Genomic DNA, 70267 nt, shown 5'->3' with positions numbered 1-70267 from the left:
GATAGGCAAAATATATAACACCTCTCTAAGAATAGTGTGCGAACTTGCACTATCCGCAAGGCAAATATCTTTAGAATATATCCTTGCCATTTTTCTGGAGTCTTCCTAAAATTTGATCACATTTTTCTCGTGCTGATAACGTGTTGCAAAATAAATAAATAAGATGTATTAGATATAAAATAAAGATGTGTAAATAGATAACTTTAATAATAATATTCACCACTTCAATATCTCACACTAATAGAAATGTATTAATATTATATATTAATACTTATATTCTAACACCCATAAAGAGAGAAGAAAATAGAATTTATAATATTAAAAAGCATGAAAGAAGAGAGAGGTAAGAATGTTTTGTTATTGCTTGGATAAACTCAAGCAAGGCTTCACCTATTTATACAGGTGACAGGTCTTTGTTTTTATTTCAACCTTTATTAATTTTCAATTTGCTTTGAAAAGCTATTCCTTCAATATAGGAAATGTTAGCCGCCCAATCTTATAATTGGGCATTCAATTCTTTCTTATCACAATAATAAATATATGTAAATATCTAATTACTAATTTAATAAACATTTTTAATATTTATAAAATATTTTCTCAAATAATAACACTTATTCTAAAAACTTGTTAGAGTAGAAAATAAAAAGTTTTTTAATTAATATGACCCACAACAAGTGAACCAACACCAAAAACAACAAACTAAATTTAACAAAAAAATGAAAAGTTACCTCAACCTCAAAACAAGTGCATCGAAAAAGCACTTCGCCTGGAGAAAATAAATGATCTCAACAATTCTAAAAAACAAAGTATAAAAATTAAAAACAAATAAAAGATAAAAATAATCATGAATTGCCCAATAAATTAATCAATAAAAGACTCACAGAAAAGTGAAAAATAAAAACATGACTCATATCCTAGTCAGGTCTAAGGAGGCAATCAATTTAAGAGTCAGAAGATTTTTTTATTTTTCACGTTCATGATTTTTTTATTTAACAAAGAGAAGGAAGAGTATGCAGAGTAGAAAGAGAAAGCAGAAAGCGCCAAAAAAATTTGAAAAAAAATAAGAAATCTGCATATAAAAGACAATTGCGTTAAATCAAAAGATTGTTAGAGATGATGGCGCATAAAATTAAATTAAGTTATAACAACTTAGTTAAATTTAATTGGTTAAATGGCTTGAATACAAAATTTTATTGTAAAAAAAAATATAGAAAATCAATTTGATTTCTTTGATCTATAATTAATTAATTATTGTATAACATACTCTTAGCTTTGTTTCACGCAAACTAATAGTTAGTAAGATTCCAAAGATATTATTGAAAAATATTAACAAATTCAAAAATCGACATGTTATTTTAATTCTAAAAATCACTTTCTGCCAAATCATGGCATCTAGTCCTAATTAACCATGCATACTTTTGCCCATCACAAAAAATAATCCAACTTAAAAATAGAGAAATATAGAACCATAGATAACGTCAAAAGTGTAAAACAATATGGAGTGGATAACTTAGTCTTAACTTACCAACTTCCTTCAAAAACAGAAATTCATACACAAAATATACTATAGAGTGGTTTAATCTAGCAACACGGTTAAATAGTAGCCCACATGTTTTGTGAACATAACCATAAAACAAGCAAACGTTTGGCAGTTTTCCCAGAGAGTAGAGATGCCATCATCCTGCATCATAAATCGATATATTCAAGAGCTTATGCAAATCATAGCATTAAACGGCATATATAAATTTCCAAGGTTTTGAGGGACCAAAAAAAAAATTATGCGTGAAACAAAGAATTGAAAATACTTGTCATTGTCAATATCAAAGTTAGCAAATCCAAACCACCGATAATGTTCAAGTGCATACTTCATTATTTCTCAAGGAACAGGGCCCCAGACAAATTTATTCATAAGGATGATATTCGGTAAGAAGTATTCACAAGCATCAACAAATATTTCAAGAATTTAGGTGGAACACTGGCCCTAAAATTGACTCAATTTTGTGCAACTTTAATAATATAAAACTCTAGGACCCTAAAATAGTGTGAGTTCATACCATGTTAAATGGGATTTTAATCAACGAAATTTAACTGACATATTGTAGAGCCCCTGGATATAGCAGATAAACCCTTGACAATATTGTACTTTGTCATTAGGTCGAAATCAGATTTAAGATGAATTGTCACTGTCTTCAAAACAAGTCCTCCTTTTAAAAGATATGCAATAAATTCAAGCTCATCTGCAGTGTCTTGATATTCTCTAAACTCAAAACTCTTGAGATGTGATGTCACACAACTGGGAACCATGGTTGGTGGTGTTGGTCCATTATAGTCCATGGTGCGGACATAGACTTCCTGATAACAAAAAACAACACTTCTCATTAGACTCAGGCAAACAACAAAAAGTAAATAGAGACACTAGATTTAACTTGAAATGCATTCATACCTTACAAATACGAATTACGAGAGCTTCAAGTACATGACAGCTGTGAAGGAAGTTTAGCAGGAAGTTTGTGTTGAAAAATGGAACATCAAGCTCTAGATTGAGCAATCGGTGAAATTCTGGAAACTTGAAAGCTGGAGCACTAAATAAGCACTGTGTAGAAGATAACTAGATATTAAATATAATTCCTAATTCAAAATTATAGTTATAAATTCAAATTATTGAGTTATATCAAGCATTAAGCTTGAGGAATCATGGGATTATAATAAGCATGTTACCCGTGTTGTGTAAGGTTTCAATGCCAACAACTTTGTTTCATGAAGTGCCTGGAGAAGCATGGGGACCAAACAGACATGTTCAACAGGTTCACCGTGAATATCAAGATGTGACTGTTCTTCCTCAATATCAAGATGTGCCTCCACCATGTTGGGAAAATAGCTAGCCGAAACCTGTAGCTCAAGAACCCCCGAGGTCACTATTTTCAAATAGAGGTATTCAAGAGATGGTGTGTCTATCACACGATGGTTAATCTCTTCCCACATGATAGTGTAATCTTCAAAGGTTAAACTCTTCAATGTCTGAGGCATCTGAATTGTAGGTGTATAAACATAACGTTCTGGGGTCATGTCAAATAGAATGAGCTTAAGATTTTCAAGAACAGGGCATCCAGATAAAAGCTTGTTGTCCACATGGGCGATATCCAACTCTAGGTTCTTGAGGGATGGCAGATATACATCTGGAAACTCCGGACCATAATCCAATGAAATATCACATTTCAAAACAAGGGACTTAAGTGATGTACAAGTGAATATGGCTTTAGGCAAGTTGGTTCCAAACATTACATTAAGACTGAGATACAGTTCCTGAAGACGGGGGCCAATGACGGCATTAAACCATGTTGGGATGGGATCCTCTTCAAATTTTTCGCAAGTGAGGCGGAACTTTTCGATGGGGTACGAATCTGCATTGCGCTGAGTTAGAATAGCTTTGACAAAAGAATCAAAGCTGGCTCTCCCAGAGGACCAAAAGGGTCTATCATCTATGTCAATGACTTGGAGATCCTTCCAAACGTGGCGCCACCTGCGACAGAGGATGCTGGTGGATACAGCTTGCTTTGTTGGGAGGTACGAGAGAATGTCGCAAAGAATAGTGTTCGGTAAGTAACTGATCCTATCCATGTTGATGGATTCGCCTTTTGTCAATTTTGTATCTGGAGAAAGGGTTAGAGTTAACTTAGGGTTAGGGTTACAATTTAGGAAAAACGAAGGAATCAATTTAACTCTTGGTTGGTTCCGCTTAAGGACTAAGATTCTAACAACGATCAGATAAATTAAAAAAAGGAAACTGAAAGAAGATATGAATCAAATATGAACAAAATTAATTTCGAGAAAGAAAAGGTGTACCAGTGGTGCCGTGATCTGCCGGCGAGTGGAGAGCGGTGGTGCCGTGGTTGTGAGTTTTGACGGCAGCGGCGGCAGCTGTATTTAAATTTAAAATAAGAACGATAAAAGAGAGGGAAAGAAAAACTAGAGAGAGGAACCGGGAACTAGCTTGCGATTTGCGATTATTTGACTATAATATAATGATGTGAAGCTGGGTGAGAATTAGCGGTGGAAAAATGCTAGGCAACCTTTCAAGGGCTTATAACTTGGTCTGTGTTCGGCTTAACTTAGTCTATTATAAAATAGGTATAAGTTTAGATTTTTATAAAAGTTTTATTATGTTAATATGTTAGATCTAAGCTTATTAATTAGTTTTATTGGTTTTTAATATATAATTATATATATAAATAATTTTTTTATTATTAATAAAATTATGAGATATTTTAAATTTATTATATTTAATTATAAATAATTTTGTATATTTTAAATACTTTAACATTTAAAATTGTTTATAAATATTAAATATAACATATTACATATTGTTACGGTGGGTAACCGGAGATTAATAGACTGGACCGTATTTGGCTGGCTCAATCGCTGGCGGATGGTAGTCTACGAGCAGGTTTGCACGTTGGAACCTCCTTCCGACTTGTGTACGTGAATGAATAGGGGGGTGGTACCTGCAAAGACACTCCGATGCCTAAGTCAGCAAGGGTCTAAGCAAGTTTAGAGAGTATTGGAACTTAGAGATACCTGAAGAGTGTCAGTGTATTTATAGGGTGAGCCAATAACCACCGTTGGAGTAGTGCCATATTTTTAGGGTGATAACCGTCCCTTTATCTTAGGGAGGTTAAGATATGGCTCCTTGAAGTGGTTAGAGAGATTTTGGGGGCAGTTATTTATTTGAATTGATGTTAATCTGCCAACTATTCTCCGTCCCGACTTCTTTAGAGCAAATCGTAGTCAAGACCGACTTCTTAGCATGAAGGTCGGTGCTTAGCAAGGCTCAATCCTCTGGACTAGGCCTTTCGCTTGGACCTGGGCCTTTATTATTGGGCCAGGGTATGAACAGTGCCCCTACTCGAGCCCAAGGTCTCTTTAAGACTTGGGTTCGAGTATTTTACTCGGGTTCGTAGCCGACTTTCTTAGAGGAGACGCGGGTTTTTAAACCGACGTGATTTTCGTGACCTTTTGTTTCTGACAGTTACGTCTATTCAAGCGTCGTGTCTGTTAGGGATGCTCCTAGGGATTGATGGCTTTGGTAACGGTGCATTTCTCATTAATGACTGCCCCGTTTTTACCATTATGCCCCTAGAGCATTTATAAATTCTTTTCCCTCTCTTTCATTATCTTTTTTTCTGCGATTTTTCTAACTGCTTCCTCGTTCGTTCTTCATTTGTTCGTGCTGCATTCGTTCGTGCTGCATTCCTGTGTTTTGGAGACTTCCGTTTCTTCCAACCTTCATTACAGAGAGAGGTTAGTTCCTTTTTCTCTTTTTTTATTTTTCGTATGCCTTCATTTTGTAGATAAGTAGATTCGTAGACTTTTGCTTAGTTCCTTTTTCTTCCCTCTAGAGACCTTTGTTTTTGATTTTTTCTTTTCTTTTTCCCTTTGTAGGTTTCCTCATCCTCTTTTAGGAAAAGAAAAATGGCCTCCGTAGATTGGGTTGACGTTACTGTCTTGGGGGAGGAGCCGCTGGTTGATGTTGAGTTTATTACTCATCTTCGTACTCATCACCGGCTCTGTACCTCGGATGGGGATGAGCCTAAGTATGAATTGCTTATCCCAAGTTCAGAGGAGCGAGTTTGCCATGGGAGGGCCAACGAGACGGCCCCTCATTTTTTCTTCATGTATAAATGCATGATCACCCGTCTGGGCGTTTTTCTACCTTTTTCAGATTTTGAGATGTCTGTTTTGCAACACTGTCGGGTTGCCCCCACTCAGCTTCACCCCAACTCTTGGGGTTTTTTGAAAATTTATCAATTTATTAGCCATGCTTTGGAGTTCCCGACCTCTCTGAAAATCTTTTTCCATCTTTTCCATATGACCATGCCCTTCAGTGGGTTAAACAATAAACAACAATGGGTTTCCTTCCGAGCCATACAAGGTCGGAGGATCTTTACCCTTTTTGACGAATCCTTCCATGACTTTAAAAATTATTTTTTCAAAGTGCAAGCTGTAGAGGGTCACCACCTCTTTTTTCTGGATGATAACTCTTCTCCTCGCTTTCCTTTATACTGGCTGGAGGCCTCCCCTTGTGAGAAATATGGTCTGGATGACCTGGATGAAGTGGAGGTCGCCATTGTGGGGTTCCTCCAAGAAGTGTGGGGGAGGGCCCCATATTTGGACACTAAAAAGTTTTTCCAAGGGTCTCCGACCTTTATCCAAGCACAGCTAGGTAGCTTTCATTTGTTTTTTTGAATTCCTGACTTGTGAATTGTTCTCTCCGACTTGTTTTAATTCTTTAGCTATTGTTTTCTTTTTCAGAAATGGCAAAGACGAATGCTCAGGAATCTTACCAGAGGGTCTAGGAGGCCAAAGCCAAGTCTCGCGCCAGGACTGGTGGTGCCAGGGTTATTTCTCCTCCCCCTCCTCCTCGGAACGTTGGGACTCTTTCTAAGCCCATTGTGATCTCTTCTTCAGCTTCCTCTCAACCGCCCCCTGTCGTCCGACCCTCCCCTGAGCCAAAGAAGCGCAAGACCTTGGAGTCTGCCTCTTCTGGTGAGGTGGATGCTCTTACATTCGTCCGAAAGAATATCTATCCCCATGTTCGCATAGGCATGGATGATATGTCTGTTCGGAGCCACCTTACCACTATGATTGAGGAGAGTCTCAAGGCGGCGGGGGTTTGTGGCAAACTCTTGGACATTTTTGAGAAGGCTCCTCTCAGTTCTTTAGGGATGACCCCGAGGGTTGAGGAGCTGGAAGGAAGGCTTCGTTCGTACCAAGGGCATGAGAGGGAGTTGAAGGAGGAAATCGCCAAGTTGAAGGAGGAGAGAGATGTTCTCCGGGAGAAGGGGAAGGTTTTGCAAGCCCAATGCAACATGGAGATGGAGTTGAGGAAAACAGCGCAGGCCAGCTATCAAAGTTTATTCAATGATCTTGTGTCTGTGAAGAATGATCTGCTGAATTCTCGGAAGGCATACGACGAGTTGGAGGACTCTATTGCTGATGGCGCCGAGGAGTCTTGGAGGATCTTCCTAGAGCAAGTAAAGTTATTGCTCCCGACTTGGATATTTCTCCTTTACATCCTGACAAAGTTGTTATTTACGGAGCCATAGTTGATCTCCCTGTCCCTGTGATTGTTTCTGAATCAGAGTTGAAGACTCGAGGGCAGCGGATCATTGAGTCTCCTCCTCGTGGAAAGGATGCTCCGGGTTCTTCAGCAGTTCCTCCTGTTTCCTCTTCATCTCCTATGGATGCTTCTCTTCGTGGTCCTGGTGGTGCCCCTCCTGGCTCCGGTGGTGATTTGTCTACTCCTCTTAAAAAATGATTTGTTGGCTATTTGGGGGCCCGGCTTGTGGGTCCCCCCTTTTTTAAACTCTTTTATTTATTTTGGTAGTATTTATGGAACAGTTTCTCTTGGCCTCTCAAAGCCGTAAACAAAATATTTGAAAAATACCCTTTTTTAATAAGGTTTTTTTTTTATTTAACAAAATAAATACCCCTTTTTGGATAAGGGTTTAGGTTACCTTATGGGGTGTATGCTTTTCTGATTTTGATTTTTCGAAGTCCCCTTGGTCTTTTTTCTGAAAACCTTTCTCTCTGGCTTGTCTGAGCCTTGTGTTTAAGGATTTTAGGACATCCTTTAAACCTTTTCCTAGGTTTTTCAATCTCTTTTTATTATTCCTTATACTCAACTTTGCTTTAGTGAGTTCTTACGACTTAGGTTATTTTTGCGATGCGTTTTTCTTCTACTCGGTTCTTCACTCCGATCCACGGGTTGAAGTATTTCCGAGCTTTTTCGACTCGGATTTTCATTTCGACTTATGAGTCGGATTGTTTCCGAGTTTTTTACGATCAACTCATATAACCTCTTTACGCCGACTTGTACCTCGTCGTTTTATTCTGACGACCATCTAGGTCGGTTCATGGGATTTTCACGTTTTGTCGAGCTTAAGTCGGCGCGTTTCGTAGAAAGACTTAGAAAATAGAAAGGAATTTGTAAGAGATATTGCGAATGAAAAAAAAGATCTTTTATTGATTAGGGAGATACCTTCTTGCTACTAAGGGTTTTTACTAACCTATTTTCCCTTAGCCTCTACTATGATGCCTCATTAAAAACCCTTCTTCAGAAAAAACCCTTTGATTTTGGGAAAAAATCATGAAGCTGGGAAAAGAGTACATCAGGGAGTAGGGTTCGCTTTTAACTGTAGTACCTTTTCAGATTACAAGCATGCCACGACCTTGGGAACTCAGTGTCGTTCATGTCGGTCACTTTATAATAACCTTTTCCTAAAACTTCCTTGACTTTGTATGGTCCCTTCCAATTAGTAGCAAGTTTTCCTTCCCCTGACTTGTTGACTCCAATGTCGTTTCTGATTAAGACCAAATCATTCGGGGTAAATGTTCTCCGAATGACTTTTTTGTTGTATCTTGCAGTCATCCTTTGCTTCAACGCTGCTTCTCTTATCTGGGCATCTTCTCGGACTTCGGGGAGCAAGTCGAGCTCCTCTTTGTGCCCCTGTATGTTTCCGATCTCGTCGTGGAGAACTACCCTTGGGCTTTGTTCATTGATTTCTATTGGTATCATTGCTTCTACGCCATAAACTAGTCGGAAGGGTGTTTCTCCAGTGGCGGATTGGGGTGTTGTCCTGTAAGCCCATAGCACCTGGGGGAGCTCTTCAGCCCAAGCTCCTTTTGCTTCTTGTAACCTTTTCTTTAGCCTTGCCAGTATGACTTTGTTGGCTGCCTCGGCTTGCCCATTGGCTTGCGGGTGTTCTACCGAGGTAAACTGGTGTTTGATTCTCATACTGGCTACTAAGCTTTTGAAGGTAGAGTCGGTGAATTGGGTTCCATTATCTGTAGTGATGGAATAAGGTATCCCATACCTTGTGATGATGTTTTTGTAGAGGAACTTCCGACTTCTTTGAGCGGTGATGGTGGCCAATGGTTCTGCTTCTATCCATTTTGTGAAGTATTCTATTCCCACGATCAGGTATTTGACTTGTCCTGGTGCTTGGGGAAAAGGACCTAACAAATCCATTCCCCATTTTGCAAAGGGCCATGGAGAAGTGATACTGATGAGCTCTTCTGGTGGAGCCACGTGGAAATTTGCATGCATATGACATGGTTGACACTTTTTCACAAATTCCATGGCATCTTTCTGTAAGGTCGGCCAGTAGAATCCAGCTCGGATTACTTTCCTGGCTAGTGACCTTACTCCGAGATGATTTCCGCAGATCCCACTATGTACTTCCTCCAGCACCTCGGTGGTTCTTGAGGTCGGTACACATTTTAATAGTGGTGTTGATATCCCCCTTCTGTAGAGAATATTCCTCACCGATGTGTAGTGTTGTGCTTCCCTTCGGATCTTTTTAGCCTCTTTCTCCTCTTTAGGGAGGATGTCGAATTTCATGTATTCGACCAAGGGGTTCATCCATCCGAGGTTTAAACCGACTACCTTAAGGACTTCTTGTTTGTCTTCTATTTTTACCACTGAGGGTTCCTGGAGAGTTTTTTGGATCAGGCTTCTGTTGTTTCCTCCTGGCTTGGTACTTGCTGACTTGGATAGGGCGTCTGCTCTGCTATTTAGATCCCGAGTTATGTGTTTAATCTCGGTTCCTGCAAAGCGCCCGAGAAGCTCCAGAGTTTTCTCCAAGTACCTCTTCATATTTGGGTCCTTTGCCTGATACTCTCCGCTTATTTGGGAGGTCACCACTTGTGAGTCGCTGAATATCATCACCTTTGTAGCACCGACTTCTTCTACTAGCTTCAATCCGGCAATCAAGGCTTCATACTCTGCCTGATTATTTGAAGCTGGGAATTCAAATTTTAGGGAAACCTCTATCTGGGTTCCTCTTTCATCTACCAATATTATGCCTGCACCACTTCCTGTTTTGTTGGATGATCCATCTACATAGAGTTCCCATGTAGTTGGTTTTTCCTCCTGATCCCCCACGTATTCTGCAACGAAGTCAGCGAGGCATTGGGCTTTAATCGCCGTCCGAGTTTCATATCTTAAGTCGAACTCGGAGAGCTCTATTGCCCATTGAACCATTCTCCCTGCAACATCCATGTTTTGGAGAATTTGCTTCATGAGTTGGTTCGTACGAACTCTTATTGTGTGAGCCTGAAAGTAAGGTCGTAGCCTTCGTGAGGCTATTACTAAGGAGTAGGCAAACTTCTCTAGTTTGTGGTACCTTAGCTCAGGTCCTTGTAGAACTTTACTGATAAAATAAACTGGATGTTGTCCGACCTCATCTTCTCTTATCAGGGCTGATGAGACAGCCTTGTCCACTACGGATAAGTATAGGACGAGGTCTTTTCCAGATACTGGTCGGGTCAGAATAGGAGGTTGGCTTAAAAAGTTTTTGAACTCCTGGAATGCCTCCTCGCATTCAGGGGTCCATTCGAACTGGCATCCCTTTCTTAATAAGGAAAATAGTGGAAGGGATTTTAGTGCCGATCCTGCCAAAAATCTGGAGAGGGCTGCAAGTCGGCCATTCAGCTGCTGGACTTCTCTCAAACAAGTCGGACTTTTCATTTCTAGGATGGCTCTACACTTATCGGGATTGGCTTCGATCCCTCTTTGTGTTAGCATAAATCCTAGAAATTTCCCTGCCTCCACCGCGAAGGTGCACTTTACGGGATTTAATCTCATCCCGTGCAGTCTTATGGTGTCAAAGACTTGTGAGAGGTCTGATAAGAGGTCGACTTCCTTTTTGGTCTTTACCAGCATATCGTCGACGTACACTTCCATTAGATTCCCCATATGAGGGGAAAACACTTTATTCATCAACCTTTGATATGTGGCTCCTGCATTCTTCAATCCGAATGGCATGACCACGTAGCAGAAATTAGCTCTGGGTGTGATGAATGGTGTTTTCTCCTGGTCTGGCTCATACATTGGGATTTGATTATATCTCGAGTAGGCGTCCATAAATGATAAGTATTGATACCCCGAGCTGGAGTCCACTAGGGTGTCAATACTTGGTAGTGGATAAGGGTCCTTAGGACATGCCTTATTTAAGTCGGTGTAGTCGACACACATTCTCCATTTTCCATTCTGTTTCTTGACTAGCACTACATTGGCTAGCCATGTTGGGTACTTGACTTCTCTGATGAAGCCAACTTCCAGGAGCGCCTGTACTTGTTCTTCTATTATTAGGGCTCGTTCTGGGCCGAGCTTACGTCTTCTTTGTTGTATAGGTCGGGATCCCGAATAAACCGAGAGCTTGTGGGACATGAGCTCGGGGTTTATCCCGGGCATGTCAGAGGCCTTCCAGGCGAAGAGGTCGGAGTTATCTCTTAGGAGATTGGTCAATTCTTGTTTTAAGGTTTCCCCTAGGTTGGCTCATATATGAGTGTTTTTCCCTTCCTCTTTGCCGACCTGTATCTCCTCGGTTTTTGCTCCCGGTTGTGGTCGCAGCTCTTCTCTTGCCCTTGCACCACCGAGCTCTATTGTGTGAACTTCTCTGCCTTTCCCTCTCAGATTTAGGCTTTCGTTGTAACATTTCCTTGCCAACTTTTGGTCTCCCCTTACCGTTGCTATCCCCGCTAAAGTCGGGAATTTCATGCAAAGTTGGGGAGTGGATACCACTGCTCCGAGTCGATTAAGGGTAGCTCTGCCGATTAAAGCGTTGTATGCTGACCCCACATCAATGACTATGAAGTCTATACTCAGAGTCTTTGATTTTTCCCCTTTTCCAAAGGTGGTGTGGAGGGGCAAAAATCCCAGTGGTTTTATTGGTGTGTCACCTAATCCATACAAGGTGTCGGGGTAGGCTCTTAACTCTTTCTCATCCAACCCTAGTTTGTCGAAGGCGGGTTTAAAAAGGATGTCCGCTGAGCTTCCTTGGTCTACTAGGGTTCTGTGGAGATGGGCATTCGCCAGGATCATAGTTATTACTACTGGATCATCGTGTCCAGGGATTATTCCTTGCCCATCTTCTTTTGTGAATGAAATGGTAGGGAGGTCGGATGACTCTTCTCCGACCTGGTAGACTCTTTTGAGATGTCTTTTGCGAGAGGATTTGGTGAGTCCCCCTCCCGCGAACCCTGCTGAGATCATATGGATATGTCTTTCTGGAGTTTGCGGTGGTGGGTCTCTTCTATCCATATCGTCTCGCTTTCTCTTTCCATGACCGTCCGACCTTTCTATGAGATATCTATCAAACCGACCTTCTCTAGCCAGCTTTTCTATCACATTTTTAAGGTCGTAACAGTCGTTTGTGGAGTGACCATATATTTTATGGTACTCACAGTAATCATTGCGGCTCCCCCCTTTTTTATTTTTAATGGGTCTTGGGGGTGGCAGTCTTTCAGTGTTACAAATCTCTCTATATACATCCACTATTGAAACTTTTAGAGGAGTATAAGAGTGGTACTTCCTTGGTCTGTCGAGACCGAGTTCTTCCTTCTTCTTGGGCTCCCTCTCCCTCTCTTTTATTGATGGAGGGTGCCCGGGTCGCCAGCTTAGGTCTCTTAGCTTGGCATTTTCCTCCATGTTGATATACTTTTCGGCTCTTTCCTGTACATCACTTAGAGAAACGGGGTGTCTTTTAGATATGGATTGTGAGAAGGGACCTTCTCTGAGTCCATTGACTAACCCCATTATGACTGCCTCTGTGGGCAGGTCTTGAATCTCTAAACATGCTTTATTGAACCTTTCCATATAGGCTCGTAAAGATTCTCCGACCTCCTGTTTTATTCCCAGGAGGCTCGGTGCATGTTTCACTTTGTCTTTCTGGATAGAGAACCTCATCAAAAAATTCCTTGAGAGGTCTTCGAAGCTGGTAACCGACCTCGGGGGGAGGCTGTCGAACCACTTCATCGCTGCTTTCGATAGAGTGGTCGGGAAGGCTTTGCATCGCGTAGCGTCGGAAGCATCAGCTAGGTACATCCGACTTTTGAAGTTGCTCAAGTGATGCTTGGGATCTGTGGTTCCATCATAGAGGTTCATGTCAGGACTTTTGAAGTTCTTCGGAACTTTTGCCCTCATTATGTCCTCGCTGAAAGGATCCTCCCCCCTAAGGGTGGTTCTTCTTGTTCGTCACGGGAGTTGCGACCTTTGAGGGAGGATTCTAACTTTAAGAGTTTCCTTTCTAACTCTTTTCGTCGTTCCATCTCCTCTTTTAGGTTCTTTTCAGTTTCCTTTTGACGCTCCCGTTCTTGTTCTAACTGTTCCAGGCGGCTGTGGACTAATCCCATGAGTTCGGTTACATGAAATGGTTCCTCTTTTTCTGATTCGCGTCCTTCTGAGGAGTTTACCTTCGGGTTTTTTACTCCGGAGGTACCTTTCCTATGTTGATTATTAATTTCCTGGTGGAGGGTGAAGTCCGCATCGTTATTGCCTGTATCCAGATTCTCTTGTTCAGAATCTGTCTCTACATGGCCTTCTTCGTGGGATCTGTTGTCCGCCATTGGTGGCTGATCTCTCGGGTCCCCGGCAACGGCGCCAATGTTACGGTGGGTAACCGGAGATTAATAGACTAGACCGTATTTGGCTGGCCCAATCGCTGGCGGATGGTAGTCTACGAGCAGGTTTGCACGTTGGAACCTCCTTCCGACTTGTGTACGTGAATGAATAGGGGGGTGGTACCTGCAAAGACACTCTGATGCCTAAGTCAGCAAGGGTCTAAGCAAGTTTAGAGAGTATTGGAACTTAGAGATACCTGAAGAGTGTCAGTGTATTTATAGGGTGAGCCAATAACCACCGTTGGAGTAGTGCCATATTTTTAGGGTGATAACCGTCCCTTTATCTTAGGGAGGTTAAGATATGGCTCCCTGAAGTGGTTAGAGAGATTTTGGGGGCAGTTATTTATTTGAATTGATGTTAATCTGCCAACTATTCTCCGTCCCGACTTCTTTAGAGCAAATCGTAGTCAAGACCGACTTCTTAGCATGAAGGTCGGTACTTAGCAAGGCTCAATCCTCTGGACTAGGCCTTTCGCTTGGACCTGGGCCTTTATTATTGGGCCAGGGTATGAGCACATATAAATATATTTATTAAAAAAATAATTTTTTTAAATAATATTTTTATTTTTATAAAAAAAAATTATCATATCTTTTAACAGACTTCAGGTTAGGTTAAGCTAAATAACAGACCAAACTTAGTATTTTAAAAAAAAATTATAGTAAATTCAATGTCAAGTTCAAGTTAATTGACTACATGACAGACCAGGCCTATTAAAAACATGACAGACCAGGCCTATTAAAAACAAAACTTAGCCTGACCTAACCTGTTTGAACATTTTTTTAAATAAAAAAAAATATCATGAACAATATACATATTTTTACAAAAATTAGTTATCATTATTTTCAATCATCTTCCTTCTCTACTAAAAATTATTTTATAATTAATTAATTATGCACATTTATGAAGACGTTAATAATCTTGCTTTTAATTTTTAAGAAAATCAAATCTTTAAAAAAATTTGAAAGTATGGTCAAATAATGTTCTAATCCTATCATTTATCAATTAATATTTTGTTATCGTTTCTGTTTAGTTTTAGTGATTAGGGGTTTTAAAATCTATCTATCTATTATTCTATTATATTATATTAAAATAAAATTTTTGCACTTGATAATAAAACTGATATAGTATATTTTTAATTTATATTTTTTTAATTTATTAGATATTAAAATAATATACACACATAAAATACATTATTGATATATTTTTAATTAATAATTAATAATACTAAATAATTAATCATATAAATTATTACCAATAACATACATTCAACATTTTAAAAATTTATGACTGATAAACTTAAATTATAATAACTTAAAAACTTGCTTTAATAATTTTATTTAATTTAATAATTTATATATTACCAAATCTAATTTTCAGCTAATTTTTTCTTTCATGAAAATGGGATGAGTGATATATTTAAATATTATAATTTTTTGTGTTTTTTAAAATGGTGAGAAATACACAAATCAGATGTTTTTTAAATACAAATCGAGAGATCCAAATACAAAAATTTCTACCTCCCATATTTCAAAAAAATACTACAGCAGTCTATAATTAAAAAAAAAAACACCACAATAATCCAATATCAAAAATAAAAAATTTCTTTAATATAGTCTTTTTTTTTCTTTTCTTGGTAATCCTTTCTTATCTTTTGAATTAAACTTTGAACCGAGTAAATTGGTTATATTTTTTTAATAATTATTTCTCTCAAATACTATTATGTATGAATCACTAATTTTTTATCTATTTTAGTGCCTTTAATTAGACTTTGTTCTGGATTTTTTAATGAACAAAATGACTTTGAGCCTCATTTCTCAGGAATATTTTTTAAATTAAGTTGATATTTAATTCTGTTTTAGTTGTTTTTATTATAATTAGGGATACAATCCCTCATATTCAAGCCGATTTAAATTAACTCGTCTATATGATCTAATTTTAAATAAAAAATCAAGTAAAATTGTATAATTTGTTGTAAAATAAAGGATATATAAAATAGAAGACTCTATTATTAATATAATTAGCTCAATTATTTTTATATATATATAATAATATTATATGTTGTATTGTGTATATATATACAAAGATAAGAAAAAGTATTAAAAATAAAGAGAGAGAGATTTGCATTTGATACTATCTCAATATAATAAAGATGGTTAATATTGCTATTAATATTATATGTAAAGAGTAATAGAAAATAGAATTTAAAATACTAATAAAATAAAAGAAGAGAAGGAATTGTAGTATAAATATAAAGAGAAGAGTATTTGATTGCAACATAAAGAGAGAATTGATCTTTATTTTGTATTATTGTGTGTTATACGTAAAGGCTCTGAAGCCTTATTTATAGTAGTACAAAATCAACCTTCATTAAAGGTTGGTCTTCAAATTTCTTCCTTGAAAATAAATCTCTTTGCATGGGAAAGATTATTAGCCGCCCAATTGATAAATGGGCATTCATTTCATGTTTATCCCAACACTCTCCCTTGAATGCCCATTAAGGATTATGCCTCGTTAAAACCTTACTAAAGAAAACCCAGTGGGAAAAATCTTAGTGAAGGAAAAAGAGTACAATATCCTTTAGAGATGGGGACTGCCTCATCAAAAACCTTGTCAAGAAAAACCCAATGGGAAAAAACCTGACCAAGGAAAAAAGAGTACAGTCTCCCCCTCTTGCCGACATCATTTAATGTCTCGAAATTGGCGCATTCCAATCTCATGTACCAATCTTTCAAAGGAGGATTTTGGGAGTGACTTTGTAAATAAATCTGCCAGATTGTCACTTGAACGGATCTGTTGGACATCAATTGTCCCTTGATTTTGAAGGTCATGAGTGAAGAAGAATTTGGAAGAAATATGCTTTGTTCTATCACCTTTGATGTATCCACCCTTAAGTTGAGCAATGCATGCTGTATTATCTTCAAACAGGACAGTTGGAGCTATCTTATGATCAATTAGTCCACATGATGACATAATATATTGAATTAGACTTCTCAGCCAAAAACACTCGCGACTAGCTTCATGAATCGCCAGTATTTCAGCATGATTAGAAGAGGTTGCTGCTATCGTCTGTTTCGTGGACCTCCATGATATAGCTGTTCCACCATATGTAAACAGATATCCTGTTTGAGATCTCCCTTTATGTGGATCAGACAAGTATCCAGCATCTGCATAGCCAACTAGTTGTGACTTGGATCCATAGGGATAAAACAATCCCATATCAACCGTCCCATGAAGATATCGAAAGATTTGTTTGATTCCACTCCAATGTCTTCTGGTTGGAGAGGAACTATATCTTGCTAGTAAATTCACCGCGAATGATATGTCAGGTCGCGTATTATTAACAAGATACATTAGTGCTCCAATGGCACTAAGATATGGCACTTCAGGACCAAGGATATCTTCATTTTCTTCTTTAGGACGGAATTGATCCTTTTTCACATCCAAAGATCTTACGATCATTGGGGTACTTAATAGATGTGACTTATCCATATAAAATCTCTTCAAGATCTTTTCTGTGTATGTTGTTTGATGAATAAAGATCCCGTCTTTTATATGCTCGATCTGCAGGTCGAGACAAAATTTAGTCTTTCCAAGATCTTTCATCTCAAACTCTTCTTTTAGAGTTTTTATAATTGTTGGAATCTCTTCGGGAGTCCCAATGATATTTAAATCATCAACGTACACAGCAATTATAACGAATCCAGATGCAGATTTCTTTATGAAAACACATGGGCAGATATCATCATTCTTAAATCCGTTTTTGGCCAGATACTCAGTAAGACGATTATACCACATTCGTCCAGATTGCTTTAGACCATATAAAGATCTTTGCAATTTGACTGAGTATAACCCTTGCGAATATTCATTGGATGGTTTAGATATCTTTAATCCTTCAGGGACTTTCATATAGATATCCCGATCTAATGAGCCGTATAAATAGGCTGTTACCACATCCATTAAATGCATATGCAGTTTATGATATGCAGATAAGCTGACCAAATAACGCAAAGTTATCGCATCCACTACAGGGGAATACGTTTCTTCATAATCTATACCGGGCCTTTGTGAAAAACCTTGTGCCACAAGTTGGGCTTTGTAGCGCACGACTTCATTTTTCTCATTTCGTTTTCTCACAAATACCCACTTATATCCAACAGGTTTTACATCTTCAGGTGTACGGACTACAGGTCCAAAGACTTCACGTTTTGCAAGTGAGTCTAATTCAGCCTTCATGGCTGCTTCCCATTTTGGCCAATCATTTCTTTGTCGATATTCTTCGACTGATCTTGGCTCAAGATCCTTACTTTCATGCATGATATCTAATGCCACATTATATGCAAATATTTCATTGACAATTGTCTTATTTCGGTCCCATTTCTCTCATGTAAAGACATAATTTATTGAGATCTCATCATTTTCACAATTTTCAGGTACCTGAACGTCTTCTGGCGTTATATCAGAATTTTGGACAACTGCTGGTGTCTTTACTATGTCTTTTTCAACAGGAATCGTATTTACCTCTTTTCTCTTTCGAAGATTTTTATCTTTGGAACCGACAGGCCTGCCACGCTTCTGGCGTGTATTTGCTTCCGTGGCTATTTGTCCTACTGGGACATCAATTCGAATTGGGGCATTTTCCGCCCTGCCACGCTTCTGGCGTGAATTTGCTTCAGTGGCTACTTGTCCTACTGGGACGTCAATTCGAATTGAGGCATTTTCCGCTGGTATGTAAGATTTGGTTATCCTCTTTGTATCGGAAAATGCATCAGGCAATTCATTTGCTATTCTTTACAAATGTATAATCTTTTGAACTTCTAGTTCACATTGCCTTGATCGAGGATCTAAATGCATCAACGATGATGCATTCCAATTAAGTTCCTTTTCAGGAAGCTTATTCTCTCCCCCTAATGTTGGAAATTTTGATTCATCAAAATGACAATCCGCAAACCGGGCTTTAAACACATCACCAGTTTGTATCTCAAGATACCTCACTATAGAGGGAGAATCATATCCAACATATATCCCCAATTTTCTTTGGGGTCCCATTTTGGTGCGATTAGGTGGTGCAATGGGAACATATATTGCACACCCAAATATTCTTAAATGGGAAACATTTGGCTGCTGGCCAAAAGCTAATTGCATAGGAGAGAATTGATGATAACTTGTTGGCCTCAAACGAATAAGTGCTGCGGCATGTAAAATAGCATGCCCCCAAACCGAGGTTGGGAGATTTGTTCTCATAAGCAAGGGTCTAGCGATTAATTGGAGGCGCTTAATAAGTGATTCTGCTAACCCATTTTGTGTGTGAACATAAGCTACTGGATGTTCAACACTTATTCCATTAGCCATACAATAAGCATCAAAAGCTTGGGAAGTAAATTCACCAGCATTATCAAGACGAATTGCTTTAATTGGATTTTCTGGAAATTGTGCATGCTTTTAATCGAATAATTTGAGCCAGTAATCTCGCAAACGCCAGGTTGCGAGAAGATAATAAGCACACATGTGACCATCTCGAAGATGCGTCTATGAGGACCATAAAATATCTAAAAGATCCACATGGTGGATGAATAGGTCCACATATATCACCTTGAATCCTTTCTAGGAATTCAGGGGACTCAAATCCAATCTTTACTGGTGATGGCTTTAAAATTAGCTTTCCCTGAGAACATGCAGCACAACAAAATTCACTAGTTTTAAGAATCTTCTGGTTCTTTAGTGAATGTCCATGAGAGTTTTCAATAATTCTCCTCATCATGGTTGTTCCCGGATGACCCAAACGGTCGTGCCAAGTTATGAATTCATTTGGGCTAGTAAACTTCTGGTTTACAGTGGCATGTGATTCAATTGCACTAATCTTGGTATAATACAACCCAGATGAAAGAGAGGGTAATTTTTCTAATATAACTTTCTTATTGAATCATGAGTTGTGATACATAAATACTCATGATTTTTCTCATTCATCGTCTCAACATGATATCCATTTCGGCGAATATCTTTGAAACTCAACAAGTTCCTCAGAGACTTGGTAGATAATAGTGCATTATTTATTATAATTTTGTTCCTCCAGGAAACAAAATTACAGCTCTTCCGGGCCTTCTATCACATGCCTGAGCCAATAATAGTATAACATATTCCTCTTTTGGCACAAGATGGGTAAAATATATATCACTTTGAGAATAGTGTGCGAACTTGCACTATCCGCAAGGCATACATCTTTCATTAATATCCTTGCCATTCTTCAAAAACAAATAATAAAATGAGTAATATGCACAGTAAATTGAATACTTGATCAGAATTATTTTCTAAGAAACAATGTACATAGATAATGTCATATACTGAAATTTATTTTAAAATTTGACACATTTAATAATTTCAAAATTCATATTAATATTTCATTATTTAGTACATCACATTGAAACTTAAATACATAGAAAATAAAACTTAACAATAAGTTCTTTACATTTTTATTTACATATATACTTCACAATCCCACATATTAAACTATTCCATCATGATCAAAGACCAATATTTCCTCAGGGTCCTCAAAGAAATCAGATACATCATAAGAGTGGTGGAGTTCTCAGCATCATTTGAAACAAAATTTGTTTCCTTTCCTTTGTCGTTCTTTTTCAAAGATGCCTGGTAAAGATCGACTAGGTGCCTTGGGGTACGACAGGTACGTGACCAATGGCCCTTCCCACCACAGCGGAAACACTTCTCCTCGGTTGATTTATGCCCGATATTCCTTTCTTTGTCCCACTTCTGGTGAGATCCTCTCTTTTGAACATATTCTTTTTCCTTCCATAATTTTTCTTGTTATTAAAAGCTTGCCATTACCTCTTCTGGGTAATGATTTGCCGCATTTACTTCAGGAAATGGGGCGGCGCCAGGGGCGCGCTTCATGATTTTTCAATACAACTCATTGTTGCGTTCGACAACAAAAGGCAAGAAATTAACTCAGAATATTTTTAAACCCTTTCTCTCGATACTGCTGAGGAGCATTCGAGGCATGGAAGGTTGAGAAAGTTTTCTCCAACATATCATGATCAGTTATTTTTTCCCCACACAATTTCATTCGTGAGGTGATTCAAAACATTGCAGATTATATTCATTTATAGATTTAAAATCTTGTAAACGCAAATGCGTCCATTCATACGGGCTTGAGGATCACCGTTTTCCGTGATGATTGTACCTTCTTCAAGGTCTTTCCAAAGATCTGCAGGATCTTTTAATGTAAGATATTCATTTTTCAATCCTTCGTCAAGATGACGACGGAAAAATCATGGCTTTAGCTTTATCCTTCTGGGATGCATTATTTTCAGCCTTAATGGTATCTCCAAGATCCATTGAATCAAGATGGATTTCAGCATCTAATATCCATGATAAATAATTGTTTCCAGATATATCAAGAGCATTGAATTCAAGATGAGAGAGCTTCGACATAATGAAAAATTGTTACCTGAGTCTTCCTAAAAATTTGATCAGAGTCTCGTGCTGATAACGTGTTGTAAAATAAAAGATATATAAAATAGAAGACTCTATTATTAATATAATTAGCTCAATTATTTTTATATATATATAATAATATTATATGTTGTATTGTGTATATATATACAAAGATAAGAAAAAGTATTAAAAATAAAGAGAGAGAGATTTGCATTTGATACTATCTCAATATAATAAAGATGGTTAATATTGCTATTAATATTATATGTAAAGAGTAATAGAAAATAGAATTTAAAATACTAATAAAATAAAAGAAGAGAAGGAATTGTAGTATAAATATAAAGAGAAGAGTATTTGATTGCAACATAAAGAGAGAATTGATCTTTATTTTGTATTATTGTGTGTTATACGTAAAGGCTATGAAGCCTTATTTATAGTAGTACAAAATCAACCTTCATTAAAGGTTGGTCTTCAAATTTCTTCCTTGAAAATAAATCTCTTTGCATGGGAAAGATTATTAGCCGCCCAATTGATAAATGGGCATTCATTTCATGTTTATCCCAACATAATTTAGACTTGATTAAATTTTATTTTTGACAAATTAAGTAAATTAGATTACTAAACTAAAAATTAAGTTGATGATTAAAAATGATAAATTTTAATAGCTCTGTAACATTTCTCTTCAAAATACTATTAAAATTTGTTATAATATTATTGATTATTTAAGATTTGATATTTGAGATTAATTATTATGTATATTTATTATTTTTTAATTTATAAAACTATAAATTTAATCCAATCCAATATTTAAAGAAATAAAATCTTAATATAAATATTTAATTTAATCTTAAACTTTATGTATTGCTACCAACAAATATTTTTTCTATTTTCAAAACATACAAAATATATACAATATCAAAAATATTATGTTCACATAAAAAATCAACCACTCTGCATTTATGTGTAAATACATATATTGCTTATTAACTCATTTTTAACATAGCTAATTTTTTGTGAACATGTAACATACTTAATAAATTATATATAAACATATGTAATTTATAACAACTAATTTAGTATCTAATTTATAATATTTACAAAATATTTTCTGGGAAAAGAAAACTTTTGTTAATCTTTGAATTGTTTAGTTGTGCTTCTAAACACCATTTAGAGTAGAGTAGAAAATAAAAGGTTTCTTTTAATTAATATGACCAACAAGCAAAAAAACTAAATAAAAAAAATGAAAAATTAACTCTAAATCATTTTTCAAAACAAGTGCATCAAAAAAGCATTTCGTTGGAGAAAATAAATTATCTCAACAATTCTCAAAAACATAGTATAAAAACATGATTCATGCATCCAAAATCGTTCTGCAGTTGATCAGAGTGTAGAGTTTTTAACTTGCCATCAACCTGCATCACAAATCCATATATGCAACTCAAAGCATTAAAGAGCATATATAAATTTCCAAGGATAAGAGACTAAAAAAAACAGACCTTTTAAGGATGAATTCGAGAAATGAAAATACTTTCCAATATCAAAGTTAGCAAATCCAAACCACAGATACTATGTTCATTATTTCTCAAGGAACAGGGCACAAACAAATTTATTCATAAGCATCAACAAATATTTTAATAATTTAGGTGGAACACTGGCCTAAAATTGACTCAAAAAATACACTACTTAAATAATTTTGAAACTTTTAAGGCTCTATCTAACATGATATTTTGTCAACAGCTTTGATCAACGAATAACAGAGAATAGAGATAGTGGGAGTTCAAACCATGTTAAATGGGATTATGGCCAAATATTTAGCTGACATGTTGTAGAGCCCCTTGGTATAGCATATAATTCAGCATATAATTCCCTGACAAATTCGTACTTTGTCTCTTGATCGAAATCAGGATCAAGAGAAATTGTCACTGTCTTCAAAACAAGTCCTTTTTGTAAAAGATATACAATAAATTCACGCTCATCTGCAGTGTCTTGATATACTCTAAACTCAACACTCTTGAGATATGATGTCACACAATTGGGAACCATGGTTGGTGGTGTTGGCCCATGATACTCCATCGTGTAAGAATCAAATCCCTGATCACAGGAAACAACACTTATCAATATATGCAGGCAAACAACAAAAAGAATTAGAGACACTAGTTTTAAGTTTTAAATTGAAATGTACTCATACCGTCCAAATACCAACTACAAGACCTTCAAGTACATGACAATTATGAAGGAAGTTTAGCATGAAGTTTGTGTTGAAACATGGAACATCAACTTCTAGATTGACCAAGCGGTGAAATTCTGGAAACTTGAAAGCTGGAGCACTAAATAAGCACTGTATAAAAGATAACTAGATATCAAATATAATTCCTAATTCACAATTATAGTTATAAATTCAAATTATCGATTTACATCAAACATTTAGCTTGAGGAATCATGGGATTATGATAAGCATGCTACCCGTGTTGTATAATATCTCAATGCCAACAATTTGTTTCGCGGAGTGCCCGGAGAAGGTCGGGCACCCAAGCGCCATGCTCAACACGTGCATGATCAATATCAAGATGTGCCTCCACCGTGTTAGGGAAACTGCTAAACGAAACCAGTAGCTCTGAGTTCTTTGGGATGGTTATTTTGATATTGAGGTATTCAAGAGAAGGCGTGTCTATCACACGATGGTAAATCTCATCAAGCACGATAGTGTCATCTTCAAAGGTTAAACTTTTCAATGTCCGAGGCATCTGGATTGTAGGTACATAAACATTACGAGCATCTGGGGTATCGTTCGCGAGAATGAGCGTAAGATTTTCAAGAACAGGGCAGCCAGATAAAAGCTTGTTGGGGTGCACATAGGGGATAAACAACTTTAGCTTTAGGTTCTTGAGGGATGGAAGATAAACATTTGGAAACTCTGGACCATAATTCAAAGAAATTTTACGTTTCAAAACAAGGGACTTGAGTAATGGACAAGTGAATATGGCTTCAGGCAACTTGAGTCCAAACCTTACATTTACATGAAGGTTGAGATATAGTTCCCGGAGATGGGGGCCAATGACGGCATCAAGCCATGTTAAGATGAGATCCGTTGAATTCGTTTCGCATGCTAGGCGGAACTTTTCGATGGAGTAATCTGCATTGCGCTGAGTTAGAATAATAGCATTGACGTAAGAATCAAATGGATCTTCATCCCGAAAGTGTCTATCATCTATGTCAATGACTTGGAGATCCTTCCAAACGTGGCGCCATCTGCGAGAGAGGAGGCTGGTGGATCCAGCTTGTTTTGTTGGGAGGTATGAGAGAATTTCGCAAAGGATATAGTTCGGTAAGCAACTGATCCTATCCATGTTGATTCTTTTGCCTTCTGTCAATTTTGTATCTGGAGAGAGGGATAGAGTTTGAGCTAGGGTTAGGGTTACAATCTAGGAGAAATGAAAGAATCAATTTTTTGAATCAATTTAACTCTTGGTTGGTTCCGCTTAAAGGACTAAGATTCTAACAATGATCAGATAAACTTACATATGAATCAAATATGAACAAAATCAATTACGAGAAACAAGAGGTGTATCAACGGTACCTGGGTGGTCTAAAACAGAGGAAGCTGCCGGCGAGTGGAGAGCGGCGGGGCCGTGGTGGTGAGTTTTGACGGCAGCAGTAGCAGCTGTATTTAAAATTTAAAATTTAAAATGAGAGGTATAAATAAAAGAGCGCGAAAACTAGAGAAAGGAACCGCGCAACTGGCTTGCGATTTGCTATGATTTATTGATTTGGATAACCGAGTCAGTGACGAGTGAAGTCGGGTAAGAAGTAAAGATTTTATTTTATTTTATGGGAAAGTTTAGGGTTAGCAATTTTATTATATTTTGGCCAGCATATAACCATCAGAGAAAGGTGAGTCATTGGATGAAATCTCACACCAATCTCACACCATCAAATCATCATTGATGGCTAGTTGATGGCTACCAATCACAAATATTGCTGGCCCCCTAATATTGCTCTCATTTTATTTTTAACTTCAAGAATATCAGAAATTATTTTTCATATGGAGAGGTGGTTGGTATTTTGGGAGATTATTGGGAAGTGGGATGATTTACCGGGGGTGGAGGTAGCAGCCACCACGCAGGGGCGTGCTGTCCAAGCAGCCAAGTCGCGTGTCATCACCGAAGCACCACGCAGGGGGCGTGCTGAACAAGCAGCCAAGCCGCATGTCATCGCCCAAACACCACGCAGGGGGCGTGGAGTCATCGGGAAAGCACAACGCCGGGAGCGTGGTGACGTGGCAGCCATGCAAAATTTTGACACCACGGGGGGCATGATGGAGGTGGCAGCGCAAATTTCCAAGGCGGTCTTCACCAGGGGGCGTATTGAGTGTGCTTTCATGCAGGAGACAATCCTCCACTCCAGAAAGCAGCAAGCAGAAGGTAGAGGCTTTATATAAGGAGCCTCTCCGTCATTTTATAGACAATAGTAGTAGTGTGTAATATTTTGGAGAGTAGGAGATGGGTTGCTGAAGTGGAAAAAAGAGGAAGATTGGAAAATAGGAGGAAAATATTTTTTTGTATTTATTTTAAAAGATGGTTCGTAATTACTGTGCTCTGGAAGAACATATTATAAATTATTTGGATCATCCAATTTATGTAAGTTGGTACATTATATTTTTATTATGTTTTAATTTTCTGTTATTTTTTGTTATTTAACATAGTATAATATATTTATTTTTTTGTTATTTTGAGATTAATTTTATGTTATAAAAAGACTATAATATAATAAAATGTATATTATATGATGTAATAAAAATTTTATAATAAAATATATTTTTTTACAATAAAATATAAAAATGCTATAGTAAAATAAATATATTCTGTTAAACAAAAAATGTATGTTGCAAAAAATAGAAAAATATTAGTTTTTTATGCATGAGTAAAAAAAATCGCTCATTTATATTAATTTTAAATAATAATAATAATAATAATAATAATAATAATAATAATAATAATAATATACAAATAATATACAAATAAATAACAATATAATATACATATATACTTACGGTTGTATACTAATAAATATAGCATAAATTTTAAATAGTAAATATTTTGAATTTTTTAACATAAATATGCGTTGTTAATAAATAATATAATATAATAAATTAAATAAGTAAGGCTTATAAAATATATTTAAAAAATAAATATTATAATAAATAAGGAATTTAAATTTTTAATAAATAAATAAATAAATAAATAGATAAGCTATGCTATGTTGAATATTTTAATAAATAAGATATTAAAATAAATATGTGAATGTTTATTAATATATTTATAAGGATTATTATTTAAATAATGTAATAGATATCTTTGTTGATGCAGCCTAACCGGAATTTGTTGGTGCGTAAACTGGATCCGCCACAGACGTGGAATTCGATAGTGGAGAACTACTTACGTGCCACGGGATTCTACCATGTCTCTAGAATTGGAGTCATAAGAGGATTTCACCCCATGTTAGCTGCTCTGGTTGAAAGGTGGAGGCCTGAAACTCACACCTTTGTATTGCCGATCGGTGAGGTTACAGTGACATTAGAGGATGTCGCTCATATATTCGGACTACCCATTGATGGAGAGGCTGTCAGTGGATAGACAGATAGTAGTGCCGAGTTCGTTCAAAGTCAGGGCATAGCGATATTCGGTCATGAGCCATCAGTCAGTGGTAATGCGAAGTCTTATATAAAGTTTGGATGGGTTCGACGTATTAGAGACGCAGAGCTGTTGGACACTGACGAGTATATCAGGAGATACGTCAGATGTCATATCTTCTGTTTGTTAGGGTCGACCTTATTCACAGACAAGTCGACTGCATATGCCCATGCGAAATATCTACCGTTGCTTCGCGATTTCGAGCGGATCCATACTTATAGTTGGGGGTCAGCTTGTCTCGCACATCTTTATAGAGCACTATGCCGTGCATCACGATATGATACAAAGGAGATGGATGGCCCTCTAAATCTCTTGTTTGTTTGGGCATGGGAGCAAATGTCGTGTTTTGCTCCCGTACCGAGACAAACGCTTCCACCGGCCGAGATACCAGTTGCCATGAGGTAATAAGACTTATTTTAGTTATGTGTTATATTCATGATGCACATATGACATATGATAGGTTATTTAAATTTTTTCAATTAACAATGTTTCAGGTGGAGTCATTCGGAACGGACCACAGCGTGGTCATCGAAGATCGTGGAGACATTCAGGCAAGATATAGATTACATGCAGGAGGTAAGTAGTTATGGCTCTTCTAATCCGTTTTTTGAACCATTATTGTTAGGGTTCTAATATACCAATAATACTGTGGCAGTTTGAGTGGCGGCCGTATGACGGGTTGATCGTCCCCGACGACTTGCTTCCCCATCTTGAGGTGTGTGACATCGTTGCTACCGTTGTATCTTCGTATCTCCCAACAACCTTTTTTCCGTATCAAGCTAGCTCGGATAAGCCAGTCACATCTGCGCCCGTACATCTTGCATTTTGCATATAACGTCTGTGGCTCAGACTCATACACCTCATAGTCAACTCCTTTAACAATAGTGAAACTTCTAATTGCTGCGACGACCGACTTTCTAGAACTGTATTCCATTCCAATCCGGAACTCCCCGTCCTCACCATCGGCAACGCCTATGTCAACAAAATTAAAAAATAGTGAAAAAAATTCAAGTTAAAATTTAAAATACATATCTTTACTAACATTTTAAGAATATTCAACTATTTTAATTTTCAACGGTTCGGTTAGACCGATTTTCATCGGTTCATTTCCGGTTTCACCGATTCATACTGGTTCGTTTCCTTATTCGGTTTAATTAACGGACCGGACCGGTTTAATATTTGGTTCACCAGTTTTTCGATCGAATCGGCCGGTTCAGTCCGGTCCGGTCCGGTTAAGACAACACTGTTTATTACTCAATCGAACGTATAAACTAACAAAAAATTATTATTTAGTCACCACGTACCTATGTTTGTATATTCCAGAAACTCGGGGGCATGCATGGCCTCGAGATCCAACTCACGCATAAAAGGTGGAACGTCCATCGGTTGACTGCTCGACGGACCCACCACTACATTCTCTGCTGCTGCCTCAACTCCCACATTACCATCCTCATCTTCGTCGCCGGCCTCATAAGTGGCTTCGAAGTCATATTCGCTGTTACTATTCATTCCTTGGTACACTGCAGCTCTATCATCATGTATATCTATATCATTCTGAACCGCCATTGCCTCTACAGTTTCAAAATCAACGTACACCTCAATCTGTGGGTGTCGCATCTGAGTCTGCTGGTGAATTTCAAACATCTTCTGCATACTCGCTTCATCAGTGATCGGCATGGCATCAAACTGTATTAGACCACCAAAAACCACAACCGGATTTCGGTACAGAATTCTGCTCACTCTCATTAACGTACCATTCTCCATGCTTTGACAGAGGCCGTTCTGCAGCTCCATTAATGTCATTGTACATGGAACCACAAACGAAAATGGATTCTGGGACACAAACCTCACTCCCTCATGAGTATTACGTATTATCTCACCATTGCGATACACCACCAAATTTGCAGTTCCCTCCATTACACCAACAACAGCCTCAAAGAATCCTCACAACACACTCAAATCTCACTCACTAAGGAAAACACTCTCGAGCTCTTCCTTATATAGAGCAGTGCACTTAACACGGCCCCCACGTGCTGCACCTCCTGACCAATCAGTCGTCGCCACGTCAGCACGCCCCTACGTGCTGACTCACCACGCCCCTGCCACGTCAGCACGCCCCCTGCGTGCTGACTCAGCAAGCCCCTTGCGTGCTGCCACGTACTGCACATCCTGGCCAACGACATTCTGCCACGTCAGCACGCCCCCTGCGTGCTGACTTAGCACGCCCCTTGCGTGCTGCTTACGTGGCTCAACCACAGCATGCCACCTAGCCTCCACGCCCCCTACGTGTTGAAGGCACCACGCCCCCTGCGTGTTACCCCTTCATCTGACACGTCCATCTATTTGTAATACACACAGTAAGTCTATTTTCACCCAATACACCAAAATATTTCTCATATTTAAATTAACGAGCCAAAGAATATCTTTGTTTGTCTCTTTATCAAAAGTTTTAAAATATCTTAAATTTGGTTTATTTTAATTTTATTTAAAAAAAATTTATTTGCACCAAATATACATTTAACAGCTATATTTTTTTAAAAAATTAAAATTAATTCAATAATAATTTTACAGAAAAAAACTTTAAATATAAATAAGTCAAAATATAAAATTTTATTACTCTCAAATTTTAACGCCGAATTGATTCTAAATTTTTTTAAAATTTAATTATTAAAAATATATTTAATACAAATTAAAAAATTTTAAAATAAAATTTATAAATATTTTAAAAAATTTTGGCAAATTTCAGAAATAAACAAATATAATTATCACGTAAAAAAAAAAACATATACACGAACGTTATTAAATGAAATTAGCCATTTAACTTCGCTCTTCACTAAAACAAATATTCTTTATAATAATGGGCATTTATGAAAATGTTAATAACCTTGCTTTTAATTTTTAAGAAAATCAAATCTTTACAAAAATAATTTTATAAAAAAATATGGTCAAATAAGATTCTAACTTCTAATCCTACAATTTATCAATTGATGTTTTTGTTGACATTTTTGTTTGGTTTTGTGATTAGGACTTAGGAGTTTTAAAATATACCTATCTATTATTGTATTATATTAAAATCAAATTTTCAACCATCTATTTTTTTATTTTATTATATAAAAATCAAATTTCCTGTAAACTAATGTGACATATTTTTGAGACTTAAAAATATTTTTTAATTTATTTTTTTAACTCATTAAATATAATTTATTATGATAAATTAATTATATCAACTAATTAATTTGATTAAATATTTAAATATCTCATAATTTATTATAATTAATATCAATTTATTTTGATAGTATTTTTTAATTTATTTATTATAATATTCTGATAGTATTTTTTATTTTTTTTCTTTTGATTTATTGAACAAAATTAATTATACTAATTATGTATATTAATTAATTGATTTAATTAATTTATTAATCATTAAAATAATAAATGTATGTATAAAATAGATAACAATAAACCAATTGATTTGATTAGCTGTCCTTTGAATTTAGGTGATTAGTTGAAAAAAAAACTTTTGTTATTGTTTTAATTGTTTTAATTGTGCTTCTAAAAACCAGTTATAGTAGAAAATAAAAAGTTTCTTTTAATTAATATGACCAACAAGTAAACCAATACCAAAGCAACAAACTAAATTTAAAAAAAAAATTGAAAAATTAGCTCTACATCTTCTTGCAAAATAAGTGCATCTAAAAAGTATTTCGTTGGAGAAAATAAATGATCTTCAATTCTCAAAAACATAGTATAAGAACAAATGAAAAGATAAAAACAATTATGAATTTCTCAATAAATTAAGCAAAAAACAAGACTCATAGAAAAGTAAAAAATAAAAACATGATTCATATCCAAGTCATGCATCCAAAATGGTTTTGCAGTTGACCATATCGTAGAGTTTTTAACTTCCATCAATCTGCATCACAAATCGATATATGCAACTCAAAGCATTAAACAATTTATATAAATTTCCAAGGATAAGAGACCACAAAAAACAGTGTTTTTAAGGATGAATTCGATAAATGAAAATACTTGCCAATATCAAAGTTTGCAAATTCAAACCACCGAAACTATGTTCAAGTGCATAATTTTTCATAAGCATCAATAAATCTTTTAAGAGTTATGCTAGGGAGCCAATGGTCTAAGTGTACAATGGGTTATTGAGTTACAAAATGAACATGAATACTAGGATAATAAACATCTCAGGTTATAAAATCACTCATCGAACTCTTGACTTTTTGGATCTAAAACTCTAATACCATGTCATGATACCACTCATCCCAAAAGCTTCAATTGATGAGAAAATGTAACACTAATAGTTATATCTCTAATACTCTCTAAACCTCCATTGGCTCCCTATACTTTCTCATCTTTTAATAATTCAGGTGGAAAACTGGTCTAAAATTGACTCAACAGTTACGCAACTTGAATAATTTTAAAACTTTTAAGGCTCTAATATGATCATTTTTTTGTCAACACCTTTAATCAATGAACAATAGAGAAAATAGAGGGAATGAGAGTTCATACCATGTTCAACAGGTTTTTGGTCAATAAAATTTAGCTGACATGTTGTAGAGCCCCTTGGTATAGCAGATAATTCTTTGACAATATCGTACTTTGTCTCTTGGTCTAAATAATAATAAAGATGAATTGTGACTCTCTTCAAAACAAGTCCTCTTTGTAAAAGATATTCAATAAATTCACGCTCATCTGCGGAGTTCTGATATTCTCTAAACTCAAAACTCTTGAGATGTGATGTCACACAATTCGAAACCATTGTTGGTGGTGCTGGCACATAAAACTGACTCCGATGAAAATATAGTTCACAATGCACAACACTCTGACCCCAAAAAAATAATAATAACACGTCTCAATAAACTCAGGGAAACGAACAAAAAGAGAAATAGAGACATTAGTTTTAAACTGAAATGTATTCATACCTTCAAAACATGAACCACGAGATCTTCAAGTACATGACAATTATGAAGGAAGTTTAGCAGGAAGTCTGTGTTGAAACATGCAACATCAAGCTCTAGATTGAGCAAACGGGGAAACTCCGGAAACTCGAAAGTTACACCATTAAATAAGCACTGTATAGTAGATAAGTACACATTAATTATATTTCACAATTCATACTTACAGTTATTAATTCAAATTAGCTTTAGAAATCATGAATTATGAGTTTGAGTGCTATTAAGTTGTTAAAAAAATATTATATATTATTGTATAAATATAATTATAAAATAAAAAAATTATTAATAATTAAATTAGTCTTTAAGATATGAAGCATTTTTTAAATTCGTCCTTGAAAGATTTTATAAATCAAATTAGTACTTCAAAGATTATAAATTAAACTGTATTTATTCCTCAATCATAATATTAATAATTTTTATCAACTATTGATGAAACACATGACAACAAATATGTCCAATTGGACATTAACTAAATATGTTTATGAAAATCTATCAATTTATTTAATTGGAAAAAAAATACTAAATAAATTTTGATGAATATATATATTCAATCAATGTCCAATTAAATATATATGTTATCAATTAATAGAGTCATTAAATGACAAATATGATTATTTTTTTTAGGGATGAATTCAAAATATATCTCATTTTTCAAAAACTACCTAAGATATCAAAAAATAAAATTACTTCACTTTTTAAAATACTTTTTAAAAAGACTTACATAAAAATAAGATTTTTTCTAAAAAATTCACCCGAATAAATCGTATCATAAGCATGTTACCTCTGTTGCGCAATGTTTCAATGCCAACAATTTTGTTTCGCGGAGTGCCACGAGAAGCTTGGGCACCCAAAGGACATGCTCAACACGACCATGATGAATATGAAGATGTGCCTCTACCATGTTAGGAAAATCGCTAAACGAAACCTGTAACTTAGATTTGGCGATTATTTTCATATAGAGGTATTCAAGAGATGGCGTATCTATCACACGATGGCTAATGTCATTATCCTTGGTACTGTTATCTTCAAAGATTAACCTTTTCAATGTGCGAGGCATCTGGATTGTAGGTATATAAACATAACTACCATAGTCCGGTACACTGAGCATAAGATTTTCAAGAACAGGGGAGCCAGATAAAAGTTTGCTGGGGTCCACACAGCCATCTAACTCTAAGTTCTTGAGAGATGGCAGATAAACATTTGAAAACTTTAGATAACAATCGAAATAATCACCATGTTTCAAAACAAGGGACTTGAGTGATGGAGAAGTGAGTATGGCTTCAGGCAAGTCGATTTCAAACACTAGATCAAGGCAGAGATACAGTTCTTGGAGATAGGGCCCATTAACGGCATCAAGCCATGTTAAGATGGTTAGAGTACTTTCTAAATATTCATAACAAGTGAGGCGAAACTTTTGGATAGGGTAATCTGCATTGCGCCGAGCTAGAATAGCATTCACGTATGAAGCAAATCGAGCTTCCCATCCCAGACCGGGCCGAGAGGTTGTATCATCTATGTCAAGGACTTGGAGTTCCTTCCAAACATGGCGCCACCTGCGAGAGAGGATGCTGGTGGATACAGCTTCTTTTGTTGGGAGGTAAGAGAGAATGTCGCAAAGGATAGAGTTCGGTAACAAACTGATCCTATCCATCTTCATGGTTGATGGTTTTGCTTTTTCAAGCTCGTCTCCGGAGAGGGTTAGACTCAACTCTAGGGTTTAGGATTTAAAGGAGAACCAAGGGTGTTTGTTTCTTTTATTTTTTGATTATATAGATTTGATTAAGATTATTTTATTATAAAAGGTATCATATGATTTGAGTTTATTTTTTAATTTGATTTAATTTAAATTATTATCTTTTATTTTGACTCGATTTATTTAGATTTGAAAAATCAATCAATGATTTAGAGAATTTTTGAAAGTTAAAATTTGGATCGGATGTAATTCAATTCTAGAAAAGTTAATAATAAAAAATTATAAAATTTGAAAGGATATAAAATAATCCAATCAAATCATGATAATTTGAATTAGATTCAACTGAAAATAAATTCAAATTGATATGATGTAATTATGCAAATTATTAATTTTTTTATTTTTCACAGTATTTCATAAACTAACAATTAATTCGTAGCAAATTTAAACTTTATTTAAAGATTTATTATTGACTAATAAATTACTGTATGTAAATTATAAATTATATTAAAAAATTAAATTAAATTGAATAATTCAAATTAAAATAAATTTTATCCATTTTAATTGTCAAATAGCATGATCTTGTAACAGTAAATGAGATAAAAACAGAATCAGTGACCTGTTAACTATGTTTTGTTGCACACTGTTTGAGCCTTGGGATTCCCTTTTCTCTTCTGAGTTACTATTGTCACATTTGGACATCTTATTCCTTTTCACGTTAAATTGAATAAAATTTTTAACCTTTAGAAAATTAAAAATTAAGTTATACGTATAAATAATTTTAAAATGAACTTGAAAAAATATGTTAAATAAGTCTTTCAAGAATTGCAATGGTAGGATATGAATGATAATATCATAAGCTATAAATCTTTATGAATAATTCTAGTGTTTTAATTCTCTCACAACTTACTTGATACTTTCTATTTCACTTATTTAGTCCTTTCCAAATTTTTCTTAAACTTGTTTAATATTTTATTTTCTGAAAAAATTTATGAATTTATCACAACCAAATTTCAGAGAATTTATATATAGAGAATGAATTCTCTCAATCTTTTCTTCAATTATTTGGTAAAATGTGATCTCTCACTTTATTAATGAGTTGGAGGGAATAAATTGGCTGAGGTGGATGAATTTGAAGATAAGTTGAAGGAGTTGGAAGGTTTGTGTAATCCAATAACTTCCAAGATGTACCAAGGTGGTGGTTGGTGATGTGCCTATGGGAGGTGGTGCAGATGGTGCATCTTATGGAAATGCCTCATCTGGTGGCAACAATGGTGCTGGTCCTAAGATTGAAGAAGTTGATTAGGACAAATGAAAATGCAATTTATGTTTCATTTGAGTAGTAATATTATAGATTGTGTGGCTTTAGAAAGGAAAAATATTGTACACAAGAATAATAATAATATAATATTGTGAGATGTAAAATATCCTTTTATGTTATAGAGATAAAATAAACATTTTGAAATTACTACTTGTATTAATCTTTCTTTTTGCCATCTGATTATTGTGTTTGTGCATGATCGGAAATACTACATGAATCAGTTTTTATTGTACTTGTTGTACTGAAATTTCCCATGCTAATAATGCAAATTGTTCCATTGATACATACAATAAATTGGGATTTTATTGAGATTGGAACTATGATTTTGCCTCTTGCTCTCTACAAGCCATGGAGAATGTCATGCTAGATAAAAAATGCTTTATTATTGTTATTGTTTTCTATTGCTAAAGAAGTAGATATCTTAGATTGAAAACAGAGCAAGTTTATGGTAAAGGAGAAATGAAGCTTCATTTTGTTGTGGAACATATACCTTTGGAGATTTTGTGCTTTTGTTATTAGCTTTAAATTGATTTTCTTTCATGTCTATGTTCTTGTTTCTGCTGAAAACATTAGCATTATTGACTATTTGACTTGTACAGTGACACACACCTATGGCTCAATATATCATCAATATGAATGCTTCCCTTCCTGCAAGTTCATCATACATATTTAGGATAGTAGCCACATGTTTGTTCAACCCCATGTGGCAATGTGGAGCAAATGATAAGATGTTGTTAAATATCAGATTAGATTTGTTTTGATATAGTTTCCCTCTTTAGATATCTAATTCTGTTGGATCTCCTAGTATTAAGGGATCTGATTCTATCATATTCTCCTAGTATTAAGGGATTTTATTTCTGTACCTATGTATATATATATTTTGACGCTGAGAGATGATTCTCTCAAGGAATTCATCCAAAACACAATCTTTGTCTCACTCCATTCATATATTTCAAGTTGGTATCAGAGCGGGTTTTGACCCGGCTCTGATTTCTATTTGTTTTTCTTCTTTTACGGCTGCAATCTCTCAGTCGTGTTCCCTTTCCTCACCAGCTGACACTATCAGCTGTGTCTCTTCGTCAGAAACTGCTTTTTCGGCCAAAACCTTGTCAAACATCAAACCCACTCCGAAGCAACCCCAGAATCAGAACCGGAAAGCCAAGTTCGGCCTGTTCCCAAAATTTCTCCGCTGCCCAGGCTTTTTCCGGCCCTCGTTTCCCTTCTGCAGGTGTTTTCCGGCCGTTTCTGAGTGTCTACCATCATGTCTTCTGAGGTAACCCCCGACACCAACTCCAATGGTAGTAAACCGGCTGTTCTAACATCTGTCGTTTCTGGAACCGCTACAATGACCTCTGAAAAATTGATGGGTGCCAAAAATTACCTTTCTTGGGCTGATTCTGTGGAACTTTGGTTCATGGACCAAGGCTATGAAGACCACCTTACTAAATCTGTTGATGATGTTCGCGCCGTTGACAAAACCACTTGGAAGAAGATTGATGCCCAACTATGTAACCTTATGTGGCAGACCATTGATCCACCAAAGCTGACTATGTTTCGGGCTTACAAAACTTGTAAAAAGGTGTGGGATCGTGCTAAAGCTTTATACACTAATGACATTGCAAGACTTTACCATGTTGCTAAGAAGCTGTGTAGTTTACAGCTTCAAGGAACTGATATGGAATCTTATGTTGGGGCTGTGGAAGTTGTCAAGGAAGAGTTCTCGACTCTCCTTCCCTATGTGTCTAATGCTGATGACCATCATGCTCAACAGGGAAAGCTATTTTTGGTACTTACGTTACTTGGGTTGCCAGCTGAACTTGAATCTCTTCGGCAACAAATATTGGGCACCTCACCCGTTCCTTCTCTTCAAGACATATTTGCACGACTCTTGCAATCCGGCCCCTCTCTTGAGACCCATACTTTCGACCAAACTGCATTGGCATCCCAATCTTCTTCTCAAGTGTCCTTTCAAGTGCCCACTCGCGGCGGCCGTGGGGGTCGTGGTAATGGTCGTGGTAATCGTACTCGCCTTAGTTGTACCCATTGCCATATGATTGGTCATACTCAGGATAAATGTTATGCTCTCCATGGTCGTCCTACCAAGGTAGCTAATGTTGTCCAAACTAATGAGCCATCTGACGTTCACTCCGCCGCACAACCACAAGGGATATTTGTCTCTGGCAATGATTATGATGAGTTTCTCAAGTACCAAGCTTCAAAGCAGGCATCTACTCCCGTTGTTTCAGTGGCCCACTCTGGTAATTCTGTTGCTTGTATCTCTCATTCGTCTTCTCTTGGACCATGGGTCCTTGACTCAGGTGCTTCTGATCACATTTCTGGTACTTCTTCTGTCCTCTTTAAACTTTAACACCCTACATTTCTTCCTTCTATCACTTTGGCTGATGGTTCTAAAATTGGTGCTAAGGGAATATGTCAAGCTACTCCTCTTCCTACATTACCTTTGAAATCTGTTCTTTACATGTCCAATTGTCCTTTCAATTTGATTTCTATTAGCCAACTTACTCGTTCTCTCAATTGTTCTGTTACCTTTTTTGCTGACTCCGTCATTGTGTAGGATCGAGGGACGGGACAGACGATTGGTACAGGATGTGAGTCTCAAGGACTGTATCGGCTTGCCTTACCCACTACTACTATGTCTTCTATTGCTGCTGTTGAGTCTCCGGACGTGGTCCATTGTCGCCTGGGACATCCCAGCCTCTCGAAGTTACAAGCTATGGTCCCGAGTTTATCTCGCCTTACTACCTTAGAGTGTCAAACTTGTCATTTAGGTAAACATGTTTGTAGTTCCTTTACAAGTCGTGTCAATACACGGGCTGCGTCTCCCTTTTCTGTTATTCATTCTGATGTATGGGGACCTAGTCGGGTTACTTCTCATTCTGGTTTTCGTTATTTTGTCACATTTATTGATGACTTTTCTCGTTGCACTTGGTTATATTTAATGAAGGATAGATCTGAATTATTTGTATATTTCAAGTCTTTCTGTTCTGAAATTCAAAACCAATTCAAAACTTCAATTAAAATTTTACGAAGTGATAATACTCGTGAGTATTTTTCAACACCCTTTTCGTCTTCCTTGTCCTCCCAAGGCATTCTACATCAATCGTCTTGTCCTCATACCCCTCAATAGAATGGTGTGGCTGAGCGTAAACATCGTCACTTGATTGAAACTGCTCGCACTCTTCTTCTCCATACTCATGTTTCCCTTAAGTTTTGGGGTGAGGTTATTTTAACTACATATTTAATTAATCGTATGCCTTCTTCTGTTTTACAAAATCAAGTTCCTCACTCCATTTTATTTCCTCATGAACACATTTTTTCTCTTCCACTACGAGTCTTTGGTTGTACTTGAGGGGGAGTGTTGAATATCAGATTAGATCTGTTTTGATATAGTTTCCCTCTTTAGATATCTGATTCTGTTGGATCTCCTAGTATTAAGGGATCTGATTCTATCATATCTCCTAGTATTAAGGGATTTTATTTCTGTACCTATGTATATATATATATTGACGCTGAGAGATGATTCTCTCAAGGAATTCATCCAAAACACAATCCTTGTCTCACTCCATTCATATATTTCAAGTGATGTCAAGTTGCCAACTTTAGAGAGGGCAATACCTATGTCAAGCCTAATTGATTCCAAAGGAGCTTCTATGTCATCATCAAATCATGTTATACCTGCATTGAACTACAATGGACATGTTTGCACTTTTTTTTAAAAGGCCTCTTCATATCAGTTATAACCAAACTTCACTCACCAAAGGGACAGCACTTTAGAGGTTCCATCTTCTATATGCTTGTTTTTGTTTATTGTTTTTTCATGCATGAAATTCATCTTCATTGCAGTGTTGGCTAAAACTGAAGACTTTTCAAGAAGAGGGTTCTATAGGACAACAATATCCATCAATATTCCGCCAAAAAAAAGGAAAAAGAAAACAGAAAAAATAAGAAAACAAAGCCAAATTAATTGGCTTAGTTCCTATCTAAGCAAAAGATATGATGGAGAGCTCATTTCAAGGCTAAATTCATTCCACATATTCCTCCAAATTTGAAGCAGCATTTTTATCTATAAGATCAGTTAAGTGATTAGATGTCCTTTGAATCAAGGTGATGCAAGTCTTCCAGTTCTAACTCAAAGCACAAAAAGAGATAAAAAATGTGCATATTAAAGATGACAAGTATTTCTCAAGTTGAACTCCGGATCATACTTACTACTTTGTTAGCACCTCATCCATCATCAGAATTGTAGATATCATTTCTATCCCTCAAAATCCACCAAAAAATTAAATAGAACAAGAATGTATCTCTCCAATAAAAATCCTACTTCAGCTAGTTGTTTAAGCTAGGACAAGCATACTTAGGAACAATAAGAAACATTAAGACCAGGTGACCTTGATTAGCTCGAGTACTTTAACCGTGTGTGACTCAAGAGTGGAATATGGAAAAGAGGAAGTTCTGTATTCTGATTCTCATTAGTGTTAGAGAGAAAAATTACAGAGGATATGAAGAAAAGATTGGTCAGCAATCTTACACGTTACACGTTTTATGTATATACTCTATCTAAGTGGACCTGCTAGCTAGAGATAAATACAACTAGTCTAAATCTAACTCAATTAACTAACTCACTCTTCAGTCTATATGTGCACAATTAGTTACAAGTCATGCAGAAAAAAGAAAAACAGGGCATCAAACCAAATTACATATTTTTTTGTAAGAAGTATTCATAGACATCAACAGAGAATTAATGTGGGAGACTGGCCTAACATTGATTCAGTGTTAAGCAACTTAACAATTCTAAAGTCACACAAATAATCAGCATGATTACAATCCTCCAAATATAACAATGATAAAAATTTTCGCCATATGTGTTTGGACATTTTCTGATATATATTTAAAATAAAAAGAAGTAAGGGATAATTTTCTGTTTCCAAACTTAATTTGATTTAAAATAATAAATAGTTTCTTTTAAATATGACTCACAAGTAAACGAATGAATACCAAAAATACCAACTAAATGAAAAATTACCTCTGCCTCTTTTTGCAAACAAGTGCATCAAAAAAACATGTTATTGGAAAAAATATATTAAGCAAATAAAAGATTCACAGAAAAGTAAAAATAAAAACATGGTTCATATCCTAGTCATGATGCATCAAAAATCGTTTTGTAGTTGACCAAAGTGTAGAGTTGCCAACTTGCCATCAACCTGCATCACAAATTGATGTATGCAACTCAAAGCATTAAACGGCATATATAAATTTCCTACTATGTTCAAGTGCATGTTTTCAGGGTATCAAACAAATTTATTCATAAGCATCAACAAATATTTTAATAATTTAGGTAGCAGACTGGCCTAAAATTGTCCCAACAGTTATTCAACTTGAATAATTTTTAGAACTTTTTAAGGCTCTAACATGATAACACCTTTGATCAATGAACAACCAGAGAATAGAGTTAGTGAGAATTCATACCATGCTCAACAGCATTTTGGTCAATGAAATTTAGTTGGCATGTTGCAGAGCCCCTTGGTATAGCAGATAATTCGCTGACAATATCGTACTTTGTCTCTTGGTTGAAAACATATTTAAGATGAATTGTGACGGTCTTCAGAGCAAGTCCTCTTTGCAAAAGATATGCAATAAATTCACGCTCACCTGCAGAGTCTTCATATCCTCTAAATTCAAAACTCTTGAGATGTGACGTCACACAATTGGGAACCATGGTTGGTGGTGCTGTCCCATCATACTCCAGCGGACGAAAATATTTGTCCTGAAAACAAAAAATAAAACTTTTCAATAGACTCGGGCAAACAACAAAAAAGAAATAGAGACACTAGTTTTAAATTGAAATGTATTCATACCCTGGAAATATCATGAATCACAAGAGTTTCAAGTACATGAGAATTATGAAGGAAGTTTAGCAGGAAGTTTGTGTTGAAACATGGAACATCAAGCTCTAGATTGAGCAAACGGTGAAATTCGAAAGCTGGGGCACTAAATAAGCACTGCATAGAAGATAAGTACATAACAATTATAAGTCATAATTCATAATTATAGTTAGAATTTATAAATTCAAATAATGGAGTTACATCAAGCATGTTACCAGTGCTGTGTAACCTTTCAATGCCAAGAATTTTGTTTCGCGGAGTGCATGGAGAAGGTGGGGCACCCAACCAATATACTTAATATCGTTATGCAGAATATCAAGATGTGCCTCCACCATGTTAGTGAAATTGCTAAAAGAAAATTTTAGCTCAGAGTTCGTGAAGGTCCTTCATGTGGAGGTATTCAAGAGAAGGCGTGTCTATCACACGATGGCTAATCCCAGAAAAAAACACGTTATCTTCAAAGATTAAACTTTTCAATGTGCAAGGCATCTGGATTGTAGGTATATAAACTTTACTATTATCTGGGGATATGCTCGATACAATGAGTTTAAGATTTTCAAGAACAGGGCAGCCGGATAAAAGCTTGCTGGGGTTCACAGAGACGAAATCCAACTCTAGGTTCTTGAGGGATGGCAGATAAACATTTGGAAACTCTGGATAAGTGAGTATGGCTTTAGGCAAGTTGATTCGAAACACCGGATCAATGCTGAGATACAGTTCTTGAAGATGGGGCCCAATGATGGCATCAAGCAATGTTAATATGAGACTCTCTGAAACTTTATTGCAAGTGAGGCGGAACTTTTGAATGGAGTAATCTGTATTGCGCTGACCTAAAATAGCATTCACATACGAATCAAATCGATCTTCCCATTCCGGCGTCCACCGAGGGGCTCTATCCTCTATGTCAAGGACTTGGAGATCCTTCCAAACATGGCGCCACCTGCGAGAGAGGATACCGGTGGATACAGCTTCTTTTGTTGGGAGGCAAGAGAGAATGTCGCAAAGGATAGAGTCCGGTAACAAACTGATCCTATCCATCTTCATGGTTGATGGTTTCGCTTTCTCAAGTTTGTCTCCGGTGAGGGTTAGACTCAGCTCTAGGGTTTAGGATTTAAAGAAAAATCAAGGGTGTTTGTTTGATTGATTTTGATTATATAGATTTGACTAAGATTATTATAAATGGTATTATATGATTTGAATTTATCTTTTAATTTTATTAAATTTAAATTATTATCATTTATTTTGAGTTGATTTATTTAAATTTGAAAAATCAATAAACAATTTAGCTTTTTTTTAATTTTAAAATTTTTTTAAGTTAGAATTTATATAGATATTATTTGAAATATAAAAATCTATCTATTCTATTATATAAAAATCGGATTTCTGCATTTAACAATGGAGCTGATATGACATGCTTCTGAAAGTGTTTTTTGGTTTATTTTTTTATCTCATTAAATACAAGTTATTACGATAAACTAACTATATCAACTAATTGATTTGATTAAATATTTAAATATCATATAATTTATTATAATTTATACCAATTTGATTTAGTAATATTTTTTAATTTATTTATTTTAATATTTTGTTAGTATTTTTTAATTTAATTCTTTTAATTTATTAAACCAAATTTATTGTGTGTACTAATTAATTAATTTGATTAATTTATTAGTCATTAAATAATAAATTTATGAATAAAATAGACAACTGAGATATTTTCAACTAATAATCAAATCAAATCAAATCAAATAATATATATTAAGCTAAATTCAAATCATGTGAATTAAAAACTAAATTAAAATAAGATAATTTCTTAATTATTCAAGTTGAGTGCAATAAATACAAATTAATTTTGTTAGATAATTATAGTTATCTGGTCTACTATATATAGATGACCATACAAAATTATAAGAATCATAATTTTTAATACTCTTGTTATTTCAACTCTTCTTTTCTTCTTATTTTTTTTTTATGTATAATTTATTTTATATATAAATGTACCCAAAATGAGAAAGTACGGATGAGTGTTATTTGTTTGATGAATATATCTCAATTTAGGCATTCTACTAATGTGGATGGAAGTTGACCTGTAGCAATTCAAAGTGGCCAATGTATTTTTTTATAGTATATATTAGATAAAAGAATAATTGTTAAAATGAATATACCCATTGTAATGATTTTTTTTTTCAATTGTTATGTTTTTATGTTAGTCGTGTAAATTATTTGAAGGCACAAGATAATAAAATAGGTTAATTTTAATATTATTAGAAGCTAAATTTAATGGTTCAAATAAACACCACTAATTATGTTAAAAATGTAATTTATAATAATAAGGGGTAAGTACGATTTTGGTCCCTTAAGTTTAGTGCCAGAATCGAATTCGTCCCTCTTGTTATTTTGCCATTAAAATCGTCCTTAATGTTGCATTTGTATTTAACTTTCGTCCTTTGTAATTAAAATTTTTTTTTAATGACAATTCTACCCTTCCCCTTTTCCCCCACCCCCACTGTCCCCTCCCCCTTCCCCCTTCCCCCCACCCCCACTGTCCCCTCCCCCTCCCCGTCTCCCGTCTCCCCTTTTCCCTTCCCCCTCCTCGCCTCCCATTCCCCCTTCCCCCCACCTCCACTGTCCCCTTCCCCCCACCTCCACTGTCCCCTTCCCCCTCCCCACCCCCACCCCACGCGTCCCCTCCCCCTCCCCCTCCCCACCCCCACTGTCCCCTCCCCGTCCCCACTGTCCCCTCCCCCCACCCCCACCCCACGCGTCCCCTCCTCCTCCCCCTTCCCGTCTCCACTGTCCCCTTCCCCTTCCCCACCCCCACTGTCCCCTCCCCCTCCCCGTCTCCCATCTCCCCTTTTCCCTTCCCCCTCCCCGCCTCCCATTCCCCCTTCCCCCCACCCCCACTGTCCCCTTCCCCCTCCCCACCCCCACTGTCCCCTCCCCGTCCCCACCCCCACTGTCCCCTCCCCCCACCCCCACCCCACGCGTCCCCTCCCCCTCCCCCTCCCCGTCTCCACTGTCCCCTTCCCCTTCCCCACCCCCACTGTCCTCTCCCCCTCCCCCTCCCCGTCTCCACTGTCCCCTTCCCCCTCCCCACCCCCACTGTCCCCTCCCCCCCACCCCCACCCCAACGCGTCCCCTTCCCCCTCCCCTCCACCCCCCCCCCACGCGTCCCCTCCCCCTCCCCGTCTCCCCTTTCCCCTTCCCGTCTCCCCTTCCCTCCACCCCAAACAGAAACAGAAATAGAAAAATAGAGAAACAGAAATTCAAGAGAAACAGAAACAGAAACAGAAGTCACGGCGACGACGAGGTCACGGCGGCGACGACGGAGGCTCCTCGGCGCCGTCCCCCTCCCCTTCCCTCCCCTTCCCCTTTGTATACCCTTTTCTTTCCCAACCCCCCCCCCCCACCCAACGCGTTTTCTTCCCCTCCCCAAACACTGCGTTTTCGTTTTTTTTTTTATTTTATATTTTTTTTATTAAAATAGGAATAGGGGTAGTTTAGGAATAAAACAAAAAATTTTATTAAAAAGGACGATTTTAATACAAAAAAAAACATTAAGGACGATTTTAATGGCAAAATAACAAGAGGGACGAATTCGATTCTGGCACTAAACTTAAGGGACCAAAATCGTACTTACCCCTAATAATAATGTGATTTACATATTAATTTTTTTGAGTAAATTCATTTCAAAATGTAAAAATTATACTCAATTACGCTAAAATTTTAAAGGTAATATAAAATTTATTTATGACTATTTCCTAATTATAAATAATAACAAGATTTATGAAAAAATATTAATGTCATAATTTTTATTAATTAAATCATAATATGAGGTAGTTGATAGTTTCATAGGTGGAAATTATTAAGTAATTATATAAAAATTAGCAACGAACAAACAATAAGAATTTAAAAAAATCTATTATATAATATTTTCATATATTCTATTTATTATCTATTCTATTATATAAAAATCAGGTTTCTGCACTTAATGATGGAGTTGACGTGATATGCATGCTTACGAGAGTGTTTAACGATTTGTTTTTTTTGACTCATTAAATACAATTTATTATGATAAATAAACTATATCAACTAATTGATTTGATTAGATATTTAAATATCACATAATTTATTATAATTTATATCAAATTGATTTGGTAGTATTTTTAATTTATTTCTTTTAATATTTTGTTAGTATTTTTTAATTTATTTTTTTTAATTTATTAAATCAAATTAATTATATTAATTATATGTATTAATTAATTAATTAATCATTAAAATAACAAATCTATGCATAAAATAGATTCTCAATATATTTTTCACTAATAATTAAATCAAATCAAATCATATATATTGAGCTAAATTTAAATAATGTGAATTAAGGACTAAAATAAAATAAGATAGTTTTTTACTTATTCAAATTGAATGCAATAAATAAAATTAATTTTGTTAGATAATCATAGTCTTCTAGTCTTCTAAATATAGATAGCCACACAAAATTATAAAAATCATCATTTTTATCACTTTTACTATTTCAACTTTTTTTTATGTATAAATATACTCAAAATGAGAAGGTATGGATGAGTGTTTCATTAATTGTTTGTTTGACAAATATTATAGTCTAAAAAATGTCTCAATTTAGGCATTCTATCACTGTTGATGGAAGTTGAATATGTAGTAATTCAGGGTGACCATGATATTTTTTATAGTATTATATAAAAAAATATTTTTTAAAATAAATATACCCATTGTAATTAATTTTCTTTGTCAATCTGTTATCTTCTACCTAACAAACAATATTCATGTTGAATATATTATTTTTCATCAGAAACCATACATAATTGATTAATAATTCTATATATAAAAATACCTCATGTGATAACTGATAACTAAATACCATATTGTTATCTCGTTAAAATTAATTCTCCTATGATTATGCGAATGTATACGTAAAGGAGGGAAAGCACTAACCTTGAAGTAAAGAATCAGAGAAATACTATAAGTGTGATCCTGAAATTTGGCAACACCAAAGTTTGCATGAAAGAAAGAAAGTTGGGAAGAGAATAATAGCTTTAGTGAAAAAGAAGAGTTTTTCGTGTGTTAGAGAAGAATAAAAGTTTGTGCACAGAAGACGAAGGAAAAAGAAAAATAGGAAAAGGAACCAAATTTATATAACTATAAGAAGGGGAAAAAATAATTTTATCATGATCTAAATGCTACATAGTTATCAAAGAAACTGAAAATGTACGCGAACAGTTATAAAAAAACGAAATATCATGTCAATTAAATTACGTCGAGTCAACTGACTTCTTCAACTTAATCATATCAAGAAAAACAAGTTGTAAAAATAGTATAAGACATAATAAGTGCCACTTTTTTTATATTCAAGTTCCAAATACACGACTTACTTACCTGCTTGCTCGAGGTCCAACTTGCATAAACTCGACTTTGAGCAGGTGCACTATTCATATCCTAACTTACGAGATTCAAGACTAAAGTGAATAAACTCACTTCTATAAAATCCAACAAGAGACCAGAAGATCCATTCTACAAAACTACCTAATTCACCTGGAGTGCGGATCTTTTGGTCCAAGCCCGCCCCGACTTGAGCAGTAAGAAAGGCCTCTCAACTACACTAATAGATGCATGTCTATAAGCTTGTCCACTACTTGGAGTGCGGATCTTTTGGTCCAAGCCCGCCCCGACTTGAGCAATAAGAAAGGCCTCTCAACTACACTAATAGATGCATGTCTATAAGCTTGTCCACTACTTGAAACGTGACATAACTCTATAAACATTGGGAAGTAACTACGTACCACTATAGGTGGAAGAGTTCCAGACTGATAGTAAAGTCATCGGTCAACTATATAAATATCCCATCAAATGTAGGTATTTATTAATCTCAATTCACTTAAACCTGCCTAAAATACTTGCTAACTTAAATATTAGAATTCTTTGTAAATATTATCCACCATCCTCATTCAAAGACCTTGAACGGTACTGCCACATTGGAAAAGACGTCGAAATCCTCATCCAAAGTAGTCTGAACCTCACGTTTAGACCCAAATCATATTCTTTCAGGCAATTTTTTGGAACAATAATATTAATAAAGAATACTATAAACACACTAAAAATCAGCTACTAAATAAGTTATTATGTATTTGTGTATAAATATATATTATTTAATTTATTACTAATATATTTTAAATTTCAATATATATTTTATACCGATGATCGATTTTTTGTGTGCATATAACATGTTTAAATATTATATATTTTAAACTTAGTTTATTAGTAACGAGTTAATTCTTTCAAGTAAAAAGAGAGTGGGTAAACGGTAAAGGTCTTTGGGATCAGTTTGAATATTCAGATGTGAATTAGTTCGCCTACCCTATTCCGTCCTTTTTTGCTCTGCCCATAGTGGTTCTTAGCTTCTACTCTAGTCTACTGCACAATCATTGTCCTTCCCACCAAAAGCAATGAAAAAAGAAAAAGGAAAAACCAAAAATAGGCAGAAAAATCTTGATGCGTGTTGAACCTCTGATACAACAGTCCAAACTCCAAACCATAAATAACGAAACTGTCAAATTACAACCTCAAATGTTTCACAACCTTCACATGAAATGTATAATGCAGTTAAACTAAACTGTGTCTTTACACAAAATTTGGGCTTCAACCTACAGCCCCTGTCCAGATGCTCTGTGTGGGCTTCAGCTAGCCGCTCTCGTAAGAATCCCAAAGTAAGCTGAAATCACACAGTTGACCACTGGCAGTCAGAAACCTTCAAAATAATAGCATCAAGCAGTAGTTCATCTGGCTGGTCCGTCTCCTATTTTACATTTGTAAAAGCAATAGAAAATTCGAAAGAAAAATGGATCCAAAAATACATAACAATCCACAGCAACCCAATGAACTATTTGAGGCAATCGAATTATCAATATAGCTGATGGAATCCCAAAGTCTGAACCCTCCCTTCAAAGTACAAATCAATCCCCATAGATTTTTCTACAGGGATCCCTCTGCTGTCCGCAAAAAGATGGGCTCGTTTGGTTTGAAAACTGTGGCTTATTTACCGAATATTTTTTATATATAGCTTCAGGAACTAGCAGAAACGTTGGGGCTTTATTGATGAACAGGGACTGCAAATCGCACTCCCTAGGAATTCTTACACAGATGGAACTACCAACTCAACACAGAGAGAGAGAGTTTCTCTCCAGTTCTAACAGAATTGACAAACAGAAAGCATGAAACCCAAACTAACAACAATACAACTATTCAGCACCAGGATCCTCAAGCTACTGATACCAGTTCATAGAAGCAGGAGCTAGCAGAACGTTTAGGACTTTATTGCTGAACAGGGATTGCAAATTGCAGTCCCTAGAAGGTGTTCTTAGACAGTTGGAACTACCAACTTGGAGAGAGAGAGAGAGAGAGAGAGAGAGAGAGAGATTCTCTCCAGCTCTAACTGAATGGACAAAACAGAAAAGCATAAAACCAAAACTAACTACAATACAGCTATTCATAGGTAGTTAGAACTTAGAAGTAGAGCTAACTAACCAACAGCCAGCTAAACCAAGCTAGAATTGCTAACTATCAGCTAATAGAGTAGTGCTACTTATCTCTTCTCTTGTAAAAATAGCCCAAACCTGTTACTGGCCGCAACTCTATCATATACTCTAAGGCTTTGTTTGCTTGGAGTGAAGTAGGAGGGAAATAGAGAAGGGGGAAGAGGAATTTCAAATTTTGAAGTAAAATTAAGAAGAAAATTTTCTAATTCTCTTCCCTCCCACCATCTATTTCCCTCCTATTTCACTCCAAACAAACAAATCCCAAATGTAATTTCTAAGCAAAAGATGGTCAATTCCCTATCTCTCCCAGGAAATTTCTCTCCCACATTTGGATCCTGAAGCATAATGTTAAGTCTGGCATTCAGCAATGAAACAAATAGAAATCTCCAGAGATCAGATAAATAAATTTGCAATGCTAAGTCTGGCATCCAATGTTAAGTCTGGGAGTATCTAGTCTAAAAGTGAAATAAAAGAAATTATTTGAGAGAGGAGCAAAAATAAAGGTCACAACAAAGAAGGGAAATATAACCATATAAGTACCTCACTGGCTTTGTTTAGTCGAAGTTCACAGTGAGTACAGTATATAAGTTTGTGATCCTCTTTAAGTTCTCCTCGCTTACAAATAGGACACCAAATCTCCTCTTTGTGGGCCTAATATCAACCAAATCAGGGACTTAACTCAAACAATACGAAAAAGGAGACTAACTTTTAGGTTCTTCGCATTTGTTACGTTAAATCTAGTATGATGACAATGCAAATAAATACACATCATTGATACACAAACACTCCATTTGTTGTGCTTTGCTGGAAATATTTAGGTAGTTGACAACTAAGACTGCCACATCTTCATAAAATAGATCAATGATGTTACTATTTTGTTATTTCCAACATAGCACAGAAATAGCATCCAGACATGAAAGTATAGTACCACTGTGTTGGGGTGTGCATTTATCCATGAATGTCAGTTACCAATGCTAATAATTATGGATGAAATTGTCATGTGGCATTCAAACCTTATCTTCATTTAGCTGCATATGCTCAAAAACTGCACTTGCCAAATACTCATCCACTTCATCTTCCCAAGTATCAAGTTCATTTTCCAAACCTACAGGAAAAAAGGACATAAACAACTGACAGTTAATGGAATCAAACATAAACACAAGCAATGCAGCAACATTCACATAACGAAACAAGGAGGGTGGTATATACCACCAATATAAAATACGATGGCATCATTGTTCGTTACCTTGCTGCATGGGTGGGTAGGAATCGAGATCTTCATAAAATATCCTTTGCATTTCTAAGAGAATGTCTTCACATTCACCCTGGCAAGAGGAATGAACACCATCGTACTCCCATATATCATCCATCTCAGAATCAAAAAGACGAGTGTCGGTGGAGTTGCCTTTCATTTTCTGGAATTCATCAGAGACAATATCCTCGAATGCGGATCTCACGATATCAACCTCTTGCTGCTGTGGACTGCATTGTTGAGAATGAGAGGTTTTGAGCGTGCTTGTTCTCAGTCTCCACAGTAACCGACTTCTGTCCTCTCTCACTCTATTGTAGCAGTTCTCCCGAAGCTGAAATCGACAATTGTACATGTCATTCATATTCATATTCAAATTCACACTGATACTAGGATTTCTGCTTCAGTTTTATCTTTTAGGGTGGGAATTCAATCAATCGCGTCCAAAGAGGATACATACATACTTCAAAGAGTTTAAGAAATGAATACTTGAGAATTTCTTTCACGGTTGATTAATTACAATAGTAGAGAGATGATGAGTGATGAGGTGGAAGAGGGAAAAAAAAAAGAAGGAAGGAACCTTGAGCTTCCAGTTGAATTGGGAGTGAGATTTGAGAGAAGGACGGGTAAGGATAGGGTTGCCAGTTGAAGAAGGTGAGTCCAACGGTGCCGTGAAACCTTCTTTCCCCATCGCCGCTCACCCCTTCCTGCTTCCGCGCTGGATTTCTTCCGCGCTTCAATTTTTCATCAGCATTTTTATGCTGCAACAATTTAGAGCTTGTTTGGGTTGCAAGTGGGGACCCGATTAAATGCTCCTTACAACTTTTGGAGTATCGAAATTCTATAAGCAAAGTAATAAAGTTGTATTTTATTTGTTTTTATCATTATTATTTGTATTTATTTTTGTGTTGGACTCCTGGGCTTGTATACTAAAAACAAATCCATTTGGGCTACGGGGTTTTTCAAGTTTTTGTCCGATAAAAAAAACCTGGACCATTATTAAATCAGATTATATTATTTTATTTTGATTTGATATTAGATTATCATAAAACTATAAAAAAATGAAAAGAAAAAAAAAATTCTTTTAGAATTAATATGAAAAGACTAAAATATTATTTAAAAGTAACTGAAAATTTAATTTAATTTCAAAAAAAGTAAAATAAGTTTGTAATAAATTTTAAAAGACAAAAATAGTAAAATACTCTTTTAAGATTAGAGTTATTTAATTATTTTAAAAATAAAAAAATTATATTGAATTTAAAAATATAAAGTACTCTTTTTAAAGAGTAACATTAAAATTTAAAAGTCTAAAATATTTATTTAGTATTAATGGTCTTTTTAAATGCTTTAAAAATTAGAAAATTATCCTAAATATTAAAAAAATGTAAATATACTATTTAAGATTAATTTTAAAAAGACTAAAATATCCTTTTAAGATTATTGTTGTTTAATTAAATTATACTGTTAAAATTCAAATTTAATTTAAAAAAGATTACGATACACTTTTAGATCATTTTAAAATGACAAAAATACTAGTTATACAATCAAGGCTGTTTTATTAATTTAAAAGAAGAAATTTGTATTTGGTTTTAATAGATCCAAATACATTATTTAGTATTCATTTTGAGGTTAAACTTACAAACTTACAAACTTCATTCTATTTACGTCCCGTTTCAAAATTATTTTAATTTTGTCTCGTCATCAATTCAGTTAACAGATCCCTAACGGCAGGATAACATTGAGCCAATTTTAAAACGTTAGGAACTTAAATATAATATTTTAAAAATAAATATAAAGAATTTTTTAATTTAAAGCAAAAGAGGTAAAATAAATATAAAGAAAATAATAAAAAGTTTAACTGCAAAAAACTAATTTAAAAATAAAAATATACGGAGTATTGATTCATTAAATAATTAAAAATTTTATACACGATTAATTCACCAAACTATTAGAAAGTATTGTAAATGTAATCACATTAAAAATAATATGACTATATAAATTTTTTAATTTAAAATTAATAATTTTAAATAGTTATTTTTTTAAATCGAATAAATATAATTAATTATTATAAAAATATAATAATTTTTGGCCTAACTTATAAGACTTGTAAGCTAAAAAGAATTGTATGTGTAGCATAACTTAAAAGAATATGACTAGTACATTATTGAATATTTCGTTTTATTTAACAGAATATTTTGTTAATTTTAACATTTTTGTCACTATTAAAATTTAATTACAAAATTTGATATAATATAAAAATCTAATTAAAAAAATATAAAGACCTAATTAAAAATTTAATAAAATTATAAAGACCGACTGAATAATTAAACTATATATATGTACTTTATATAGTGGCTTTTTTTGTCTCTACGCATCAAAAAGAAAAGGAAAAAAGAAAATTGAAAAAAAAAAAGAAGAGAAAAGAAGGCTAAATTAATTGGTTTGGACGTTTGGTTCCTATCTGAGCAAAAAAAATGATAAAGTTCATTCCATGGCTAAAATCTTTTCACATACTCCTCTAATTTAAAGCAGCATTTTAATTTTAGCCATAAAATCAGTTGGGTGATTAGTTGTCTTTTGAATCAAAGTAATTAGCTAGAAAAAAAAAATCTTGTGTTAATCTTTGAATTATTTTAATTGTGCTTTTAAAAACCAATCAGAGTAGAAAATAAAAAGTTTCTTTTAATTAATATGACCAACAAGTAAACCAATACCAAGACAACAAACTAAATAAAAAAATTGAAAAATTACCTCTGCCTTTTCTTTTCTTTTTTTTTTTTGCAAAACAAGTGCATCGAAAAAACATTTTGTTAGAGAAAATAAATTATCTCAACAATTCTCAAAAACATAGTGTTCATACACTGGCCAAACACTAAGGCTCAGGTCCAAATACACCAAAAGGCCCAATCTAAAGATTGGCCTTCGTTATTCACCGACCTCCTCAAAAGAGGTCGGACTCAACACAGACTTCTTTCCAAAGAAGTCGGGTTCAAGAGATAGCTGGCAGATAACGCTTATTCAAATAAGTAACTGCCCCTAAAATCTCTCTAACCACTTCTAGAAGCCATATCCCAACAATCCCTAGATAAAGGGACGGTTATCCACCTAAAAAGGTGGCACTACTCCAACGGTGGTTATTGGATCACCACTATAAATACCCTGACACCCCTCAGGTATCTCTAAGTTCCAATACATTCTAAACCTGCTTTACCCCATGCTGACTTAGGCATCGGAGTGTCTTTGCAGGTACCACCCCCCATCTCTTGGAACACACAACTCGGAGGCGGCTCCCAGACGTAAACCAAGTCGGAGACCATACTCCTCCAGCGCTTGGGCCTCAAACAAGTCCAACCACCGTCCGGTTCTAGGTAAGCCCCGGAACATTGGCGCCGTTGCCGGGGACCTGGAGCTCAACTATTGATAATGGCGGATGATCAATAACATAGTCAGACAACCACTCGACATGAATAAGATGCAAGCATGTTAAAAAGAAGCTGGAATATAGTTTCTATGGATACAAAAAATCCCGTAAAAACTTCTCCCAATGGGCAGAGGATATCAAATAGGGATGACGATTCTACTTCTACAGTTAAATTGGATTAAAAGAGAAGAAAGCACCGTCCCAAGGCCATTGTAGAAAGCAAACCAAAACGAACTCGAAAGCCAATTGAATAAAAGAATTTTCAATTCAGAAAATTCAATTGGCAAAAGAAGTTACGTGAAAAAAAAAGGACGAACTCAAAAGCCAATTGAATAAAAGAATTTTCAATTCAGAAAATTCAATTGGCAAAAGAAGTTACGTGAAAAAAAAAAACGAACTCGAAAGTCAATTGAATAAAAGAATTTTCAATTTAGAAAATTCAATTGACAAAAGAAGTTACGTATAAAAAAAAAAAAAAGAGGGGGAGAAAAGGGAACGTGACTAATCCCAACCTCTTCGTTAAATTGGATGGACAATGACATCTGTGCCGACTTACAATCTCAAAAAAATCCATGATACCCACTCATGGAACGGAGCAGTTGCATGTTCCAAATACATCAGTAATTGAAGAAAGAAAAGAAGGGAAAACATTGTTGATAAAAACAATGAAACCTTTCTTTTCAACTTATGCCAAAAAGTGCAGCATCAGTCCATTTGAATGCAACCCAATCCGACAATGAAGTGATGAATCCAGTTTTTTCTTCATTGGATTCACATATCAGTTACAACAGAGCAGTGAATAATACGAAAAAATTCACATGGCACATCTTTCATTGGTTGCTCACAAATTACATCACTGCCAATGAATATGAAAGGAAATAATCCTATGGTAGAATTTGATGTCGTTTGCACACCAATAAAGATGAATGTCTTCCAGGAAGAAAACTGGAATCCGATCCAAAGAAAAAAGAAAGTCGGGGTGACAAAGGCCCAGTCTTCATTGGAGGGAATGATGGTTAGACTTTTCTTCAAAGGTCGGATGAGCCGGGAGCTCACAGAGAAAATCCGACCTCTTTTGGAGAGCTCACGAATAAAAGTCCGACCTCTTTTAAAGGTCAGACTTTACAATAAGGCCGGATGAGTTGGGAGCTCACCAAAGAAAATCCGACCTCTTTTAGAGAGCTCACAAATAAAAGTCCGACCTCTTTTAAAGGTCAGACTTTACAATAAAGTCGGATGAGTTGGGAGCTCACCAAAGAAAATCCGACCTCTTTTAGAGAGCTCACAAATAAAAGTCCGACCTCTTTCAAAGGTCAGACTTTACAATAAAGTCGGATGAGTTGGGAGCTCACCAAAGAAAATCCGACCTCTTTTAGAGAGTTCACAAATAAAAGTCCGACTTCTTTTAAAGGTCAGACTCTACAATGAGGTCTAAAACCTCATTGCTCAGAAGAATCCGACCTCTTTAGATCCGACAAGGAAAAAATCCGACCTCGTTTTGGAGTCTGTAAAAAATCCGACCTCTTTCACGATCAACTCTACAATGAGGTCAAAAACCTCGAAGAATATCAGAAAGAGATTCCGACTTCTTTTAAAGATCAGGGTCTACAATGAGGTCGAAAACCTCCAAGCTTAGAAAGAAATTCCGACCTCTTTCCAAGCTTAGAAAGAAAAATCCGACCTCTTCTAAAGATCCAAGCTTATGAAGGTAATTTGACCTCCTCTGAGGATTCAAGTCTACAAATAAAAATCCGACTTCCTTTAAGAGCTTACAAAGAAAAGTCCGACTTCTTTCTTAAAACCAAAATCGGACGAAGAAAGGCCAACACCAAAAAAGATCCCAACAAAGTCACTTAAGACTTGAAAAAGAACTACTACAACATACTCGACTTACTCGAAAAAAATCTACCTAGATTGTGCCATGTCTACAACAAAAGGGATACTACAGCTAAAAAGTGCACCTTACTTCCTGATGCACACCTTTTTGAAGTGACAAGATCCAAAGGGTGTAAGAAGTTATAAATACAAATCGTGGTCTAACCTCATTAAGCCACTTGTACTAAAACAAGCTGGCAAGGGGCAAACCTGAAACGAATTGCAAAAATAACTTGAGGACAGTGTGACCATAATCAAACATCAATACGAAGAGGATGTAAACCCGACCTCACAACAATTTGTTTAAAACAAATTGAAAAAGGATGGCGATTTATAAGAATGCCTCCTCGAGTCAAGAGATAAGGATCCGACCTTACTAAGTTGACACAACAAGTATAAAACAAGTTATCCGACCTCCCAAAAAGAGAGTCCAAAATAACTTGTAGAAGTCACATAGCAACAAATAGTAAGATTCAAGAATGGCATGACTGAATACTCGAGTCCGACTTTATGAAGCTCGACCTCGAGTAGGGGCACTGGCTTATCATGAAAGCTAAGTCCAAAATTATTAAAAACTAAAGGCAACATTCTACAATGATGCTAGAGCACGAAAGAAGAACGTGACCCCCTTCCAGAAGCCCGAGAGCAAACTCAGATAAGGAAAGAGCTCTTGAGACAAAGGATGGCTACGAGATTCGCCGCAAAAGACCTCATCTTGATAAGAAAAAATATCAGGCTACTGAGTGCGGGCAAATGAAAGCTGACAACAAAAAGGATAGGACCCTACAAGATTACTGAGATCTTAGGAAAAGGTTATTACAAGGTGACTGACTTAAACAGCACCGAGCTACCAAGGTCGTGGCATGAAAAGGTACTAAAAACGAACTCTACTCCCTGATGTACTCTTTTTCCAACTTCATGATTTTTTCCCCAAAAATTAAAGGATTTTTTCTGAAGAAGGGTTTTTAACGAGGCATCGTAGTAGAGACTAAGGGATCATAGATAGTGAGAAACCCTTAGTAGCAATAAAAGTACCTTCGCAAATAAATAAAGATCTTTTATCTCTTATAAATTCCTTCTCGTTTTTCTTTCTTTCTACGAAACGCGCCGACTTAAGCTCGACAAAGCGTGAAAATCCCATGAACCGACCTAGATGGTCGTCAGGATAAAACGACGAGGTACAAGTCGGTGTAAAGAGGTTATAAAAGTCGATCGTAATAAACTCGGAAATTATCTGACTTACAAGTCGGAAAAACCGAGAAAAAGGGAAACGCATCGCAAAAATAACCTAAATCATAAGAGCTCAATAAATCAAAAATTGAGTATAAGGAATACCAAAAAGAGATCAGGAAACCTATTGAAAGCACTAAGGCAAAAGGCTGTCCCGAGTTGTTAAGGAAAACTTAACTTAAAGAAAGGGACAGTCAGCCAAGAAAAAGGTTTTTCAAAATAAAGATCAAAAAGGTTTTTTCTAAGATTACTGAAATCTTAGAAAAGGGCTACTACAAAGTGTCTAACTTCGAGGGTGAAAAACTACCCAGGTCGCAACACACCGCCAACATAAGGAGATAAAACAATTCCTTATGAAAATTGATTTTCTACAATTAACACACACCAATTGAAGCTCGATAAACCGCGAAAATCACGGGACGATTATATAGAAATCACCTGGATGAAGCGACGAGGAACCAATTGGTGGAAAGAAGTTACATATGCGAATTGGAAAGAAAACACCTCGAAACAGCTCGGGCCAAACGGGTTGAAAAAGTTGTGTTTAGAACAAGTCGCAAAAGTAACTTAACTAAATATGCCCCTTGAGGCATAAATACGATCTAACAACTCGATCCACACGGATAACAAATGGATCGTACAAAATCTCAAGCCCACAATCTCATCTCTACAAGTTCTAAAAGTAAACGACCTAGTCGTATAAAATGGAACACTTTCACAAAAACAAGTTGTTCCAAGAAAACTCGTTCTAGCATTCACAACAACATAAGGATAACTTGGATTAAACGAGTTATGCCAGTCAACCATATTTTCAACGAAATTGTGTTAAGCACAAGTCGTGTCTATCTAAAAGCAAAGCTTTAAAAGTGATTTGTATCAAAATGAATCACTTCAACCAAACGACTTGTATAGAAACGAGTTAAAAAGGAAGGATTGTAAACGTTTCTAAACAAAATCGAAACGTAAAAACTATCCTCCAAAACAACTTGGATAAAACAAGTTGTATCATACACAAGGACGACAACCTTGTAAAAACTAGAAAGGGGAGGGAATAAGCATATAATCCTTTCACCTAAGGCGCCAATTTATGCTCGACAAAGCGCAAAAATCACAAGCTGGCCTTTTCAATGGTCGCTCGGATAAAGCGACGAGGTATAAATTGGTGTCCAATGGTTATAATACGGCTTGATGATTTAAAACAACTCAAGCCCATGAGTTGAACAAAATCGAGTAAAAAATAACCATATGATTTAAGTAATTTGTATTAAAATAAATTGCGTAAAACAACTTGATATATAACAAGTTGTGCTTCAAAAAAGTGACTTGTATAAAAAACAAGTCATCTAGAAAACTCAGAATGAATGAGTTCAACAAAAAAATGCTTCATTCGAAAATCCTTTCTGCTTGATTGCTCGAGTCCGACTTCATAAAGCTCGACCTCGAGCAGGGGCATAATGGATAAAGCAACGAAGTCCGATGGTTATAAAGATGATCTGATAGTTTAAAAGGACTCAAAATAAACAATTTGTACTTGAAACAAGTTGTGAAGTCCTAAAAAACAGCTCGAATTTAAATGAGTTGTATGAAATTAGATCAAGAAATAGCCACGTTTTAATTAAACGATTTGAAATGAAACAAATCGTAAGACCTTAAAACTACTCGCATCGAACGAGCTAGATGAGGTTATACTAAAAAATACGAGTTTTGAAATAAACGATTTGTATCAAAACAAGTCGTAAGAAATCAGAATAAGTTTCAGAAAGGTGATTTGTATTAAAACAAGTCATGTATCCTCAAAACAACTCGAATTGAACGAGTTGTACGAAACTAGAACAAGAAGTATTCTTTGGTTAAGTAAGATGTGCTAAAACCAATTATACAGAGCCTACAAGCCCGAGTTTAAATACTCGAATCCAACTCTTAAGAAAAAGAGATTGAACTCGAGTAGGGGCACTGTTCATACACTGGCCCAACACTAAGGCTCAGGTCCAAATACACCAAAAGGCCCAATCCAAAGATTGGCCTTCGTTATTCACCGACCTCCTCAAAAGAGGTCGGACTCAACACAGACTTCTTTCCAAAGAAGTCGGGTTCAAGAGATAGCTGGCAGATAACGCTTATTCAAATAAGTAACTGCCCCTAAAATCTCTCTAACCACTTCTAGAAGCCATATCCCAACAATCCCTAGATAAAGGGACGGTTATCCACCTAAAAAGGTGGCACTACTCCAACGGTGGTTATTGGATCACCACTATAAATACCCTGACACCCCTCAGGTATCTCTAAGTTCCAATACATTCTAAACCTGCTTTACCCCATGCTGACTTAGGCATCGGAGTGTCTTTGCAGGTACCACCCCCCATCTCTTGGAACACACAACTCGGAGGCGGCTCCCAAACGTAAACTAAGTCGGAGACCACACTCCTCCAGCGCTTGGGCCTCAAACAAGTCCAACCACCGTCCGGTTCTAGGTAAGCCCCGGAACACATAGTATAAGAACAAATGAAAAGATAAAAAATAATTACGAATTGCTCAATAAATTAAGAAAAAAAAGACTCGCAGAAAAGTAAAAAACAAAAGCATGATTCATATCCTTGTCATGCATCCAAAATTGTTATGCAGTTGATCAGATTGTAAAGTTTTTAACTTGTTGTCAACTATTAGAATTAATATGGGCTATAGTCTAATTAGAGAGGTATATTATAAAACAAATAGAGACATTAGTTTTTGAGATGAATTTTATTTTTAGCAAATTACGTTGTTCAGATCAAATTTCAGATCTACTTTTTAAAATTATTCAAAACAGACAACGTAATATAATATTATTAATTTATTATTATATTTTAAATTTTAATCATAACATGTTTAATTTGTTATACATTTGTCTTATTCATATATTATTTTTTTATAAATTTTAAAAAACAATTATTTTTTATTTCAAACAAACTAGAATTTTATTTATATTATTATACTATTATTGATTTTTTAAGATAGAAAAATGCTAAAAGTGTTTATTATTTTTAATCATCAGTTAACTATTAATATTTAAAAATATGGATTAAAATATATTATTATATTACTAAACTAAAAAAATTGAATTAATAACTAAAAGTGATAGTAAAAAATAATAAATTATAATAACTCTGTAACATTTCTCTTTAAGATATTATTAAAATTTGTTGTGTCATTGTTAGTTATTTAAGATTTGATATTAAGATTAATTGTTATGTGTATTTAATCTTTTTTAATTTATAAAACTGTAAATTTAATCCAATCCAAACCACTTGAAATAAATCGGATTAGATTGGAATGTATAACAGAAATCATCCAATATTTCAATTCAAAATGCATCACAAGCAAAATTAATGTTCTAATCTTATAAATTTGGACTCAAAATGATCCAAATTATATTGCAAACACCCTTAATTATAATGTTCTTTTTTTCTTATTTATATCATTATCACCCAACAAAAAAGTTTCTTTCATATTGAATTGTATTGGTCCAAATCGGTTTTAGCTAAAAGAACTTTGAAATTTTACTCGCGAATAATGAGTCAATATCTCCAAATTCAATTATCCATGTTGTTCAAATATAAATATTTGAAGAGAGAAAATTTTAATATAAATATATCAATTTAATCATAAACTTTATTATTGCTACCAACAAACAATTTTTCTATTTTAGAAGCATATAAATATATACAATATTAAAAATATTATGTATACATAAAAGATCAATCACTATACATTTATATGTAAATATATATTATTTATTAACTCATTTTTAACGTAGCTTATTTTTTTGTGGATACGTAACACAGTTAATAAAACATATATAAATATATATAATCTGTAACAACTAATTTAGTACCTGGTTTATAATATGAATAAGATATTTTCTGGGAAAAGAAAAATTTTGTTAATCTTTGAATTGTTTAGTTGTGCTTCTAAAAACCAGTTAGAGTAGAAAATAAAAGGTTTCTTTTAATTAATATGACCAAGCAAACCAATACCAAAACAACTAACCAAACAAAAAAAATTTCCACTACCTCTTTTTGCAAACAAGGGCATCCAGAAAGCATTTCTTTGGAGAAAATAAATGATCTTAACAATTCTCAAAAACATAGTATAAGAACAAATAATTATGAATTGCTCAATAAATTAAGCGAAAAAAGACTCGCAGAAAAGTAAAAAATAAAAACATGATTCATATCCTAATCATGCATCCAAAATCGTTTTGCAGTTGATCTGATTGTAGAGTTGTTAACTTGCTATCAACTATTAGAAGTAATATGAGTGTATAGTCTAATTAGAGAATTATACTATAAATAGGAATATGATATACTTGAAAGTTAATTTTTTTTTTGGCCTTAATTTTAGAGATTTCTATTCTATTTTTTCTCATCTTTATTTAATTCTCTTTATTTTTTTGATATAATATCATATCAAACGGTGTTTTCATTGACTAAATCTCCTAAGTTTGATGGTACTGGAGATGGTTATCATTGGCATATCTCACTTAATAATTTTGGAAGGATCAAGGAATTGCAGAAGCGCAAAGATTTTTGGAAGTTGAGAAAAGTTTCACGGGAAAGACACTCGCCGGCCGCCGGTTCCGATTTTGGAAGAAGCACAATCCAAATGCAGACAGAATGGTGTTTGATATTGTTTTTCTGCATAAATATCAGCCAGATTCTCGCTCAATCCTATCGAACATCTCTTGCATAAGTATCAAATTCTTCACAAGATCTGCAAGCTATCACAACAGGAGAAGAATCATCAGATTTCAATTTACAAGTCCAATAACAAGAAGATTGAATAAAACTTACAGATCAATCACAATTTCAAAATCCAGATCCAGTGTTACCAAAAACTACAGCACAAGTGAAAATTCAAATCTCAGATCCAGAAATTCAATCAACATTTCAGGGTCCAGTTCCAACATCAATCACAATTCATGTTATGACAACACAAGCAATTCAACAAGTAAAAGGTTTAGAAACATATATGGAATTATCTACCGTGATCGCAATTAACAGTGCCAATGTTGATGAACTAGCAGTGAGGGAGAAAGGGGAAGGAGGAACTAAAGACGGATGGTGGTGTTGGAAAACTATCTGACCCTACTCATTCACCAAAACTAGTTCAGTCAGGAGAGAGCGGTGTGCGCCTTTGTTGGTTCTTCCGGCAGAAATAAGATAGAAAATATTATTTTAGGATTAATTGGTTCTATATTAATTGTAATTGGTATTTACAATTTTAATTAGGCTGTATAATTTTTCCACAATCTTAAGGGACAAGGTTGTTTTGAAGAAAAGAACAACGATAGGATTAGTATTAGATCTATAGTCCAATTAAAGAAGTATACTATAAATAAGAGTATAATATAATCCTGTAAGTAGACATAATGTAATTAAAAACTAATTTTTTTCTTTGTCCTTAATTTTTGAAATTTCTATTTTGTTCACTCTGATTTTTACCTAATTCTCTCTAACTCTTAGATACAATATTGTATCATCAACATGCATCACAAATGGATATGTGCAACTCAAAGCATTAAAAAGCATATATAAATTTCTAAGGATCAGAGACAAAAAAACCTAGACCTTTCCAGGATGAAATTCAAGAAATCAAAATACTTACCAATATCAAAGTTAGCAAATCCAAATCACCGATATTATGTTCAAGTGCATAATCATTCATAAGCATCAACAAATCTTTTAATAATTTAGGTGGAACACTGGCCTAAAATTGACTCAACAGTTACGCAACTTGAATAATTTTTAAAACTTTTAAGGTTCTAACATGATATTGTTTTCTCAACACCTTTGATCAATGAACAACAGAGAATAGAGATAGTGAGAGTTCATACTATGTTTAACCGGATTTACGTCAATGAAATTTAGTTGACATGTTGTAGAGCCCCTTGGTATAGCAGATAATTCCCTGACAATATCGTATCTTGTATCTTGGTCAAAAACATATGTAAGATGAATTGTGACCGTCTTCAAAGCAAGTCCTCTTTGTAAAAGATATGCAATAAATTCACGCTCACCTGCAGAGTCTCTATATCCTCCAAACTCAAAACTCTTGAGATGTGACGTCACACAATTGGGAACCATGGTTGGTGGTGCTGGCCCATAATACTGACGAAAAATATCACTCTGACCCAAAAAATGAAATAATAACACTTCTCAATTGACTTGGAAACAACAACAGAAAAAGAAATAGAGACATTAGTCTTTAGCTGAAATGTATTGATACCTTCCAAACATGAACCGCGAGATCTTCAAGTACATGACAATTATGAAGGAAGTTTAGTAGGAAGTCTGTGTTCATACATGGAACATCAAGCTCTAGATTCAGCAAACGGGGAAATTCCGGAATCCCGAAAGTTACACCACTAAAGAAGCACTGTATAGAAGATGAGTACACATTAATTATATTTCATAATTCATAATACAGTTATAAATTCAAATTAGCTTGAGGAATCATGGGATTATGAGTTTGTTTGGGTATTATTAAATTGTTAGAAAAATATTTTTATATTATTGTATATAAATATAATTATTAGATAAAAGAAAGATTAATAGTCAAATTAATCCTTAAAAAATTGAAAATTCTCTAAATTTATCCCTAAAAAATTTTATAAATCAAATTGGTTCTTTAAATATTATAAATTAATCATCTTTGACCTTTCACGCCATTAACAGATAGCATACATAATGATGACGAAAAAAAATATTTTTTGAAGAACCAATTTGTTTAAAAAAATATTTATGGACGAATTTAAAGAATGCTCCATCTTTCAAGAACTAAACCTTTTACCTAAATATCTAAACATACAATTACTTTAATTTTTTATAAAAATTTTATAAAAAAATTACATAAAAATTAAAAAGATTTTTTCATAAAATTTCGCTCGAACAAATCCTATCATAAGCATGTTACCAGTGTTGTGAGATGTTTCAATGCCAACAATTTTGTTTGGCGGAGTGCTAGGAGAAGCTCAGGAACCCAAGGGACATGCACAGCACGTTCATGATGAATATGAAGATGCGCCTCCACCATGTTAGGGAAATTGCTAAACGATACCTGTAGCTTAGATTTGGCGATTATTTTCATATAGAGGTATTCAAGAGATGGCGTATCTATCACACGATGGTTAATGTCATTATCCACGGTGCTTTTATCTTCAAAGATTAAACTTTTCAATGTGCGAGGCATCTGGATTGTAGGTATATAAACATAACTATTATAGACTCTGTCCGGTACAATGAGCATAAGATTTTCAAGAACAGGGCAGCCGGATAAAAGCTTGCTAGGGTCCACACAGAGGGTATCTAACTCTAGGTTCTTGAGGGATGGCAGATAAACATTTGGAAACTCTGGATAATAATCGAAATAATCACCATGTTTCAAAACAAGGGACTTGAGTGATGGAAAAGTGAGTATGGCTTCAGGCAAGGCAATTCCAACCACTAGATCAAGGCAGAGATACAATTCTTGGAGGTGGGGCCTAATAATGGCATCAAGCCATGTTAAGATGGGTAGGCTATCTTCTGAATCTTCTTCACAAGTGAGGCGGAACTTTTCGATGGGGTAATCTGGATTGCGCTGAGCTAGAATAGCATTCACATATGAAACAAATCGAGGTTCCCATTCCAGAGTGTACCGAAAGGGTATATCATCTATGTCAAGGACTTGGAGATCCTTCCAAACATGACGCCACCTCCGAGAGAGGATGCTGGTGGATACAGCTTCTTTTGTTGGGAGGTATGAGAGAATGTCGCAAAGGATAGAGTCCGGTAACAAACTGATCCTATCCATCTTCATGGTTGATGGTTTCACTTTCTCAAGTTTGTCTCCGGAGAGGGTTAGACTCAACTCTAGGGTTTAGGATTTAAATGAGAACCAATGGTGTTTGTTTCTTTGATTTTTTTATTATATAGATTTGATTATTATAAAAGGTATCATATGATTTGAATTTATTTTTTGATTTGATTTAGTTTAACTTGTTATCTTTTATTTTGACTCGATTTATTTAGATTGAAAAACCAATCAATGATTTAGAATTTTTAAAAGTTAAAATTTGGATTGGATGTAATTCAATTCTAGAAAAGTTAATAATAAAAAATTATAAAATTTGAATTAGATTAAACTGAAAACGAATTCAAATTGACATAATGCAATTATGCAAATTATGTTTTTTTTTTATTTTTCATAGTATTTCATAAACTAACAATTAATTCGTAGCAAATTTTAGTTTTATTTAGGGATTTATTATTGGCTAATAAATTACTGTATGCAAGATTTAATACGCAAAGTATAACTGTTTGAATTAAATTAGATTATATTGAAAAAATTAAACTAAATTGATATAATTCAAATTAAAATGTGAGTTGGGATACTAGGTCAAGACTCAAGAGGGATGGAGGATTGGGACATTGGGTTTCAAAGACTCGGGAGCTCAAAATTTGGCCTTACTAAGAAAACAATGCTGGAGACTTACAACTCAACCAAACTCACTATTTGCATAAGTTCTAAAAGGCAAGTATTGCCGATAGAGAGATATTGTGAATGTAGAAAGCGGGGTTGGAAGAGTATGCTGGAAGGCCGAAAGGTCACCGAAAAAGGTCTTATCTGGAACATTGGAACAGGTCAGTCTGTGAACATCTTCTCGGATCCATGGATTCTTTCTCCTTAACAATTTTCACCTCCCCTGCGCCTGAACGCTTTCTCTGACAAACCAAGCAGTAATCAGAATCAGTAACCTGTTAGCTCCCAGCAAACAATGGAATCAGCAGATCATTCAAAGCATGTTTCCAGCCCAAATCAGCAATCAGATTTTACTAACAAAAATTGTTGAAGGTAATGATAAACTTACATGGATGTTCCATAAATCTGGTAATTATGAAGTCTCCTCTGGATACCGAGTAGCTTATCCGTTCAGTCATCCCCCTCTGGGCCATGGGGAAGAAGCAGAGTTTTTTTACCAGTGTTGGGAGCAAAAGCGTACTCACCTAAACCAGTCTGAGATGGAGATGGCGAGTCCCGTGGCATTGAGTGTGTAGTCCTGGGCCATTTGGCGTGCCGGTAATGAGACCATTTTTGAACAAAGTATCAGCCCCACAAGAAGAAGTAGATGAAGTTGAGAGAAGACTCTTACGGTCTCTTTCCTCAGCTGTGTCTTCACCATTTCCCCAATTCCTGAATTAGGGATTTCTTTCTTACATAGTTGGTATAATATTTTGTTTCTCACTGTTTGAGTTTTGGGATTACCCTTTCTCTTCTGAATTACTATTGTCACATTTGGACATCTTTTCTCTTTTCACGTTAAATTGAATAAAATTTCTTACCTTTGGAGAAAAAAAAATCAAGTTATACTTATATTTTTGAAAAAACAACCATTTGTACCCATGAATTTTATAAATGATGACAAAAGTACCCATTAAAAAAAAAAAACTAACGTTGTATCCATCAAAAATGGATTCCGTACGACAAAAATAGCCAAATTCTAAATTTATGTTAACTTTTTAATAAAATTCCAGAATTACCCCCACCATTATCTTCAACTCCTCCTCTCTTCTTTCACAAATCTCAAATATCTCCATTGCCTAAAAATCATAATCTCAATACCTAAAAACTCCAAATTATCATTTTTTTAACCCTAATCTCAATACTCCTTTCAACAAATTTCAACTCTCTCTTTATTTTTTTCAATTTTACCACCTCCTTCACCAACACGTGTTGATGGTGTATTGAGTTTGTGCTTCCACCACTGCCGCTGACAGAACCTTCTCCTCCTCCTGTAACTTCCGGCTGAGAGCAGTTTTGGAAGAGGTAGTCTCCCGATGAGTTTGGCATCGTAATCATGATGATGATCGCGCGAAGGAGTGTCCATCGAGGAAGTTCTCGAGCTTGGGTTGTTGGTGATGGTGGTGGTGGTTGTTGTCGACATTATTCTTATTGTTGCATGAAGTTTTCAATTGCAGGTTTTGGTTGATGTAGTTATTCTCCTTTCAATCTATGATGATAAAGAAAAATTAAAAAAAAGAGTAATTTATAATAATAATAATAATAATAATAATAATAATAATAATAATAATAATAGAGAAACTAAAAGAGAAAAGAAATTAATAAACCTTGTTGAGTAGAAAGGTGATGATGATTGTTGAAGGGTTCTTGATAGATGGGAAAAGGAGGGAGGTTGAGAGTAGTAGCGACATGAGTAGAAGGAGTAAGATCGAAGCAGTTTCCATCATCAGCAGCAGTTACATCATCTTATGCAGTGGGATTGAATAGCCCAAAACAAGTTTGATGATGATGAGTAGTAGTAGTCTGTTGTTCTTGAGGGGAGAGAGAGAAACCCAATAAGTTCATTGAAGCCATAGAAGAAGAAAGGTTAAATTGCTGAATAAAGAGAGAGTTGAAATTTGTTGAAAGGGGTATTAAGATTAGGGTTAAGAAAATAATAATTTGGGGTTTTTAGGTATTGAAATTAGGGTTTTTAGGCAATAGAAGTGTTTGAGATTTGGGAAAGAAGGGAGGAGGGGTTGAAGATAATGGTGGGGTAATTCTGAAATTTTATTAAAAAGTCAACATAAATTTAAGATTTGGCTACTTTTGTCGTACGGAATCTATCTTTGATGGATACAACGTTAGTTTCCTTCTTTAATGGATATTTTTGTCAGCGTTCGTAAAATTTATGGGTACAAATGGTTGTTTTTCCTATATTTATTTTATTGTCGGTGCAAACAAGATAAATAAAATAAAATATAAATAATTTTAATATATATATATACATAATTATAAATATAAAATTTTATTTAGGGTAAAGAATTAAATTAGTCCCTAGGTTTGGGCGTAATTCTATTTTGGTTCTTAAGGTTTAAAGTGTTCTATTTGAATCCAAAAAAGTTTCATTTAGCATCAATTTAGTCCCACAGTGAGGTCAAAATTAAATAATTAACAAAATGTTCTACATAACAACAGTTTAAGAACAAAATCAATAATTTGGAGAACAAGTACAAGCTCTAAAAGCACAAAATCAACCATTGATGCATCAAAATATTTATTTATCATTTTCTTTAATTTTATAAAAAATATTTTATTTATATTATAAAAAAATAATAAATAAATGTATTAATACATCAATGGTTGATTTTATGCCTCTTATGAAAATGCTTCGTCGGTGGCAACAATGGTGCTGGTCCTAAGATTGAAGAAGTTGATTAGGACAAATAGAAATGCAATTTATGTTTCATTTGAGTAGTAATATTATAGATTGTGTTGCTTTAGAAAGGAAAAATGTTGTGCACAAGAATAATAATAATAATATAATATTGTGAGATGTAAAATATCCTTTTATGTTATAGAGATAAAATAAACATTTTGAAATAGTTTAATTATTCTCTTAGTCTCTATAATTTCACGAAATTTTTAATTTGGTCCTATACTTTTTTCTATTTAATTGAGTCCTTGAACTAATATTTTTTTTAATTGGATCCCTACACTTTTTTTTTTATTTAGGTTCCTGTACTAATTTTTTTTAATTTGGTCCCTACTAAATTAAGCCAATTACTACTAAGAAGAACCTAATTGAAAAAAAAAATTAGTGCAGGGACCCACGAAACTACAGGAACTAACAGAGTAATTAAACCTTTTGAAATTATTACTTGTATTAATCTTTCTTTCGCCATCTGATTATTGTGTTTGTGCATGATCGGAAATACTACATGAATAATTTTTTATTGTACTTGTTGTACTGAAATTTCCCATGCTAATGCAAATTGTTCCATTGATACATACAATGAATTGGGATCTTATTGAAATTGGAACTACGATTTTGCCTCTTGCTCTCTACAAGCCATGGAGAATGTCATGCTAGATAAAATGCTTTATTATTGTTATTGTTTTCTACCGCATATCTTAGATTGAAAACAGAGCAAGTTTATGGTAATGGAGAAATGAAGCTTCATTTTGTTGAGGAACATATACCTTTGGAGATTTTGTGCTTTTGTTATTGGCTTTAAATTGATTTTCTTTCATGTCTATGTTCTGTTTTCTGCTGAAAACATTAGCATTATTGACTATTTGACTTATACAGTGACACACCTATGGCTCAATATATCATCAATATGAATGCTTCACTTCCTGCAAGTTCATCATACATATTTTGGAAAGTAGACACATGTTTGTTCAACCCCATGTGGAGCAAATGATAAGATGTCAAGTTGCCAAATTTAGAGAGGACAATACCTATGTCAAGCCCAATTGATTCCAAAAGAGCTTCTATGTCATCATCAAATCATGTTATACCTGCATTGAACTACAATGGACATGTTTGCACTTTTTTTTAAAAGGCCTTTTCTTATAAGTTATAACCAAACTTCACTCACCAAAGGGACCGCACTTTAGAGGTTCCATCTTCTATATGCTTGTTTTTGTTTATTGTTTTTTCATGCATGAAATTCATCTTCATTGCAGTGTTGGCTAAAACTGAAGACTTTTCAAAAAGAGGGTTCTACAGGACAACCATATCCATCAATTTTTCGCCAAAAAAGGAAAAAGAAAACAGAAAAAATGAGAAAACAAAGCCAAATTAATTGGCTTAGTTACTATCTAAGCAAATGAAATGATGGAGCTCATTTCAAGGCTAAATTCATTTCACATATTCCACCAAATTTGAAGCAGCATTTTTATCCATGAGATCAGTTACGTGATTAAATGTCCTTTGAATCAAGGTGATGCAAGTCTTCCAGTTCTAACTCAGAGTCTCTAGAATCTTTTTCACTAAATCTCTTTTCAAAATAATATCCTCAATCTTCTTCCTATGCATCATAAAAAATGCATCCAAACAAAACGACACTTCCAAACAATGATTAAACTCCTTGAAATAACATGAAGTTCGACCTGGATAATATTTCAGAGCAACTTTTTACACAACCGGCCAACATCCATCTGAATTGCGAATAAGACAACCAAAACTTGTTGACCCACTAAGAAAACTCTGGCTAATTTCACAATTCACTTTAACCAAATTTATAGAAGGAGACACCCGAACATAACAGAGCAAAAAAAGAGATAAAAAAATGTGCATATTAAAGATGACAAGTATTTCTCAAGCTGAACTCCGGATCATACTTACTACTTTGTTAGCACCTCATCCACCATCAGAATTGTAGATATCATTTCTATCCTTCAAAATCCACCAAAAAATTAAATAGAACAAGAATGTATCTCTCCAATAAAAATCCTACTTCAGCTAGTTGTTCAAGCTAGGACAAGCATACTTAGGAACAATCAGAAACATTAAGACCAGGTGACCTTGATTAGCTCGAGTACTTTAACCGTGTGTGACTCAAGAGTGGAATATGGAAGAGAGGAAGTTCTGTATTCTGATTCTCATTAGTGTTAGAGAGAAAAATTACAGAGGAGACGAAGAAAAGGTTGGTCAGCAATCTTACACATTACACGCTTTATGTATATATACTCTATCTAAGTGGACCTACTAGCTAGAGATAAATACAACTAGTCTAAATCTAACTCAATTAACTAACTCACTCTTCAGTCTATATGTGCACAATTAGTTACAAGTCATGCAGAAAAAAAGAAAAAAAAGAAAAACAGGGCATCAAACCAGATTACATATTTTTTTTTTGTAAGAAATATTCATAGACATCAACAAAAAAAATTAAGAATTAATGTGGGACAGTGGCCTAACATTGATTCAGTGTTAAGCAACTTAAACAATTCTAAAGTCACAAATAATCAACATGATTACAATCCTCCAAATATAACAATGATAAAAATCTTCGCCATATGTGTTTGGATATTTTCTGATATATACTTAAAATAAAAAGAAGTAAGGGATAATTTTCAATTTCCAAACATAATTTGATTTAAAATAATAAAAAGTTTCTTTTAATTAATATGACCCACAAGTAAACGAACGAATACCAAAATAACAAACTAAACGAAAAATTACCTCTGCCTCTTTTAGCAGAACAAGTGCATCAAAAAAATATGTTATTGGAAAAAATGTATTAAGCAAATAAAAGATTCACAGAAAAGTAAAAATAAAAACATGGTTCATATCCTAGTCATGATGCATCAAAAATCGTTTTGTAGTTGACCAGAGTGTAGAGTTGCCAACTTGCCATCAACCTGCATCACAAATTGATGTATGCAACTCAAAGCATTAAACGGCATATATAAATTTCCTACTATGTTCAAGTGCATGTTTTCAGGGCATCAAACAAATTTATTCATAAGCATCAACAAATATTTTAATAATTTAATTAGCAGACTGGCCTAAAATTGTCCCAACAGTTATTCAACTTGAATAATTTTTAAAACTTTTTAAGGCTCTAACATGAAAACACCTTTGATCAAAACAGAGAATAGAGTTAGTGAGAGTTCATACCATGTTCAACA

At 34.9% G+C, this 70267-nt stretch overlaps 8 protein-coding genes across 17 annotated transcripts in view; all 8 read right to left on the bottom strand.

The window, feature by feature from the left end:
- Nucleotides 1–1580: 1580 nt before the first annotated feature.
- On the bottom strand, nt 1581–4038 carry LOC130951694 (FBD-associated F-box protein At4g10400-like). 2 transcript variants are annotated; one of them, XM_057880400.1, is made up of 5 exons: nt 3844–4038; nt 2719–3650; nt 2444–2593; nt 2055–2352; nt 1581–1681 (listed from the first exon to the last, which is right to left on the bottom strand). In XM_057880400.1, the coding sequence occupies exons 2-4, from the start codon at nt 3616–3618 to the stop codon at nt 2071–2073; spliced, it is 1332 nt and encodes a 443-aa protein (XP_057736383.1). In that variant the 5' UTR covers nt 3619–3650; nt 3844–4038; the 3' UTR covers nt 1581–1681; nt 2055–2070. The 2 variants fall into 2 exon arrangements, with proteins under 2 accessions (XP_057736383.1, XP_057736382.1); XM_057880399.1 differs by lacking the exon at nt 1581–1681 and having other exon boundaries at nt 1847–2352.
- An 18670-nt stretch (nt 4039–22708) lies between these two features.
- On the bottom strand, nt 22709–24258 carry LOC130948879 (F-box/FBD/LRR-repeat protein At1g16930-like). The gene is made up of 3 exons (XM_057877751.1): nt 23440–24258; nt 23100–23249; nt 22709–23002 (listed from the first exon to the last, which is right to left on the bottom strand). The coding sequence occupies exons 1-3, from the start codon at nt 24256–24258 to the stop codon at nt 22709–22711; spliced, it is 1263 nt and encodes a 420-aa protein (XP_057733734.1).
- A 2938-nt stretch (nt 24259–27196) lies between these two features.
- Nucleotides 27197–28518, bottom strand: LOC130948878 (uncharacterized). Its single transcript, XM_057877750.1, has 2 exons — nt 27906–28518; nt 27197–27573 (listed from the first exon to the last, which is right to left on the bottom strand). The coding sequence occupies exons 1-2, from the start codon at nt 28516–28518 to the stop codon at nt 27197–27199; spliced, it is 990 nt and encodes a 329-aa protein (XP_057733733.1).
- A 1981-nt stretch (nt 28519–30499) lies between these two features.
- LOC130948877 (F-box/LRR-repeat protein At3g59200-like) lies at nt 30500–33228 on the bottom strand. The gene is made up of 3 exons (XM_057877749.1): nt 32353–33228; nt 31539–31688; nt 30500–30514 (listed from the first exon to the last, which is right to left on the bottom strand). The coding sequence occupies exons 1-3, from the start codon at nt 33226–33228 to the stop codon at nt 30500–30502; spliced, it is 1041 nt and encodes a 346-aa protein (XP_057733732.1).
- A 5473-nt stretch (nt 33229–38701) lies between these two features.
- Nucleotides 38702–41579, bottom strand: LOC130948722 (F-box/FBD/LRR-repeat protein At5g56420-like). 3 transcript variants are annotated; one of them, XM_057877576.1, is made up of 4 exons: nt 40701–40994; nt 40459–40602; nt 40070–40367; nt 38702–39804 (listed from the first exon to the last, which is right to left on the bottom strand). In XM_057877576.1, exons 1-4 carry the CDS (start codon nt 40818–40820, stop codon nt 39800–39802), a joined length of 567 nt encoding a protein of 188 aa, XP_057733559.1. In that variant the 5' UTR covers nt 40821–40994; the 3' UTR covers nt 38702–39799. The 3 variants fall into 3 exon arrangements, 2 of the variants coding, with proteins under 2 accessions (XP_057733559.1, XP_057733558.1); XM_057877575.1 differs by lacking the exon at nt 38702–39804 and having other exon boundaries at nt 39812–40367; XR_009073176.1 differs by lacking the exons at nt 38702–39804; nt 40070–40367 and having other exon boundaries at nt 40461–40602; nt 40701–41579.
- Nucleotides 41580–46974: 5395 nt separating this feature from the next.
- On the bottom strand, nt 46975–50132 carry LOC130948720 (uncharacterized). Of its 3 annotated transcripts, none has more exons than XM_057877572.1 (5): nt 49883–50132; nt 49300–49636; nt 49067–49158; nt 48594–48704; nt 46976–47230 (listed from the first exon to the last, which is right to left on the bottom strand). In XM_057877572.1, the coding sequence occupies exons 1-5, from the start codon at nt 49991–49993 to the stop codon at nt 47069–47071; spliced, it is 813 nt and encodes a 270-aa protein (XP_057733555.1). In that variant the 5' UTR covers nt 49994–50132; the 3' UTR covers nt 46976–47068. The 3 variants fall into 3 exon arrangements, with proteins under 3 accessions (XP_057733556.1, XP_057733555.1, XP_057733557.1); XM_057877574.1 differs by having other exon boundaries at nt 47044–47266; XM_057877573.1 differs by lacking the exon at nt 48594–48704 and having other exon boundaries at nt 46975–47230.
- A 9969-nt stretch (nt 50133–60101) lies between these two features.
- LOC130948719 (putative FBD-associated F-box protein At3g50710) lies at nt 60102–63849 on the bottom strand. 5 transcript variants are annotated; one of them, XM_057877568.1, is made up of 5 exons: nt 62780–63849; nt 62093–62242; nt 61701–61992; nt 60658–60701; nt 60102–60584 (listed from the first exon to the last, which is right to left on the bottom strand). In XM_057877568.1, exons 1-4 carry the CDS (start codon nt 63662–63664, stop codon nt 60673–60675), a joined length of 1356 nt encoding a protein of 451 aa, XP_057733551.1. In that variant the 5' UTR covers nt 63665–63849; the 3' UTR covers nt 60102–60584; nt 60658–60672. The 5 variants fall into 5 exon arrangements, with proteins under 5 accessions (XP_057733551.1, XP_057733552.1, XP_057733554.1 ...); XM_057877569.1 differs by lacking the exon at nt 60658–60701 and having other exon boundaries at nt 61701–61796; nt 61884–61992; XM_057877571.1 differs by lacking the exon at nt 60658–60701 and having other exon boundaries at nt 61701–61774; nt 61884–61992.
- Nucleotides 63850–69767: 5918 nt separating this feature from the next.
- Nucleotides 69768–70267, bottom strand: part of LOC130951896 (F-box/FBD/LRR-repeat protein At5g53840-like) — a 2062-nt gene continuing 1562 nt past the window's right edge. Inside the window, exons 3-4 of the mRNA XM_057880645.1 lie at nt 70257–70267; nt 69768–69997 (exon numbers count right to left, since the gene is read on the bottom strand). The exon at nt 70257–70267 is cut by the window's right edge and continues 287 nt beyond it. Coding sequence (XP_057736628.1) covers nt 69993–69997; nt 70257–70267 — 16 coding nt within the window. The 3' untranslated portion in view covers nt 69768–69992. The remainder of the gene's footprint in view (nt 69998–70256) is intronic.

The sequence above is a fragment of the Arachis stenosperma genome, chromosome 9 (assembly GCF_014773155.1).
Source record: "Arachis stenosperma cultivar V10309 chromosome 9, arast.V10309.gnm1.PFL2, whole genome shotgun sequence".
NCBI lineage: Eukaryota > Viridiplantae > Streptophyta > Magnoliopsida > Fabales > Fabaceae > Arachis > Arachis stenosperma.
The sequence above is the reverse complement of the archived record's forward strand: the minus strand, read 5'-3'. Positions and strand labels throughout refer to the sequence as shown.

Excerpts from the sequence above, each read along its gene's own strand:
- LOC130951694 (XM_057880400.1), bottom strand. The coding sequence starts at position 3,618 with ATGGATAGGATCAGTTACTTACCGAACACTATTCTTTGCGACATTCTC. Across the intron at positions 2,594-2,718 it reads TGAAACCTTACACAACACGG|TGCTTATTTAGTGCTCCAGC; the intron begins GTAACATGCTTA and ends TCTTCTACACAG. Across the intron at positions 2,353-2,443 it reads TCGTAATTCGTATTTGTAAG|GAAGTCTATGTCCGCACCAT; the intron begins GTATGAATGCAT and ends TTTTGTTATCAG.
- LOC130948879 (XM_057877751.1), bottom strand. The coding sequence starts at position 24,258 with ATGGATAGGATCAGTTGCTTACCGAACTATATCCTTTGCGAAATTCTC. Across the intron at positions 23,250-23,439 it reads GTGTTGAGCATGGCGCTTGG|TGCTTATTTAGTGCTCCAGC; the intron begins GTGCCCGACCTT and ends TCTTTTATACAG. Across the intron at positions 23,003-23,099 it reads TTGTAGTTGGTATTTGGACG|GGATTTGATTCTTACACGAT; the intron begins GTATGAGTACAT and ends TCCTGTGATCAG.
- LOC130948878 (XM_057877750.1), bottom strand. The coding sequence starts at position 28,518 with ATGGAGGGAACTGCAAATTTGGTGGTGTATCGCAATGGTGAGATAATA. Across the intron at positions 27,574-27,905 it reads TCTGGAATATACAAACATAG|GCGTTGCCGATGGTGAGGAC; the intron begins GTACGTGGTGAC and ends TTGTTGACATAG.
- LOC130948877 (XM_057877749.1), bottom strand. The coding sequence starts at position 33,228 with ATGAAGATGGATAGGATCAGTTTGTTACCGAACTCTATCCTTTGCGAC. Across the intron at positions 31,689-32,352 it reads TGAAACATTGCGCAACAGAG|TGCTTATTTAATGGTGTAAC; the intron begins GTAACATGCTTA and ends TCTACTATACAG.
- LOC130948722 (XM_057877575.1), bottom strand. The coding sequence starts at position 40,820 with ATGGTGGAGGCACATCTTGATATTCTGCATAACGATATTAAGTATATT. Across the intron at positions 40,603-40,700 it reads TGAAAGGTTACACAGCACTG|TGCTTATTTAGTGCCCCAGC; the intron begins GTAACATGCTTG and ends TCTTCTATGCAG. Across the intron at positions 40,368-40,458 it reads TGATTCATGATATTTCCAGG|GACAAATATTTTCGTCCGCT; the intron begins GTATGAATACAT and ends TTTTGTTTTCAG.
- LOC130948720 (XM_057877572.1), bottom strand. The coding sequence starts at position 49,993 with ATGGGGAAAGAAGGTTTCACGGCACCGTTGGACTCACCTTCTTCAACT. Across the intron at positions 48,705-49,066 it reads TGCAGCTAAATGAAGATAAG|GCCCACAAAGAGGAGATTTG; the intron begins GTTTGAATGCCA and ends GGTTGATATTAG. Across the intron at positions 47,231-48,593 it reads GACTAAACAAAGCCAGTGAG|CTTACTTTGGGATTCTTACG; the intron begins GTACTTATATGG and ends GTGTGATTTCAG.
- LOC130948719 (XM_057877567.1), bottom strand. The coding sequence starts at position 63,664 with ATGAAGATGGATAGGATCAGTTTGTTACCGGACTCTATCCTTTGCGAC. Across the intron at positions 61,993-62,092 it reads TCGCGGTTCATGTTTGGAAG|AGTGATATTTTTCGTCAGTA; the intron begins GTATCAATACAT and ends TTTTTGGGTCAG. Across the intron at positions 60,585-61,700 it reads CGTAAATCCGGTTAAACATA|CTTGCAGATCTTGTGAAGAA; the intron begins GTATGAACTCTC and ends CTGTTGTGATAG.